Raw genomic sequence first — 72,089 nt, 5'->3', positions numbered from 1 at the left:
ATCTCTAAGGATAGTGGTCTGGATGGAAGGAACTAGAGGTCCAACCATGTTTTTGGAGTTGAAGGGTAGGTCCTCCCTGATAGGACTCTAGTCCTCTGAGCAGGTGCTTGTATGCCAGCATCTAAGGCTGACTCAGTTTAAGAAGAATGGTGCCAGAAACAGGAAAGAGGAATATGAGCCTTGGAAATTGTCCATCTTACCCTGTTCAGTAGATTTTGCATTTCTCATCTTGATGGACTTGATCAATAAACTCATCTTGGGGACTTTGCAAATCCAGGTCATTGGAAGGAAAAGCACGTGAGTTGTATTTTCTCCATGTTTGCTGACAATCAGCAACTCTGATGGTTCTGTTTTTTGGGTGAATAATATGAGACTCCCTAAAATAAGCTGAGAAGGTCTGTGGTAGAGTGGGCCATACATTGCTTTTGGAAAATGCCAGCTTGCAGTAGTTGTTTGGAGGCCCCTTTAAGCAAGAATCGTGGGCAAAAGGGCATGGGTCATTACTTTGAAATCTAGGGATTAAGTTCCTGAAAATAAACTTGTAGGACCAGTATAAACACTGATCCCTCAGGACTAAAAAAAGAATGGAGATAGGTTAAGGATAGTCTGGATGACTTCAGTTCCTGAGTGGAGGTTAGCCCAGGGAATGGTAATTCAAAAGAGCTTCCTTTTTTCTATGTCCTGGCCTAAAACCTAAGTAGTGTGATACAGGTACAGGTTTCTCCCACTTCTGCCCAAACATAGTAACTTGGCAGGAAGCTTTAGCTCATTCCCCAGTTGTGTCCTTCCTCTTTAGTCATTCTGTATATATCTGCTTTAATTTTCTGAGTCTTCTTTCAGATAGCATTGAAGAAGATTGACATCATGGAGATGATGCTATGATATGCACATGAATTGGATTTTTGACCAGCCTCATTTTCTACTCCAAAGTCATCTGGGTCCAGTGGCCAAATATGAATAAGGATAACTGTAATCTTCTTTTTTTTTTTTAGGTTTTTTTTTCTGCAAGGCAAATGGAGTTAAATGGCTTGCCCAAGGCCACACAGCTAGGTAATTATTAAGTGTCTGAGACCAGATTTGAACCCAGGTACTCCCGTGCCACCTAGCCGCCCCCAAACTATAATCTTCTTAAAACTTTATTAGGCAGATTTTTATTTTCCAATTCATTTATGTTTCTCTCAAGAGTAAAAGAAAAAGTCCACTGTTAAGTAGTATGCCCTCTACACACACACACACACACACACACACACACACACATATACCAGGATCTTAGAAGAAGTCAATAAAGATTAGAAATACAACAGCAAAAGGTGTGTGTGTGTGGGGGGGGGAAGCTAGGTGATACAGGGATAAAGTACTGGTCTTGGAGACAAGACGATTTGAGTTCAAATGCAACTTCAGACTCTAGCTGTGTGACCCTGGGCAAGTCACTTAACCCTATGTCAAAAGCATGAGGAAAGCAGAAAGGGAAATGAGCACTAATGAAGATGTGGGGGAAGGGATCTAATGAGAATAGGACCTCCAGGACATAGTGATGTCTGAAGAAAACATGAGTAGTGTAACATTCTTAAATCAAGGTCTTTAATAAACAAAATTCACATTTATCTCATTTGACTTGTGATTTACCACAACATGCTCAATCTCATCATCTATCTCCCTATGTTCCCAGCCTATTCTTCATATCTTTTCTCAAAATAATAAATTTGTTCCATTAATTTCTGTTGATATGTAATTGAATTTTTTGGCTTACCTGTAGTGAGAGCTAAGGAGGATTTGATTTTGTCTCTGAAGATGACATGACTCTACCTAATTTTCCTGGGAGTTTAGAGGCTCAGGTTCTTCTGGGAGAAGCAAAAGGATAGAATGGGATAGCAGATAATCTCTTCTAGAGCACTTTTACTTGGGGATTCTAGTTTCAGAGGTTGTTTATAGAAAGAAGTAGGAAATTCAGGCACCATAGATTTAGGCCAACTATCTTTTCCTTCCTTGGTCTTCTATTCTTTTTTTTTTTTAGGTTTTTTTTTGCAAGGCAAACAGGGTTAAGTGGCTTGCCCAAGGCCTGCACCACCTAGCCACCCCCTTGGTCTTCTATTCTTATAATAATGTAGGGATCTTATTGCATCCAGGATTTTAAAATAGATTCTCATCCCTAAATCATCTTTCCTCTAGTCTATGCTTAAATCAAGGCTTATTGTTCCCCTGGCCTTTTCTAGTCCCAAGTCTTCTCCCGAAAAAGCCTCAAAAAATTTCTTGTTCCTAGAACTGCTTTTCTTTTCTTGAGAAAAAAATTTTACCACTCCAGAATGAAGAACTAGTCGTTATTTATTACAAAATTTCAGGAAAAAGGGAATTGTGATTCAACTGCGACTGGGTTGGCTCCTTCAAATAAGGTTACTCACAGGTAGGTTTTTAGCACATGACAAAAGAGAACAAAGACTTTCAACTATGCAGAGAAAAACCAGTTATAGAACATAATCATAGGAAAAGGACAAGGAAATGAAGTGCCTTAAAGTCTGTTGAATTACTTATGATATAAGAAAGGCCCAGTATATGAAATTAGAACAGAGAGGTCAAGTATGAGGATATTCGGAAGCTTCTTGCTGCTTCCTCAAGGTAAAAAACTTCCTGTTTAATTATAACTAGAACTTTTTTTATAGCTTTACTACTCAGCCTCAAGCACAATCAACAATAAAGTACATCAAAAATCAATTATATTTGTGCATTGAGGCAAACAAGAGCCATCAACGAGAAGGACAAAGTTAGCTAAAAGTTAGACTGACAGCACAGACAGAAATTTCTTACTTTGTGGACAAGAGGACCTTCTGGTAGTCTTCCTATACATTGATATGGCAGCCTGGGAAGGGACTGGGTCTGCTCTGGGATAGGTAGCCTCAGGCCCCTCATTCCAGTTCAAGAAAGGGCCTGCATGTTGCCATTCATATGATGGTCAGATTTTTCAGTGCCTCTGGAGGCAAGCTCTGGGGAGACATTTGAAGGATAATGGCTAGATCTACTTGTGTCCTCCTCAAAGATAAAAATGATTTCCATTCATATGGGTTCCTAAGCTAAATGGCTATGGGCTGGATTGAATCACTGCTTCCCTGTCTATATGCTTCTTCCCCTGGAAAAGTCAGAGACCCTGCCTCCTATTTTTCAATTGAAGAATAAAAAAACCAGAGCACAATTACCAGGCCACACTTCAACAACTGTCAGTATTTAGGAATCATAGATCTCTACTTGAGTGAGTTTTTTTGAAAGCAGAGGCTAGCTCCCCCAGGAGAGTCCATGGAATAAGTTTACCAGAGGAGAAGGAAGGGCATAAAAAAAGTTTCCAAGGTTCACCTACCTCTTCTGCTGCTTTTCTTCCTGAATTTGGTCATGGGTCAAAATCTTTCAAAAATGAATGTTGAAAGCTATCATATACTTGGAAAAAATACCATTAAGAAAAAACCTATTTAAAGAATGACAGGAGCATAGAATCAGAGGGATCAAATACAGGACTCTAGGGATCCCAAGACTATTAATTTAATAGATGAAAGTCATCTATGGTTCCAGAGATATGAAATAGTCATAAGTAAGTAGCAAAGTCAGCATCCAAACTCAGATTCAATCCAGTGCTCTCTCTCTCCAGTCTGAAAAGACTGTCTAAAGCTAAAATTTATCTTCTCAATCTCCCCCCGCCCCATTTCTACCAAGCCACTTCACTAGTTTTCTTTCCTCTTCTCACCCAGAGTTCATTTCCCATTTCTAAGTCTTGGATCATGTTACCTCCTCCCTTGGGAATTGTAACCCTCTTATCTGCCAAAGTTTACCCGGCTTAATTTCTACCTCCTCCAGGAAGCCTTTTCTCATGGTTTCAGTCAGCTGACCTCTTTCTACTGTGAATGCTTACTATTACTTCACTCAATCTTTCCCCCTTGAGGATTGGTTTTATATTGTTGTAGAATAGTTTTACATGTAATCTCATCTCCTTGTTAGTTCCTTAAGGTCAGGAACATCTAATCCTTTTCTAGGAACTCAATACTTATTGAATGAACAATATAATGTATAGACTGAAGTCTACCTAGTTTAAGAACCTTTGACCTAAAGAGGCAGATTATGAAGCTACATTTCTAAAAAGTTATGAGTTTTATAATTTTCCCCTATTCTTTCCCCAACTCCCACAGAAAGCATTGTTAGTCGAATAAAAATTTTTTTTTAACATTTAATACTTGAGTTCCAAATCCCTCTCAATGAGGTTAGTAATTTGATGTTATACGTGTGCAGTCAAGCACATTTCTGTAAGTCATGATATGAAACATTGTAAAGCTACATTTTTACTATACTAAAAACTGCCTATGTTCTAGCTTTACCTTTGAACATAGATTACATTTTGCTCACACTTTAGCCTTCTTCCTCCTTGACTAGTGAATTCCTGCCCATCCTTGAAAGCTTAACCCATGTCATGCCTATTCCCCTTATGAGTGGTAGTGAATTTTCCCCTCCAATTTCCCAAAGCCTTCCCCCAAGGGCTTATTTCATGTTTTACACACTATAGGAACTAAATGAATGTTATTGTTGGTCAAGTTGCTGAATGAGTTCTTACTGGAAGCCTAAAGAGGGCAGACGTAGTTTGCTGGTTACTTCATTAAAGTCCATGCAGAACTTCATTAAGAACTGTTACTGTTCTGTTGGAAATTTAAAATACTGTAACAAAAGTAATTTAAAGGTCAGAAATGGTATTTGGTTTAGTTCAATTCTACTCACATTTATTAAGTGCCTCCTATATTACCAGTCCAAGTTTACTGAGGGGCCCCTAAGAGCACTGAGCTTAGGCCTTGGAGTCTGCTATATGACCCTGGGGCAGCTAGGTAGCACAATGGTTAGAGCATCCTCAGGAGGACCAAGTTCAAGTGTGGCCTCTGACCTTAACCCTGATTGCCTCTGGAGGAGGCTGGTAAATTATAGCATCCCCTCACTCAAATCAAATTCATGTGATTTGTCTTGAGAATGGACAAAGCATCATGTTTTTGTAATAAGTGGGAAATGTTTTAAAGGTCTACCTAAGACTTGAATACTAAATTTCAAAAAGAATAACTTAAAGACTTCAAAGGGGCGGCTAGGTGGAGCAGTGGATAAAGCACCAGCCTCGGGAGTCAGGTTCAAATCCGGTCTCGGACACTTAACAATTACCTAGCTGTGTGGCCTTGGGCAAACCTAAGAATGCATGTTTTACAAAAATCTCACAAGCAAGCTTCCCATGGCATTTATTCCCCAGCCCACAGGAATCAGGATGTTTGTTTTACAGAGCACTCCAAAGATTACCACTTGGTAGCAGTATAGGCTTTAAAGTAGTCTCCCTTTCCTGAGCCCAGGGCTCAGGAAATAAACCTTATTTTCAAAGGTAAATTCCGAAACTTTCAGGTAGGTTATAGTTAAGTGGGAAAAAGAAGCCTATTTCACAAGAATTATAGTTCAAACACAATAAAAAATTGCCCACTTTCAGGAAATTTTAAGAGAGGAGAGAGAGAGAATGCCAAACCAGCCTCCAATGGTAATCCCTGCAAGCTAGCATTTTTCCCCAGGTCAAACCCAAACTCCCCAGTCAAAATGTTTTGCTTGGAGGAGCAAAATGTTCCATACTGATTTCTTAACAATCACTCCAAGTTTTCTAAGCAATTACCCAGGTTACACTTCAAGCCCTCTTGGATTATTAGGGTCAGATACCTGGTCTAACATTGTCCAAAGATGAAAACACCAGAGATTCAGTCACCAAGGCAGACTTTATTTAATCATTAGTCAAAATGAAGAAACCATAGTGTATATTCTTGCTTTCAATGACTTGGCCTTCCTGCTGAAGTCCCCCAGACGAGTCCATTGAAAAAGTCCACCAAGATGACAAGTGCAAAGTCTACCAAATAGGGAAGGATAAGAGGCAATTTCCAAGGCTCACCTTTCCCTTCTTGTTTCTGGTACTATTCTTGAATTGAATCATGGAGTTAGTCCTGGATGATGGCATTCAGACTCCTGCTTGGAGGGTTAGAGTCCTACCAGGGAGCAGCCAGTCCAGTCACCTTTCAATTCCAAAAACAGGATGGGACTCTTAGTCCATTTCATCAAAACCACTATCCTCAGAGAGGCTGTCCTCAGAGACGTCATCCTCACTGTCACTGGAGTAGTAGTTGGGCCCAAAGCAATGGTAGCAGCGATGATCCCTGCAAGGCTGAAGGGCTTCTGTGTCAGGATCAGGGTCAGGACCTCCACAGAGTCGCATCCTTCTACAGAGGGATCTCAGAGCACCACAGGGGCAGTACAGACGCATGCAGATATTAGCGCCATGGCAGCAGCAGGCTTGCTGACAGCAGTGGTCCATGTTCCTCAGACAGGGAGAAGAACTGCTACTAGCAGTCTGGGAACTGTTATTATTCTCTTCTTCGCCCCTTTCTCCTTGACTCCCAGGCCTCTTCCCCATCTCAATCTTAATGAATTTGGCCATTTTTCCTCACAGATAGAGGGAAGGCAAGCTCTAAGCTTTCTGTGTTCCAAAAGCTTCTCAACCTCCAAAGGTGTAGGTCTTTTAAGAAATGAGCTGAGGGACTCAATAAATAATTTGTTCACTGATTAGCTTAATTGAATAACAAAAAGTCCCTCAAGACTTGAACTAATCTTCAAACAATCAATCAACAACCAGCCTTCCTTAAGTGGTGGCTCCAGGCTACACTCTAAATTAAGCAAGGGAATTGAGAATACAAAGACTTTATCATTCCCTTCCCAAAGGAGGAGATCTGGGTTACTAGAGAGTGTTTTCTGTTAGAGATGTTTGAGAAACACTTAAGTATACCGAAAGAGGGTATGACAAGATCAGAGGATATGACTAGAGTAGATGGGGATAACAAGATCAGATCTGTTCTTGAGAAAAATTACATCACTGGCTATGTGGAAAATAAATTGGAGTAAGGAGAGATTTGAGTTAGGGGGACCATTAGAAAGTTATTGCAATTGTAGAGATGAGAGATGATAATTTGTAGTAAGATAATGGCTATATATATTAGAAATAAAGGGGTTGTAAATGATGTTGCAAGGATAGAAAAGGCAAGATATGAAAAATAATGACATCAAGGACAGTGAGGTCTTGATGGTAACACCGAGGTTTACAATCTGGGAATATGAAATTTTACCCCCAACAGAAAGAGGAAAACTCAAAAGAGAGGTTTGTTTTGGAGATACTAATGAGTTTGGAACTGGATAGATAAGAAGTAACCTATGATTCAAAACGTTCATTCTCATATGTCTCTCCTCCTTGGTCTTGAGAAGGTTGGGTTGCTTAAGGTTTTGAGATCACCGGTGTTCTGGTTTCCAGCTTCAAGAAAGAAAAAGTGCCCTTCTGTATTGTTTCTTAAGTGAGAGAAAGATTCTGGGAAGGCGCCAACATGTAGAGGAACAAATTATGTTCCTATCTCTAACTTACAGACTCTGTGTGATTCTATAATAATGTATAGTGATACCAAGGATCCAGTCTTTGTAATAAAAATAGTAACCGAACTAATGAAAGTTGCTGGAATCTTCAAGGAAAAGAGTATATATGGGGTCAGGTGCTTGGATGGATTGCTGTTTATCACATCAAAGAATCAGGCATCTTTCCCTCCTGTTCCTCTTTCCTCCTCCTCTGATTAAAATGATTTACTACACTGTTTCCAATTACCAGTCACAATCTTTCCCAGTGTATTTTTATAAATCAATTATCAATTTTAATGTCAAAAAAGGCCTAGAGAGAAAAGAGTATTCAGAAAGAAAAGGTGATCAAGAGTGTCTAATGCTGTAGAGAGGTCAAAGAGGATAGGGACTGAGAAGAGGACCTCACATTTTCAAATTTGACAATCTGGAGGGCATCACTAAGTTAAATGAGTAATTTAAGAATGATGTCTCAAGGACAGATTGAGGATAAGAGGAAAGGAAGTAGAAGCACCAAGTATAGCTGGCTATTTTCAGGGTTTATCTAAGAAACCTTTTGTTCTGTTACTTCTCCCTACTTATGTATTCACATATCACTTCTGATCATTATCATCATTCCTTGCCTAGTTTTATGTAATAAGCCTCAGAACCTCTGTCTGTATTCCTCTGACTAATTGATAGGACATAACCAATTCATTTTAACCTAGTATTTTTAAGTTTTACAAATAGTGTGAGTATAGGGTAGATATAGGAAGAGAGCTGATCTATCAAGCCACAGGAGTCTGAAACTTTCTACATATTCCATGTTTCATCCATACTGAGCTGTTCTTTATTTTCTAAACATGGAGTTTATTCTCACACCTTCCAGACAGTTGTTCATATTTCATAGAAACATTTTGTTTTTCTCAGAAGTTGCTTATTTTATTGGTTTCAAATACAAATCACCTGGTTTTATCAATTTAATTTTTTTTAGGTTTTTGCAAGGCAAATGGTGATTTGCCCAAGGCCACACAGCTAGGTAGTTATTAAGTGTCTGAGGCTGGATTTGAACTCAGGTACTCCCGACTCCAGGGCAGGTGCCACTGTACTACCTAGATGCCCCCAATTTAATTTTTTTTGTTGAATTTTTCTTTCAGTTTTATTAACTTCTTTTATTTAAGGATTTCTATTTTGTTGCTTAGTTGGAATTTGTGATTTGTTGCCTTTCTATATTTTAAGTTTACATTCTTAATTCATTACTCCTGGTTGCTTTTTTAAAACTTTATTTAAGGTAATGGGGTTTCCCCAAAGTTTCACAGCTAGGCAATTATTGTCTGAGGTTAGCTTTGAACTCAAGTCCTCCTGACTCCAAGGCTGGTGTTCTATCCACTCTCTATGGCGCCACCTAGCTGCCCCCTATTTTTTCCCCTAATAATTTTGCTAATACCTAAAATGTCCTTGCTTCTCCTCTTACTTAGCCTCTTAAATTCCCAATCATTCTTTAATCAATCAAGAAATAAACCAATCAGTAGATACTAAATCACCTACTACTTGACCTCTACAATGCTATACCACTTTTTACTCTAGCTTCTGACATTATTCTCAACGTTATTAAAATTCTCTTAGTTTCCAAATCTAATGGCTTTTCTTTCAAATATCCTCTCTCTCTCTCTCTCTGTATCCTTTTACACTGTTGGGCACTCTTTTCTTAATTTTTCTTTTTTCTAGATTTTCATGATAGTAAGCTCTTCTGTTTCTCCTATTTTGAGGAGGAGATATAGTTCATGGTAGTTCATTTAATAAATGCCCTTGATGTGTCAGGCATGGTACAGAAAGGGATGCAGGGAAAGAATACAAAGAGAAGTTAAAAACAACCCCTTGCTCTTAAGGAGCTCAAAATCTAATAGGAGAGATAGTTAAACAACTCTGTTATGTAAGACAAGTATCATTTATTAGCTACTTACTATGTGCTAATACTGGCAATTCAAATACAGTTAGAAAGACGCTAATGCTATCAAGGAGCTTAGATTCTAATGGGAGGAATATAACTTACCACAAAAATGTTGGGAACCATTGTATATGGGAATACTATAAATTATCATCACCTGGTGCCTTTGAGCATCAGAACCTTGTTTGGCTAAGTACCACAGGAGTGAGAGTGGATCAGAGACTGGAAAGGTATTTAGGCACTGGCGTTTTGGTGAATAGATTGAGCACTTGGAGATCTTGAGTGCTTGCCTCCTTTGTCATCCTTGTCTCCCACCCCTCCAATGCTTGCCTGGAAAAGAAGAGGGAGTCCAGAAGTGGGACTCTACACAAAAGGAAGTTGAAAGGCATGAGGGATAGGAAGGATTAACAACCTGGCACATATTAGAGTACAACCTAGAGAATAATGCATCTACAGAAAGCTCAAAATAGATCAAAAACATCTAATATGAAATCAAGATCATCTGACTCTAAGAAACTTCTTTTTAAATATAAAAAAACAGAGCTAGATGGCATAGTGGATAAAGCATTGGCCCTGGAGTCAGGAGTACCTGGGTTCAAAAGTGACCTCAGACACTTAATAATTACCTAGCTGTGTGGCCTTGGGCAAGCCACTTAACTCCGTTTGCCTTGCAAAAATCTAAAGAATAAATAAATAAATATGAAAAACAGGGGTTATGTTTACAAAACAGTTTTTATAGTGAAGAGGCAGGCATGGGTGGTTATAAACAGGACCTACTGATACCATTCTTTTAAATTTTTTTTAATGGGATTACATGACAAAAAAAAAAACAAACAGCCTTCACAGTCCTAGGTCTTCTTTGATAAAAGCCCAAAGTAAAGCTCTTGTTTCCAGAACTGGAATCTATTTTTTTTTTGCAAGGCAATGGGGTTAAGTGGCTTGCCCACACAGCTAGTAAGTGTCTGAGGTCAAGTTTGAACTCAGGTACTCCTGATTCCAGGGCCTATGCTCTAATGATTGTACCACTACAGAATGGAATCAAGAATAAGTCTTTAGGGGCAGCTAGTAGCTCTAGGATAGAGCACCACCTACCCTGGAGTCAGGAGGACTTGAGTCCAAATCGGGTCTCAGACACTTAATAATTAAATTACCTGTCTGTGTGACCGTGGGCAAGTCATTTAACCCCATTGCCTTAAATAAATTAAATTTAAAAAATAAGTCTTTATTTACTACAGTATGTCCCTCAACAACAAAGGTTCTCAGAGAGGTTTTTTTGTTTGTTTTTTTGGCTAGGCAGTGGGGTTAAGTGGCTTGCCCAAGGCCACACAGCTAGGTAATTATTAAGTGTCTGAGACCGGATTTGAACCCAAGGTACTCCTGACTCCAGGGCCAGTGCTTTATCCACTACGCCACCTAGCCACGCCAGAGAGGTTTTTAAATACTTGACAAGAAGTAAGACTTTTACTTTTATTCCTGTTGTTTGGGGTTTTGAGAAGCAAATATATAATCTCTTCAAGCTCCATTTTCTTTCCAAGAATATTTTAATTTCTGATTTATTTTTTAATATCTTCATTTTTCTTTATGGTTAAACTGAGATTTGCAGGATAGGTCACCCTGAGCTCGTGAGTTCCATTACTCCATTACAGGGATTAGGGCTCAGGAAACTAAGGCCCTAAATGCAGCTGCCTAATAGTTCATGGTCACAGCAGCTGAATATGAACATCGATTCTGACTCCTAATCCGGCACTCCAAATCCATTATATCTAGACAATTAAGAAGCCACAATAATCTTTGAGAAAGCAGTTTCAATAAAGTAGGAAAATGGAAATTAGATCCCTGAGGGATAAATGAAAGTGAAGGCAGCAAGTCTTAGTGAATTCAAAAGTTTTGGTGCTAAAGAGAGGATATGAAAAATACAGAGATAACATGAAGGGATGGGAAGGACTCAAGTGAAAATTATTTTAGGAAGTACAGGTCTTATGGGGGCTGGAGAGGGACACTAAATAGGAGAAAATTAAGATTACTGGGTGGGGGGGACTCAGAAAAGATAAAGTAGAGAATTAAGGGCAATCAGTATTAACCAGTTAACAAATAATCATTAAGAATTTGGGGATTCAGGGGCGGCTAGGTGGCGTAGTGGATAAAGCACCTACCTTGGAGTCAGTAGTACCTGGGTTCAAATCCGGTCTCAGACACTTAATTACCTAGCTGTGTGGCCTTGGGCAAGCCACTTTACGCAATTTGCCTTGCAAAAACCTAAAAAAAAAAAAAGAATTTGGGGATTCAAAGACCAAAAAAAACCCCAAGAAACAATAGGGAAGTAGTAATGAATAGTGGAAAGGGGGATGAATTTTATATAGGACTTGAATTTGAATCTCAGCTCTGCCACATCCTATTTCACCTTGTGTTGTTACTTAACCTCTCTGGAACCTGTTTCTTCAACTGTAAGAAGAAGGAAGCTGGGTCCATGACCTATGAGGTTATTTTCAACCCAAGTTCATATCCATAAATCAAATAGAAGTAATTTTTGGATAGGAAGCACTAAAAGTTGGAGAGATTAGAAAAACAATGAATGAAAAATCATTTATTAAGCAATTATTGTGTGTAAAGTATTGGGGTTTCAAATGAAAAAAGCAAAACAATCCCTGCTCTGGAAAAGGCCCCAATCTTTTAAAAAATTATATATTTGTTATATTTTTTTTGTTTTATATCACCTTTATTTTCCCTGTATAACTCCACCTTTACTCTCTTCCCCCATAAAGCCATCCCTTATAAAGAATGACAATGTCAATGAGAGTTGATACCTTAAAAGTATGTCCTGATGCAACTTTGGGAGATCTAAATTCTAGATGTTTTCTATCCTCTGACTAAGTGGAGAGGAAAGACTTTTCAATTGGCAGCTAAGTCAGAAATGAGCATACAAAAGACTGTTAAAGCAGCTCAATATCCCAGACTGCATTTGAATGAGGACAAACTGCTATGAGTATCTGGCACTGCCCTGTTCCTATTGTGTCTAGACTTTCCTGCTTTTAATGTGAAGGAGCACTGGAGTCACTTATGAAAAAGAGAGCCACCAGAGGTCTAGGAATTAAAGTCCATGCTAGAGTGTGCCGGTAGCCCTGAAGGGTAACTCGAATTACCCAAACAATACAACCCCACAATCATTAAACTCATTAACATCAACTCACTTTTACCAAAGGAGAATGGGATCAAGGTTTCACCATTGTCTTGTATTCTTTTAGAAAGAAGTCTCCAGTTGGTCAATCTGAGGATCCCTCCCTTACTATTGCTTGATTGCAGCATTCCCTGCCCCCCCTTCATTCCTGTTGTTTTAGGGTTTTAAGAAGCAAATAAATAATCTCTTCAAGTTCCATTTTCTTTCCAAGAAAGTTTTAAATTCCGATTTATTTTTGAATATCCGTCTATTTTTTTTTTTAATTTTATGGTTAAACTGAGATTTGCAGGATAGGTCACCCTGAACTTTTAAGTTCCATTACTCTTCAGAATGAATTATTTCATTTTCTTTATTTTCTGATAGATGCAGAATACTTTTGTGTTATTCAAATTTCTTCCTTTTTGTATTTAAAGGACTTTTTCTGGATCACTTGCAGAACTTGTTTCTGAATTGAATTGTTAAATTTATCCTTTCAAAGTATGGGATTTGCAACTTTTAGCTTTTTCCATGTTTAGACTTTTTTAATTACTCATATTCTTTTGGGAGCTCTATGATCCTTAATTCTTTCCTAGACCTTTGAGATGTATACGTTTTACTAGGATAATGAACATATTTTTCTTTTAATTTTTTTGCCGCTTTTTTCCATATTGTGCATCATTTTTATTTGCATTTCTAATTAATTATTCTTTCTTTTATTTGATGAAACTCACCATTACAGAATTATTTTTGCTGTGCAAATCATAAATTCTGCTTTTCTCAATTCTCTTTTACAAATCACTCAGGAATAGTATATTACGATTCTATAATTTTGAATTCCAAGGGGTCCTCTTATCTCACAATTGTTGGATTGTTTTCCTTGTAATACAGAATATATTCACAGATGCCTGAACTCAGGCCATATATTTCATTCTTCTTTTAGAATGTTTTCCTTGTCGATTTACTTGCTTTGGTTGAAGATTTTTTAAGTTTTCTTCATCCTGAGATCTTTGGTTATTTTAGACTTTCCCCCTTTATTTCCCTCTATTTCATCTTTCTCTGTTTCTCCACTCTTTAGCAGAGATTTTTTTTCACCCCAGGACACTGTCTCAGCTAGGCTGAGAAACGTGAGTGTGGGATTCAGTTGAGACAAACTTTGTAAATCTTTTGTTTGCATTGTTAAGGGAATCTTCTTTTTTAATCTAATTTAGGCCACACCTGAGGCCCTGACCTTCAACCTGATTTGGATTGCATAGTCTTCTAGTGGGGCAGCCCTGGAGTGTAGGCACTGGAAACATCCAAGACTACCCAAAAAAAGATCCCTCCCCAAAAGGCAAAATCTCCCATTCCGGACTTGGGTCACTCCCAGGGACTCTGAAGGAGAATTTAAGTAGATAGAGGAAAGGGCTCCATCTCTTCTACCTTTTCCCTGACTAATGTTGAAAACCTGGTCAGTTGGCCTGACCAGTTCAATCAAGCAATCCACATGGTCTACTCTTTAAACTTTTTAACTTTTCTATCACTTTTCATATAGTTGTAACTTCTTTTAATTTAATAAGTTTATTTTTTCTTTCCAGGACTGCATTCCCAGGTCTGAGTGGTGATTTGTCACAGGTAGAACTGAACCCAAGCAACCAGTGGCAACAATAGTACTGACTGGCCTTTGTAGCCCCAGCAAACTTCTGCATCCTGGTTTCTCCACTGCCGGACAGGGTTGGGAGAGGAAACTGGGATCTGGGGCTTGGTAAATACTTGTCTTAATGAGGGTCTGAGGAGAGATGGTGGTGGCAGACTTTGTTACTGCAGCTCCCTTAAACCTAAAGAAGTTGAGCTGAGCTTTAAAGGAGGAGAGGGATTTTTGAAAAGCAGAGAGCCTCCTTTTTGGCACAGAATATAGCCTATTCCATTCTGGTGTAATAGTTTATATGAAGAACAAAAAACAAGACCATTTGGCTACACCTTAGAGAGTATGAGAGGCTGTAAAAGTGGACAAAAATTTATTAGTGACAGATCAAACCTAGCTTTGGCAAGGACAAAGAACTAAGAACTAACTACCTCTCTCAGAAGCTGGAGAAAAAGAAAAAGGATAAAAATGCAGAATGATTTTAAATACAATGAACTGAGTGCTGGTTCTGGGTACAAAGCCCATCTCTACCTGGGATATTGGTAGTCACTTAATCTACAAAGAGCTTCAGTTTCCTCACTTGTAAAATGATAGGGGTGGACTATAAGGTCTCTGAGGTTCCTTCCAGACCTAAATCTACGATCTTATGAAGCGTGGAATTGTGGAAATAAAGAGGGTCAGGATCAATGGCTTACATATAATAAAAAGGGCATTGGTCTTAGAGTCAGGAGAATGGGGAGTTCAAATCCAGCCTCAGATACTTGACATTTACTAGCTGTGTGACCTCAGGCAAGTCACTTAACCCTGATTGCCTCTTATCCAGGGCCATCTCCAGTTGTCTTGATTCATATCTGTTCTCTCCACCCAGATGATTCTGGAAAAGAAAGTGAGGTTGGTGACTAAGCACCGCACCCCCTCACTCAAATCTACTTCATGTGTTTTTCATGGCCTTTTACAAGAATCAAGGACAAGGGGCAGCTAGGTGGCGCAGTGGATAAAGCACTGACCCTGGAGTCAGGAGTACCTGAGTTCAAATCCAGTCTCAGACACTTAATAATTACCTAGCTGTGTGGCCTTGGGCAAGCCACTTAACCCCATTACCTTGCAAAGAAAAAAAAAAGAATCAAGGACAAGAATCATGATATATGCAACCAAATTGATAAATACTATTAGTTGGTGTTTAGGACACTAGGGGGCAGTCTAAGTCAATTCAGTGTACTGATGTTCTTCAAATAGCAAAGCAGGTCTTACCTGTAAGAACATTTTATTTATGTTGGTGAAGAGGAAGAAAGTCTTTATAAGATTAATTCAAGGCTAGATAGATAGTGTGAGTGAATACCTCTGATGCTTGGTTTCTAGAGAGAGACATAGACAGATTGGGATTATAAAAATTAAAATAGTTGATAATTCACATTTAATAACTGAAAAAAATGGGTATATGTGATTGCTGAACCACTATCACTGATCTTTGAAAAAATGGAAAAATTGAGGAGCTTCAGGATAATATGCAAATATTGTCTTGATTTTTAAAAATCTTTTTATGGATCTTTTTGTGTTTTACACCACATTCATATCACAATGTAAATACATAGGTATACATATAAATTTCACTCTCCCCTCCTCATCCTTTATAAGAATTCTAAGCAGGGATGAAAAATACAGTTCTGCAAATGAACTTATTAATCATTTCTGCCATTACACAAAGAATTGTTGATCAGTAGTTTGAGACCCTTTTGAGGTTTTCTTGGCAGAGACACTAGAGTGGTTTGCCATTTCCTTCTCCTGTTCCTTTTACAGATAAAGAAACTGAGGCACACAGAGTTAAGTGACTTGTACAGGGTGGTACAGCTAAGTGAGTGTCTGAGTCTAGATTTGAATTCAGGAAGATGAGTCTTTCGGATGCCAGGGCCAGCATTTTATGTAATATGATAGCATCTAGCAGTACCATGAAGAGTAGTACAATGAAGAAAACAATGACTCTGGAATCAGAGGACTTGGGTTCAAATGCTATTTCGGATGTTTACAAGTTATATGACCTCAGAGAAGTCATTCAGACTTCCTGTTCACAGGATTTACTGATTCCAGGTTAAAAACCTCTGACCTAAGGGGATCCAGGTATTCATATTCTCTCTCTGCCCCAGAAAAGTGGTAAACTGAATCAACAAGTCTGACCCCAAAGCTAGAAGCTGAACTATAGAAAAGACAACCTTCTGGGGGATCACTCTGTCTCAAGCTGCTTTCTCTTCACACTATGAGACTTTAGAAATCTCTAGCATTCAGATTCATTTTTGGTTTTGTTCTATTTATTTACATTTAGTGAAAAGAATTTACATGTTGCTTTTCAGGTTCTATTTACTTCACTCTGTATATATCAAGTGTTCCTAAGCTTCTATTCATTGTCAGTGGCTAAGCATTCACAGCTACTGAGCCTTTCATTGCTATTAAATGTATGTTGTCATCTGTTCATATTTCATTTTTTATAATCCCAGTCTGTCTTTCTAAGCCTCCCTAGAGAATAAACTGTTCATTTTCACCCTATCTTTTGGTGCAATAATATTCCATAACATTCATGTGCTTACACTTGATTTAGCCATATCCAAATGATAGGTAACTTTTAATAATCTGGAGTATATGGAACTTTTTGGCTTTCCATCTGCTCTTGATTTAGAGTTTATGATTAGAAGGGGGAACACTGGGTCAGAAAGATATTTCCTCAATTTATATATTTATTTATTTTTTAAAGGTTTTTGCAAGGCAAATGGAGTTAAGTGGCTTGCCCAAGGCCACACAGCTAGGTAATTATTAAAAGTGCCTGAGACTGAATTTGAACCCAAGTACTCCTGACTCCAAGGCCAGTGCTTTATCCACTATACCACCTAGCCACCTCATTACCTCACTTTAAAAAAAAAATTCCAAATTGTTTTTCAGAATGGTTGGACTTATTCACAACTCAACTAAGTATATTAATATTGGTTCCTGACCTTTGATAGAACCTCCAACATTAAATATTTCTATCCATGTCTTCTATTGTCATTTGTAATGTGGAACACTTTCATTTTTTAGGTATGAAATATGTGATAACTTGATTAGCCATTACCACTTAATGGTTATCTGCTTTGTTTACCGTACCCCCAAAAAGGTGCTGCTATAAAACTTTGGTATATGTGGAGATTTTCTTTTTGTTAATGATCTCCTTGGGTATAGTACTTGAAGTAAAATCTCTAAGTCAAAGGATATGAACATTTTTAGACACTTTATTTTTTAAGCATAATTCCAAATTGTTTTTCAGAATAGTAGAGTGTATATATATGTGTGTGTGTATATATGTGTATGTGTGTGTGTGTGTGTGTATATACATATATATATATATATATATATGTATATATATATATATATATATATATATATATATATATATATATATATATGGTACAGATGTTAAAGGAGATGTTGGTAAATTGAGACACTAATGCATTGCTAGTAGAGTTGTGAACTCCAATCATTCTGGAAAGCAATTTGGACCTATACCCAAAGGGCAATAAAACTAAGTACCCTTTGATCCAGAAATACCACTACTAAGTCTGTATTCTAAAGAGTTCACAAAAAGGGGGAAAGACTCATGTGTACAACATTATTCATAGTAATTCTTTTTATGGTAACAAAGAATTAGAAATTGAGGGCAATTTAATTGCTCTTCTTAATAATATAGCCATCAGAGACAATTCTAAAAGACCTATGATGGAAAATGCCATACATACACATTCAGATAAAAATCTATGGAATCTGAATGCAGATCAAAATGCATTATTTTTTACCTTTTAAAATTTGTTTTTGCTTTTTTCCTTCTTATGGTTTTCCCCCTTTTTGTTCTGATTTTTATTTCACAGTCCAATGTGGAAGCGTGTATAACTGCATTATACATGTATAACCTTTATCAGATTACTTGCTGTCCTAGGTTGGGGGGGAGGAAGGGTGGAAGGGAGGAAACTTTACAAAAATGAATGTTGAAAATTATTTTTACGTATAATTAGAAAAATAAGTAAACAAAAAAAGGAAAAAAGAGTAAGAGTGCTAGTAACTGGGATAAAAAGTTCATGGAAGGAAGTGGTGTTTTGAAGAAAACTAAGGATTCTCAATAATGGGGAAGAGGAAAGACAGTCCAGATATGGGGGCATTGGGAACCAGTTGCATAAAGGAACTTGAGTGAGAGACAAAATATTTTTTACAAGGAGGAGCTAATAGGAAAGACTGACCAGAACAAAACCTGTGAAAGTAAGTAATGTGAAATACACCTGGAAAGGGAGCTAGGAATTGGTGCTTTAAATGCCTGGTTTAATATATTGTATTTTATATTAGAGATAATAGGAAGCCATTGAAAATTTTATAGTGGTGAAGGGGAAGGTAAAATGGTTAGTCAGATTTGTATTTTAAGAATATAATTTAGGGTACAGTGCTGTACATGCCTATCATTCCTGCTATTGAAGAAGTTTGAAGAATTGAGCTTTCAAGAGTTCTAAGCTGCAATATGGTTAAAAGCCAATTTGGATATCTGCACTAAGTTCAGTACTACCTCACTAAGGTAGGATGAGCCAGCCTAGGTTGGAAAAAAGTTAAGTTAAAGCTTTTGTATTGATCAGCACTAGGGTCATACCTTTGAGTAGATGAACAGTTCCAAGGTGAGAATGATAGGGAGATCTAGTCTCAAAAAACTCAATTTGACAGCTGTGTAGACAGTGGATTGAAGAGGGAATGGAAGAAGGGAAAACAATAAAAAGTTATTGGAATAATCCAGCAGAGACAAAAATAAGGGCCCAAACTAATTAATAATTAGCGGTAAGGAGAGAGGAGAGCATGACTGTTTTCAAGAAATATTGTGAAGACTCAATTGAGTATAGAAATCTATCTTACTCTAGAGGAAAACAGGAGAGGAAAAGGATAAGAGAAAGGGGACAGGAAAAGGGGGTGGCGGTGAAGGGAATAGAAGAGAGGAAGATCCTGGGTGAGGGTAGTCAGATACAGTACACTTGTGAAGAGGTACAGGATGAAAGGAGAAAGAGAGAATAGAATAAATGGGAATGAGGAAGAATAGAATGGAGGGAAATAATAGCTAGCAATAGCAGCTGTGGGGAAAAAAAATTGTTGAAGCAATTTCTCTGATAGATTTATATCCATCCCAAAGACAGAACTGATGGTATCTGAATACAGACTGAAGCTTACTTTTATTTCCTCTCACTTTATTTTTATTGAGGTTTCCCTTCATTTGTAGGGAGAGGGGAACTATGTTTACTTTTACAACATGACTATTATAATGTGAAAAATATAATGTAAAAAAAGGTCGTGTGAAGGTAAGATCATTAAGACCTTAATCTTCTTTTGATATTGAGATTAATATTTTTTTAAAAAGGAATCAAGTAGGATATCAAAATTGCAAAACTGAGTAATTAGAAGGATGGTGGATGGTAGAACCAGGGGAAGGCTAGAGGAGGGATGGGTTTTGGGAAAAAATAAAACTAATATAGTTTTGGACATGCTGAGTTTAAGGGACCTCTGCATCCCAAATGGAGATATAAAACTAACATTGGGAGACTCATGGCAGAGTGGAAAGAGCTCAAGATTTGCAATCAGAGGATCTGGGTTTGAATTCTGACTTTGCCACTTATTTGCCTGTGTGACTCAAGGCAAATCACTTCAATTCTCTGACCTTCTTTTTTTGTTTTTGAGAGAAAATTGTACATTTTATTCATGAACCTTGCAAGATACACCTTACAAGGTACTCAAAGGTACCCACCTCACCTAGGCATGAGGCACGAATCAAGTCTTGAAAGTCAGGTAATTTATGGTCTTCAGAAACTCTTTCCCCCTCCCAGCCTTGGATGTTCATGGGTTCTCTGAGTTTGAGTTATAATCTAAAAGGTCCACCCATTCCATGATATGCCCCTAATATGATCCCCCCCCACATCTTATGATGCATGATATGCTAATGAACCCCAATCATCACAGGTGTGTGGGTTAATATTCAATTACCTAAATTTCACAAACTTAATAGCATTAGGTCAAGATCTCTAGGTCACCCTTGACTGGTTGAGAACCATGTTTGGGGTTTGGTATCCTTGGAATAGGATTAGGAAAACTCTTCCAGTCTTGTGATTGGCTGGGCCATTCCCCTTTTGTAATGGATTCCCTAAGGCTCCCCTCCACACCCTGTGAAGACCAACACCCTATATTTCTCACAACTCCCCCCTTTTCTTTTTTTTTTCTTTTTAGGTTTTTGCAAGGCAAATGGGTTAAGTGGCTTGCCCAAGGCCACACAGCTAGGTAATGATTAAGAGTCTGAGATCAGATTTGAACAGGTACTCCTGACTCCAAGGCCAGTGCTTTATCCACTATGCCACCTAGCTGCCCCTCCCTCTTTTCTTTTTAATAACAACTTGGTCTTCACACTTCATCAGCAGTGCCTGACTTTAGTTCTTGTTGTCTAGTTACTTTTCAGCTGTATCTGAATCTTTGTGACTTCCTTTTGGAAGTTTTCTTGGCAAAGATACTGTAGTACTTTGCTGTTTCCTTCTCCAGCTCATTTTACAGGTAAGGAAATTGAGACTAACAGGATTAAGTGACTTGCTCAGGATCCTATAGCTAAGGAAGTATCTGAGGTTGGATTTGAACTCAGGCCCTCTTAAATACAGGGTTAGCACTGTACCATTTAGTTGTCCAACCTTAGTTCACTCATTTGAAAAATAAGTTAGCAACTTTCAAGTTTTCTTCAGATATTGGTCTATGATCTTATGAGACTAGAATTTGGAGACTTGCCAAAGGATGGAGTATAGGAAAAGCAAAGAGGCCCAGATAAAACTTTAAAGGGCACCCACATTGAAAAGACGGGAGGAGTATTTAGGAAAGAAGTCTAAGAAAACAGTGTCAAAAGTTGCGGAGGTCAAGAAGAATGGGAACTCAGAAAGAAAAAAAAAGACCCAGTTACTTTCAGCAGTTAAGACAATATTTGTAAATTTAGAGAAAGTGAATGTAGTCAAATGATAGGATGAGAAAAAAAATCAGATTGCAAGAGTTTAAAAAGTGGGAGGGGGGAAGAGCAGCAGCTAGGCCTTACAGTGGATAAAGTATGGGATTTAGAGTCAGGAAGACCTGAGTTTCAATCTGACCTCAGACACTTGATACTTACTAGCTGGACAAGTTATTTAACCTTAAAGTCTTGCAAAAACAAAAACCAAAATACCCCCCAAAACTCAACAACAAACCAGGAGTGGGAGATAAGGAAAAGGAAGCAAGCAGCATAGAAGGCTTAGATTCAGCTGTGAAAAGAGTAGATAAAGCTTGGAGAAATAGCAGGATCAAGAAAATATTTAGGGATAGAAGAGAAGCAAGTGTTTTGCAGGCAGACAGCAAATAAGGACAGATTTAAAATAAAAAGAGAAGGAATGAGTAGGGGTAGTGATGGTCTTCTGAAAGAAATTGGAAGGGACTGGATCAAGAATTCAAGTGAAGGTACTGATTTTAGCAAGGAACAGGAATATCAATTCATCAGACTGGAGTCAGAGGAAGGAAAGGGGAATGAGAAAGGATTTAGGAGAATGGAACAGGACAGAGGGACTGGTTCCTATTTTCCCTTCAAAGTAGGTTCTCTAATAAGGAGGCAGGGAGTGAGGGTAGAGGGTGGGGAATAAATGTGGGAGGTCCTAGGAGAGGTTTAATGTGTACCAGTGAGAATCCACTTGAAAATAGAAAACATAAATTAGTAGAGGATCCAATCAGTTGCGTTTGATTGACTTTCATGAGCTGACACTGTGCTAAGTGCTAAGGATGCAAAGAAAAGCCCAAGACAAAGTCCTTGCCCTCAAGTAGCCCACATTCTACTGGGGAAATGATATACAACTAATTATGAATATACAAGGTATCTAGAGTATAAATAGGAGGGAGTCTCATAGAAGAGACACTGGGGGTGGGAATAGAAAGGAAGGGGAGGAGGATTATGAAGCAGGTGGGATGAGATGACTTTTTTTGTTTTGAGTGTGGTCTCACCCAGGCTGGAAGTACAGTAGCCAACAACAAAGCAGGTGCATAAGGAAGCTTTAACCCATTTCATTTCTGAAGAGGGCCAGTCCTCTTCTTAGCCAGCTTGTTGACCCTCCTTTTCCAGCTGCTCAGTTCTCCATGACTGCTTGGTTTTTTTCCTTGGAAAAGATACTGGAGTGGTTTGCCATTTCCTTCTCCAGCTCACTTTACAGATGAGGAACCAATGAAAACAGGGTTAAATGACTTGTCTAGGGTCACAAAGCTTAGTGTCTGAAACCAGATTTGAATTCAGGAAGAGGAGTCTCCCTGACCTTGGGCCCAGCACTTTATCCATTTTGCCATCTAGCTGCCCCACAACCTTCGTGGTGTGAACGCTTGATCGGTTTTAGCAGTGTTTGCAGCTCAGAGCTTTGGAACTCAAGTGGATCCACCAGCTGTAACAGCAGCCTCCAGAAGCCAAGGATGGGCTTGAGCCAGCACTCAGATGAACTAAGTCCTGAAGAAAGCTGGTGAAGACAAGAGGCTGAGGTGAGGATGGAGAGCAGATATGAGAGACAACCAAAGAAAAGTTTTTTTGGGGGGGGAAGGAGTCTTGTTCAAAGAACAGAAAGGAGGCCCATTATCATTGAATTGTAGGGTAGGGGAGTCAGGTGTAAGAAAGGGCCAGGTTGTGTTTAAAAGCCAAATAAGGAGGGGCAGCTAGGTGGCACAGTGGATAGAGCACAGGCCCTGGAGTCAGGAGGACCTGAGTTCAAATCCAACCTCAGACACTTAATAATTTCCTAGCTGTGTGGCCTTGGGCAAGCCACTTAACTCGATTTGCCTTGCAAAAAAATCCTTAAAAAAAAGCCAAATAAGGGTTTTTGTACTTGATCCTGAAAGTAACATGGAGCCAATGGACATTACGGAGTAGAGGATTAGTGTGTTTTGGCAAGGTATGACTACTGATAGAACAAGGGACTAAAAAAATGTATGGGTGAAGTGCTCTAGCCTGATGAGGAACAAGGCCTGGGTAGGGTGACAAACTGGGAGAAATGGATGGGGGTGGAGAAAGGAGAGACCTGGAGGTCAGGGTAAAGATAAAGTTTGTGAGGCAGGAGAGATTGAATTAGAGGAGGCCATGTGCTGAATGAAGAGATTTCGGATTTCTAGATTATGAAGGGGGGACAATTATGGGTGATACAATCAGGTCAAGGGTGCAGGGTGGGCCTCACCTGACCCCTGATTGCCATCTGCAAGTAGATATGCCTGGAATATGCACTAAACCCTTCCCGGTCAGAGGTGAGGCTGGACCCTGCCTCATCTCCTGCCCCCTCAACGCAGATACTGAGTTAAGGGGTATTGTCATGTCTGAGTTTGATGAAGATGTGGAGAGGTGATGAACTGGGAGGACGCTGATATAAATGTGGTTCTGAACCACAATAAAAGGGGATTGGAACCAGAATTTATCCACATTAGACTCTGGGGGGGGGCTGGATTTCTTCCTTTAAAAAAAATTTTTTTTACACGCAGGTTTTGATCTGACCTGTCCATTCTACAGAAAAGAAAGAACTCTCCTTATACATATGCAAAACCTACAAAACTGATTTACTGCATTTTGGGTGTTAAATTTTTCCTTATAATCCACAGGTCCTCCTACAATGTGGCACAGCTTCAATATTCCCCAGCTGGGCACTGCGATGCCTTCTAACACTTTAGAAATGGCACACTTGGCCACTGTATGAGGTTGTGACGCGCCTGAATGTTGGAGGAGGAATGAAGAGACGCCCCAGGAGGGTCCACTCCCGAGCACTAACCATGGCCTTCCCCTCGCGGTCACCCGCGGAGTCCGAGTGATGGACGGAGAGGGCCGCGTGGGGCCGCGGGGGCCCTCATTCCTGCAGTCTGGGGGATCCCACTGAGCAGCCGGCTGCCCCGGGGGGCAGGGAGGTGGCACCGCGCCCACGTGCGGGTCACTGTGCATGGGGGCGGGGTGAGGTGTGGGAAGGGTAGGGCACTGGGCACCCGTGTGGGTCACTGGGGACAGGTGGGCACCCACGTGCGGGTCACTGGGGGGGCAGGTGGGCACTCACATGTGGGTCACTGTGGGGGGCAGGTGGGCACTCACATGTGGGTCACTGGGGGGGGGGTGGGCAGGTGGGCACTCACATGTGGGTCACTGGGGGGGGGGGCAGGTGGACACCCACGTGCGGGTCACTGGGGGGGCAGGTGGGCACTCACATGTGGGTCACTGGGGGGCAGGTGGGCACCCACGTGCGGGTCACTGGGGGCAGGTGGGCACCCACGTGCGGGTCACTGGGGGGCAGGCGGGGTGTGGGAAGGGTAGGGCAGGTGAGGGCAAGCTTCGGGCCCGCGGGCTCTGGAGGAGGCGGCGGCGCCCGCGGGGGCCCAAGAGGCCTGGGGGAGGGGGAGGGGGAGGGCGAGGGCGAGGGCGAGGGCGAGGGCGAGGGGCGGCCTTCCTGCGGCCTCCGGGCACGTGAGCCCCGCCCCGCCCCGCCCCGCCCGCTCCTTCCGGGAGGCCTGGGGGCGTGGCCTAGCCGGCGCTCTTCCTCCGCCCCGCCCGGCGCTCCGAGGACGACGACGTCCGACGCGCCGACGCGGGCACGTTGACGTCAGTGACGCGCAGGCCGGGCCCGCTCCTCCTTCCCAGTGTGAGCGCCGGCCCGGTCGGGGCGGGGGAGTAGGGGGAGGAGACCCGGGAGTCGTTGTGGGCCGCGGGCCGGACCGGGTCCCCGGCGGGCGCCACGGGAGCCCGGGGCCTGGCGGATAGGGCTTGGTGGGCCGTTGGCGGCTCGCCCGGGACCCTCGGCCCCCGGCCCGGGATTGCTCGGTGGGGGCCCCACGAGCCTCCCGGTCCCCGGCCGCCCGGCCGCCCGCCCAGGAGGGCTGCAATTCGGTCAGGCCGGGAGTTGGGAGCGGGCCCCTCCGCTCCCGCGGGGCCCGCCGGCGGGGGGCCGGGTGTGGGCGCGGGGCCGCCGGCGGGGGGTGTGTGAAGGGCGCCGCGCCGCTGTGTTGCAGGGCAGCCGCCCGGCCATGGAGGCCGAGGAGACGATGGAGTGCATCCAGGAGTTCCCCGAGCATCACAAGATGATCCTGGACCGGCTGAATGAGCAGCGGGAGCAGGACCAGTTCACTGACATCACCCTGATCGTGGACGGTGGGTGCCGGCCCCCCGGGACGACCCTCTCCCAGCCCCCCGCCCCCAGTTTGCACCGGGGTGCGTTGGAGCGCGTGGCCCGCGCCCCGGCCGCAGCTGTGCGCCGCCCCTTGTCACATTGGTCAGTGACCGAGGCTCCGCCGCCCCCCCCCTCCGCAGGCCTCCGCGTGGTTGGGGCCGGGGTGCTCAAATGCTTATTTTGCACGTACTTCAGCTTTTCAGATAAAGAAGCAGCCCCTGGAAGCGATCCTTTCAATTACGAAACGCTATTACCCCATTCAACTTAGTTGATTTTGCCCAAAACTCAAATTTTGACAGCGCTTAAATCTTCCTCTTGGTGGGGACTCATAGGGCCCTCACATGCCCTTTTTGATCTATTAGAATAGCAGGAAACTCAGTGCCAGCTTGAACATCCTATATGACTGAAAAGTAAACATTAAAAAGCAGTCTCCTGATAGCAGGGGAAACTTGATTGCATATTATGTTTGGAAGGACCCTTCTTTGTCAAACTGCCCTGACTGCCATAAGCTAAGAAGTGTGAATGTTACGCTTTCTAATGCAAAGGCATAGCAATACCCAGTCAAATAATTCCCACCTCACTCTTTTTTGTTTTCAAGTTTTTGCCAGGCCATGGGGTTAAGTGGCTTGCCCAAGGCCACACAGCTAGGTAAATTAAGTGTCTGAGGTTGGATTTGAACTCGTGTACTCCTGACTCCAGGGCCATGCTTTATCCATTGCGCCACCTAGCTGCCCCCCCCTTAACGTGAAACTATACTTGTAATTTTGCGCTTTTTTTCCATTGGGCGGTTTCACCTGAATATGATTACAGCCTTTGCTGCTTAATCAGAAATGTTGGAGGCTATTAAAAGAGTCATACTTCCTTTCAGAGGTATTTTCATTTTAAATGGTCAACAGTTAGCTCAGAAAATGACTTATAAATCTTTTAAAGCCTTTTGAAATTAAAGCTTAAAGTTCTCTATTCCTGGTACAAATATTTGCCTGATTTTAATTCATTGATAACAAGTAAGAGGTTGGTGTTTATTTCACAGAATTATTTTTCAAATTGGATGTATTTTATGTGTTTTTTGTCACTTTTAGGTCACCATTTTAAAGCCCACAAGGCTGTTTTGGCTGCCTGCAGTCAATTTTTCTACAAATTCTTTCAAGACTTTACTCAGGAACCTTTGGTGGAAATAGAAGGTAAATTCTTTTTTTTTTTTTTCAGTTCAGTATTTGCATTAAATACACTAAGAATTTTTGATAGTTAATCTGAGATTAGTTTTAAAATGATCAGTGAGTAGAAATTGTTGCTTTATGTAGAACACTTAAGGAACAATAACTATTAAGATTTACCTTTGTTGAAAATAATGAACGTCATTTGGTGGGTGAGATGTGAAAATGCATATTAAAATGTTAGTCAACTGGGAAATCCTTTATTCAGCGATATGAAATGTAATTATGTAAAGATAGTTTTTTCAAGTGTCCTTGAGAATAATTTCCTTATAACAGTTGTGATGTTGCTAATTGTTAACTCATATTGAGTAGCATGCCTCTTTTTAACAGAAAATGTAGCAAGTAACTCTTCCGAAAAAATATACAGAATCTTAATTTGGCCTAAAAGTCAACTGTAGGAAAATTAAGGGTACTAGCCATGTGTTAGGTATGAGCAAGGATGAATTGGTTACAGAAAGTTCAAGGTGAAAGGGATCAAATAGCATCTGGATTCTGACTTGAAAATAGTTGTTGTATCTTTGCTTCTGCACCTTTCAGTCAGCAAGCCATTATCAAGCATTGGAAGATGTGCCAGGGATTGTGCAGGGTTATACACAGTTATCAAAGGAGATTGCATATATGTGAATATATATATATATATATTTAATACAATATGTATAATCTCGAGTATTTACAAAGTTAATAGATAATTGTGTAGAATCAAAGACTATATAGGAAGAGACACTTGAGCTCCATGAGTAATGGAAATAGGGATTATAAAGAGACCTAGGTCTAAAAGAGGGAGTTCATTCCAGGCTTGTGTACAAAGGCACAAACAACTGTCATGTGTACTGTGAAAGAGTAGTATATGATAACCTTGGATAAGTAGATTGGAGGCAGGTTTTGAAAAATTAAATGCCAGAGGAGTTTGTATTTAATCTTAGAGATAGAGTAGCCAATTAAGTTTATTGAACAGGAAGTGACATTTTCAGGACTGTTTTAAGAAATTTTGTAAGATAAGAATTGGGGAAAGAAAAGATTTGATTGAAACAAGGAGAGACTAATTAAGATGTTTATCAGGATCATCCAGATAAGAAGTACTGAGAGCCTGAACTACTCTAGTGAACACATGAAAGAAGTGAAGGAGAGGGATGCCAGATGCTGAGGGGCAGTCAGCAAGGCTGGCATCTTTTTGTGGGATGAGGAAGAATGAGGAGTCTCGGTGGAATAAAGTAGTTCTGATGGGGTGGGGGGGGGAGAGATAAATTTTGTTTTGAACATAGTAGTCTTATCAGACATGCATTTTGAATTGTCCAACAAGCAGCCTGGGATGGTGGGTCTGGCACTGAGGAGAAAAACTAGTTACATACATGGTCTTGGGAATCATCTGGCTAAAGAGGCTAGTCTAACTCAAGGTAGCTGATGAAGTCATTGAAAGGGTTCAGGCCAGAACCTGAGTGCGTGCATCTTCATAATTAAGTGGTAGAATTATGGTCAGGAAAAGAAAGCTGATTCATAGTGATACCAGGTAGGAGGTAACTAGGGAGGAAGAATTTAAAATGGAATGGTAGACAAAAATGCAAAATGCTGCACAGAATTTGAGAAAGAAGAAAATAATTACAGTCTCTAAGAAATTTTTGGAGAGTGTTAAAGATACATATATATTCAAACATTTATTACTTGTATTTTATCCTACACATCTTTTTATTCTTTTTTTTTGGCGTGGCAATGGGGTTAAGTGACTTGCCCAAGGTCACACAGCTAGGTAATTAAGTGTTTGAGGCTGAATTTGAACTCAGGTCCTCCTGACTCCAGGCCAGTGCTCTAAACCCCATGCCACCTAGCTGCCTCAAATCTTTTTTTTAGTAATATTTCTCCCTACTAAATCTAAAGAAATCTAAAGAAATAGAATCACTTTGAATTTAATATCATAGAATAGTTTGCAAGTGTGTAAATTATGCTATCTTTATGTAGTAACTAGATGGCCCAATGGATAGGTTACCCAACCTGTAATCAGGAAGATCTGAGTTCAAATCCAATGTTAGATACTTTATAATTTTATAATACAGTTGTGTTGATGTTGCATTACAAATATTCAAACAACCAAAGTAGGGAAGCTTTCATATTTGAACTTAAAGCTTGTATTGTTAGTTTGCAACTCAACATTTTTTTTCCCCCTTGCTCAGGGGTGGGGTTCCCTTTCAGTGTATAGGGAGAAAAGTAAATGTTGTTTGTTACATTCCAGAGCAGAGCCTCTTACAAATATGGCTAAATAGTAGCAGAATAGAGTTGTCCTTCCAGCTTGTAAGTAAGCAAATAAAATAACCAGAAGACAGTAACAGCAGGGAGAAAAAGGTTTAGGCTAGGACCTTGTTAATCAGTCTGTAATAGCCAGGTTGCCTGTGGCTTACCCATCTGGGAAGATCTAGTAGTAGTTATATAATTTTCAGTCCATTACTTCAGTTGTCTAACCTGCAGACTTTGGGCCAGGTTTAGGGGTTGGGGGAAAAGGGAAGAGTAGAAAAATTATTGTAAAATTCTTAATTATGTTTACCAAGCATCATTATTTTCATCTTTATTTAGGTCCAACAAAATAGCAGCAGGACTTGCATAGGCTGAACAAAATTATTTTGAACGGGTTACTTTCTCAAATGTATATACATGCTATTGTGACAAAATACAAACTTAAAGCTTTGCTGAATTTGTGGTAGATTTTTATCATGTATTTTCTTGATCAATAGGTACTAATAGAAAAATTATCACGTGACAAGTCCCAGAAATTTTTTGATGACTTCATATCAAAGGTTGGGAACTGTTGCTTTACTGGGATGATTGTCAGCAGCTTTTATGAAGGTTTTCTTGAATGCCACATCTAGAATATAAAAAGATTTAAGATAACACAGTCCTTCCACAGAGAAAGTTCTGTTTGTTCTGAGCAAGTCTTTTGAATTGAAATTCTGTTAAGCTTAAAGTTGTCACAACTTTAACTATTTCTTCCCCATCCATTATTTATTAGCCCCCTTCCTCTCCTTTAATTGTATCTTCTCCTGTATCTGCAGAAGTGATTGTGTGATATGTGGCTAAAGAAAGGGTTTTTTTTTTGGCATAAGTTGAAAAAAGTTAGAATAGAAATGTGAGAGTTTAAAGGGTCTTGAAGTCATCTCTTCAACTTCCATGTGTTAGCCAATGTCGTAGATACACATCCAAGGTTATTCATATAATAGCTTTTAGTTGTAAGCTATTTACTCTTCTGCAAAAATCAATTTTGGCATTATGACCTTATGAAGGCATCCTTGGAAGTCATTTAAAGGTAATAAATTACAAGATTTTAGCATTGGGTTTTTGTTAAATATAACAGTTTCTCGATGGTATATAAAGCATTTGTTAATTTAAGTTTCTTTACAGGTGTAAGTAACATGGCTTTCCGTCATTTAATTGAGTTCACATATACAGCAAAACTAATGATACAAGGTGAAGAAGAAGCAAATGATGTATGGAAAGCAGCAGAATTTCTTCAGATGTTAGAAGCCATCAAAGCACTCGAAGTTAGGTAATTATATTTATCTAGCAAGGTACATTATTATATTTAGTGATGTTTTAAGTGTACACAATTTTATACTGAAAAGGAAAACATTTTTAAGGAAAAATAATTTGTTGGTTTTTTATTTAGATACTTGTAATTGTACATTTTAGAATTTTTTATTTATTTTATTTATTCCATCCACCTCATTCTACAGATAAGGGAACTGAGATAAGTGAGATGATTTGCTCACAGTTACCTGGGCAGTAAATGTCAGAGCCAGAATTTGACTCTAGGCCTGCTGGCTCCAAATCTAATGTTCTTTCCCACCATACTACCCATTTTCTGGTTCCTGCCTAAAACTGTCAGGAGAGTGAGTTTTGAGGCCTGTCTTACTTTGTGTATGAAGTAATTTAGAAGAACTGAATGGAATCGCTATTCAATATACAAATTAAATCTGTAATCACTATTTAAAGAGTCATTATATAATTGTGTGCTTTGATTTAAGATTGTCAAGTCTGTATTCCAAGAATCAGAAAATTGCTCCTTTCTTTTTTCTTTTTTTGCAAGGCAAATGGGGTTAAGTGGCTTGCCACACAGGCCACACAGCTAGGTAATTATTAAGTGTCTGAGACTGGATTTGAACCCAGGTACTCCTGACTCCAGGGCCAGTACTTTATCCACTGCACCACCTAGCCGCCCCATTCTTTTCATTTTTCTTTCAGGAATGTGTTTGTTTCTAAATGTGCAAAAGGCAAAAACCTGAACTCAAGAATTGTAACACTTTAAACAGCCCATGAAATTCTCTTTGGGTCATCCTCCTTTTACATTTATTTGGTTAAATAAAAAGATCTGAATTATTAGATTGCTAGTGAAATCTGTGAGGCAAATACTCTTGTCTCTAAGACCCTTATCAGTCATAAAATTAAGTACTTTTAGAATGTTAGAGGTGACCTTTGAGAACAGTTGCTGAGATTGGTTTTGGGAGGTCTACTGAGATCCTTTTAGGCTTAAGGGGAATACAGTTATTGTTTCAGTGACCCTAGGTAAACTGGAAATGGGATGAAGGGAATGTTACCTACATATTTTCCTCTTCCCCCAAGGTTGTTTAGAGCAATAACTCATTGGTGTCAAACAAATAGAAATAGATCTTGGTGGTAGCCTGTTGTTGCCTTAGAATAGTACATATTAACATTATCTTTGTTGCATTTTATTTTGTTAAAAGATTTTCCAGTTAGAGTTTAATCTGGTTGGAGCTGCTCAAGGATGTAGTTTGATACCTCTGTAAATGATGTTAAATTCCCTTTAGAGCTCATGAGAAGAGAAATTATGTAGTAAAATTGATTTCAAATGATATCAGCAGATGAGTAAATTAAAATCAAATTATTAACTTGTCTTTTGAAGCACATGCACTGGATGTCCCAGTGCAATTTAAAAAAATTTTTAAACCATTCAAAAAAATTTTGAACGCACATACATACACAAAAACATTTCTATTCATGAGTATAACATGTCAAGAAGGTTCTTTATGAGACTCTGACTATCCGTTTTATGCCTTTTTTGCTTTTTGTAAGGCAGTGGGGTTATGCGGCTTGCCCAAAGTCACAGCTAGGGTAATTATTAAGTGTCTTGAGGTCACATTTGAATTTGAGTCTTCCTGACTTCAGGGCCAGTTGTCTCTGGGGTGAGTTGCCTTCTTTATCATAAGTCTACCAGAGAAGTTGCTTCAATATTTTTCCCACATTTGCTATTACTAGCTGTATTTTCTTTTACTCTATTCCTCCCCACTCTCTTTTAATCTCTCTCCTTTCATCCTGGCCCTGTCCAAAAGTGTGTTGTATATGAATACCCTCTCCCTCAATCTCTCAATCTTCCCTTTCTTATATCACCTATTTCCCCCTCCCCCTCCCCTCCCCTCCCCTCCCCTCCCCTCCCCTCCATTCCCTCTTATCCCATCCCTTATTTTTCTCTAGGAGATAAGCTAGATTTCAATTTTAATATTTATTCTCTTTTTGTACAAGTAAATGTTTTTTATACACTAATAAAATACTCTTGTTTAAGAGTAAACAGAATACCCCTTCCTCCCACTTGAGCGGGAGAGAAAAAAATTAAAATAAAAAAATAATAATAGTAATGTAGGTATGGCCAGGTGGTGCAATGCACAGAGCACCAGCCCTGGAGCCAGGAGCACCTGAGCCCATATCCGTCTCCATACACCCAACAATCACCAAGCCATGTGACATGCAAGCCACCCCAACCCCACTGCCCTGCAAAAACCAAAAAAAAGAAAAAAAACCCAAATAAGATAAAATAGTAATAATGGTAGGGGTGCTTGGGTGGCAGATAGAGCATTGGCCCTTGAGTCAGAAGCACCCGGGTCCAAATCCGTCCTCAGACACCCAATGGTCACCCTGCTATGCGGCCCCAGGCAGGCCAACCCATTTGCCCTGCACCCCCCCCCCCCCAAATAATAATAAAAAATGTGCTTGAGTCTTTGTTCCAACACCAACAACTGTGTCACTGGTGGATCACATTCTTTATGATAAGTCCATCACAAAAGTTACTTCCATATTTTTCCACTGTTGCCATTGCTGATCTCCACTACCATGCACTATATTTTCTCTCTCCTTTCAGTCTGACTCTGCTGTAGGGTAGCTGAGTGGTGCAGCAGACAGATCCCAGCCCCAATACCACCCCTTAGGCCCAGCATCCACCTGGCCCTATGGTCCCAGACAGGCCATCCAATCCCAGCCCCTTGCAAGAAGTAAAAAAGAAAATGTGTTATATCTGACCACTCTCCCCCCATGGTCCATCCTCTCCATCACTCACATCCCCCCTTCCCCCTGTCCCCCCCCTTCTTACTCCAGCTGCCTATACCCCATTGAGTATATATGCTGTTTCCTCTCCTAGCCACCTCTGATGAGAGCGTAGATTCCCTCATTCCCCCTTGCCTTACCCCCTTCCATATCATTGCAATAGCTCATTGTAATAAAGAAAAAACTTAATATATGAGATATCTTGGCCTATTCCCCTTCTCCTTTTTCTTTCTCTCATCACATTTCTCTTTTTTCTATTGACTTCATTTTTATACCATATTTTATCTTAGAATTCAGCATTCTCCAGTGCTTCAACTATAAAAGCTTCCTCTACCTGCTCTATTAACTGAGAAGGTTCATATGAGTATTATCAGTGTCATTTTTCTATGCAGGAATACATGCAGTTCATCCTCATTAAGTCCCTCATATTTTCTCCTTCTCCTATCTCCATGCTTCACCCGGGTCTCTGTGTGAGGCTCTGTCCTCCTGGTCTTTGAATGACCATATGCACCCCCTCCGCTACAGAGCTGGGGGTGGGGGGGGCTAGACTTTGATCAGGATCTGAATGTGGTCAGAGCTCCAGAGTCCTGTTCCAGGGACAGAGGACAGAGCTCTGCAGTCTCTCTCTTCATTCCCCTCCCTAGGTTCAATGGGCTCATGCCTTGGGGGCTCCTGCTTACCAGCTTCGCCTGCTTCTGTTCCTGGATCTGGCCCAACAGCTAGGTAATCATTAAGTGTCTGAGGCTGGATTTGAACCCAGGTACTCCTGACTCCAGGGCAGGTGCCACCCAGCCACCCCAAACCATGAAAATTTCTCTTTTAAGGGTGAGGTTTTTTTTGCAAGGCAAATTTAAGTAGATTGCCCAAGGCCACACAGCTAGGTAATTATTAAGTGTCTGAGACCGCATTTGAACACAGGTACTCCTGACTCCAAGGCCAATGCTTTATCCTCTACACCACCTAGCCACCCCTGAGTATGTGTTTTGATCTTCCATGGGACTAAAGTAATTTTCTATGATCAGATTATTCTTTTTCTGTTGTTTACTCATTTCCTCAGCCCAAGACTTAATTTACGTCACTTCCAAGGATTTGGGTTTCTTTGGGGGGACACCCCACTGGAACCTTTATTCCTCCAAGGTCTTACGGTTCTCTTGCTTGTGCACTCCCCTCTGCCCTGGAGCTGTGAGAAGGGTCCCTGCTATCTTAGTATGGAAATCCAAACTGCAGTCTGGCTGTGGGAAAAACTACTAGTAGAGTCCTGCCCCAGGGAGAGCAGAGAGATTTCTGCAGTGTTCCCTCACCCCCTTACTGTCTGTGGGCTGTGTTCTGGAGGTGTAGGCTGGTTTTCCCTGATTTTCGCTGCAGATTCTGTGGCCTGTGCTCCTTGCTCCACACTCATTTAGGTGCAGCAGAGTCCTCTCACCTCCCCTTCAAGCTGTTCCTGGTGATCCTTGGGCTGAGTTGGGTTGGGCAGTGCTTTTTTCCAACTCCTGGTCCTGGTGAAACACCTTTCCTGCAGAGCTTATCTTGGACTGGGAAAATGTATCACTTAGTCTTTCTGTGTTTTGGCTAGAATCATAATTTGACAGCTTTTGGAGATTTTTTTGAGAAGGAGTTCCTGGGAAATGCTGCTTTCATGCTGCCATCTTGGCTCTATGCCCCCCCCCCCTTTATGGTTTTTAAATTGTTTAACTTTTATAGTCTTTTTTTTGAGATTTGTTTATATTATTTTAGCACTTTATATTTAATAGAAAAAGACTTTAGTCACATTTTTTAATTTATACATCTTGAATACCCCTTATAGAAATTTGATACAAAGATTTATTTTTCCCCATTCAACTTGCTTCCATTTTTGACTTAACTTGCTTTTTAAAAATATGATAAATTCAACACATTAATTATATTCTATTCTCTTCCTTTTCAAATGGGCCTCTTTCTTGACATGATTGATGCTGCCCTTTATCTTTGTTTCAAATTAACCAAAAGGAAAGGGACACATTGTCTTTTTTTGCAAGGCAATAGGTTTAAGTGACTTGCTCAGGGTCGTACAGTAGGTAATTATTAAGTGTCAGGCTTTGAACTCAGGTCCTCCTGACTTTAGGGCTAGTGCTCTATCCACTGCACCACTTAGCTGCCCCCACATTTAATAAGCATGCTTAAGTAAAATGAATCCGCGAAATTGCCATGTCCACAAATATATGTGCCTTTTGCCTTGTGTCTGTTAACCTCTATTTCAGGAGGTGAGCAATATACTTTGTATGCCCTCTGTACACATGGTTGGTCACTGCTTTAATCAGAGTTCTTAAGCTTTTTCACAAGTTTTTATTTACAATAGTTTTGTGCAAGTGATTCACCTGGTTCTGCTTACTTCATCTTTAATACTATTTTATCTTTGAAATGATTTTTCATTTTATGGCATAGTAATATTACATTCCTGTGCCTCACTTGGTTCAGGTATTTCCCGGTCCTTTTTTTTTTTTTTTCAAGAAAGATTTTATTTTTTGTTTCCTTCCCCCTACCCACCACAGAAGGCAGTCTGCTAGTCTCCCAGTCCTCTTAAGAGACATGCTCTTCCCTTTTTCTTCTTCACCCTTCCTTCAGAATCAGGAAGTTTGTTTTGATTGTGACTCTTTTCTCCCCAAATTCTTTTCTTTCCCTCATCAGCTTTATTTAGCTGTTGAGTTTGATTTGCTTCTACATTGTGTGTATTCTCAGTTGTCTGTTGTCCATAATCAGATAAATGAGGTTCATCTGCCCATTCATCCCACTTATTTGTATACTGTTAATTACAGCCCCTTGACCTCCTTTGCACACCAGTATATTCTTTTATCCTCCCTTTCCCCACTTCAAACCCTCAAAATAGAATTACCGCCTTAGTTCTGTATTTTTCTTTCTTAATTCCTTCATATTCTTTGAAGACATTAAGGGAGAGATGTAATAAAGGAACTTCTTCATCCCTTATTGAATTGTTAATATTATCATCATACAACTATTCCAATTGCTTAAACAAACTTAACTTTCTAGTTTTCTCTGGACTTGTGTTTTGATCAATCACTATTTAGCTCTGGTCTCTTTTTGTTAGATATATTTGAAAGTCCCTTATTCCATTAATAGTTCATTTCTTCCCCTACTCTACCTTGGAAGGATTATATTTCCTCTTTGCTATGTAAGTAAATGGATTTCCTCTCATTTTGTATTGAAATTGGAAAGTCTTCTATGATTCTGACCTTAGTTCCTTGGTAGTTGAAAAACATTTTTGAAATGGTTTGGTTTTTTTGAAATTTTAAGTTTTTTATTTTTTGTTTTTTGCAAGGCAATAGGGTTAAGTGGCTTTCCCAAGGCCACACAGCTAGGTAATTAAGTATCTGAGGCCAGGTTTGAACTCAGGTACTACTGACTCCAGGGCCGCTGTTCTATCCGCTGTGCCACCTAGCTGCCCCTGAAAAACATTTTTGGATGCTATATTTCTTTTATTTGTCTGTTTTTGCAAGGCTCGGGGATTAAGTGACTTTGTTTTATTTCTGTTTTTGACATGGGAGCTCTGAATATTGGCTATGACAATCTTGTAACTTTTCAGGAAGTGTTTAGTGGATTTTTTCCTATATTTTGTCTAACAGGTTTGGGTAGTTTCATTTAGAATTTATTAAACTATATCTAAGCCTTGGGGAGGCTAGGTGGCACAGTGGATAGAGCACCGGCCCTGGAGTCATGAGTACCTAGGTTCAAATCCGGCCTCAGATACTTAATAATTACCTAGCTGTGTGTCCTTGAGAAAGCTATTTAACCCTATTAACCTTGCAAAAATCTAAAAAATATCTAAGGCTCTAAGTTTTTCATTGAATTCAATGATGAATAAGCTGTTTTCCAAGTCAGTTACCTTACTTTTTTTCCCCCTTTCAGTCTTTTGATTTTGTTCTAATTGTCTTAAAGGGTCATTGATTTCTCTTGGCTATTACCATTTTCAGAGAATTTTTAAGGTTTTTGCAGTGCAATTGGGGTTAAGTGACTTGTTCAAGGCCACACAACTAGTGTCTAAAGCCTGATTTGAACTCAGGTACTCCTGACTCCAGGGCGGGGCCAGTGCTCTCTCTACTATGCCACCTAGCCACCAGAGAACTCAATTCTTTTTTTTTTGTTTGTTTGTTTTTTGTAGGTTTTTGTGAGGCAAATGGGGTTAAGTGGCTTTGCCCAAGGCCACACAGCTAGGTAATTATTAAGTGTGTGAGACTGGGTTTGAACCCAGTTACTCCTGACTCCACTGGACCACCTAGCCGCCCCCAGAGAACTTGATTCTTGAGTAAAGTTTGCTAATAGTTTCTCTTAAAAGCATTTTAATCTTCCAGTTCATTCCTCCAGAACCTTTATTTCATTTAAAGTTAATTTCTTCTAGGTAGTTATTTGTAGAATAATACAAGTAGTATGAATTCTAGGGAATACTTGTTGAAAATACTTTTTATTTTCTTTGAGTATCTGTTTAGAATTTTAGAGATGGATTTACAAAAATTTTTGATATTGTTATTTCCTTTCATTTTCTCTTTAATTTTCTCTTCACTTCATCTTTAGTTCCTAAATTGGGGTTTTGTTCCAGGCGAGGTTCCATCCTGTGTAGAGTGGTCGGCTTGCTTGTTTTTTTACTAATTATCTTGCTTCTTGTGCTATTCCCCACGTTCCTGGGTTGTGTGACTAGGTAATTATTAAGTGTGTGAGACTGGGTTTGAACCCAGTTACTCCTGACTCCAGGGCAGGTGCTTTATCCACTATGCCACCTAGCCACCCGACTGCTGTATCTTTGAGATTCAGTGCTGTATCTTCAATATTTCAGGACAGTGTTAGAAACCAGAGTCCCTTATATCTGTCTGTTCTTGGAACAACCCAGGGCTTATTGGTTGCTGGGCTTTCTGATCAACAAGATGAAGCTTTCTTAGGTAAGCCCTCTATTGTGACTGCCTCTGGACACAGACTTTTCCTTTCTTGTCTCTGGATTTGTCAGCCCTCTACTTTGCTTGTGAAGTCCTCTTGGATTACTGGGTGATTTTTTTTTTTTATTTGTACAGTTCTATGTGAAAGATTTCATTTATTATATAATGTTCTTGATTAGTATTTGGTTTGATAGTCATTTCAGTCTTTTCTGGAGTAGAGTTGGGCAGTCTGCTTCCTTTGGTATAGGCAGCATAACTGAATAATAGTTGGATATTCTCCCAAGGTTTACATGCTGAAATAGTTATTTTAGAAATAACCATTTTCTTTTAGAAGTATATTGTTTTTAACGTCTTGTTTTTAAAAGTTGTCTAGGAAAAAGTCACATAGGAAAGGAAGCAAGAATGAGAATGAAATAGCATTTTCTGATCATCCTAACTTTTGAATGTCTTCTTAAACTTCCAGCTAGGATCTTTATTATTAGTGGAACCTGATAATTCTGATTTGCAGTGTGATCTTAATATTTTAGCTGTTTTTGCAAATATGGGTATGTGTGTGTTACCTTTATTTGTGGTAATTAGATTATGCTCAAAAAATTGATATTCATTCCCAAGGAGTTAACTCATTCTTTGTCCCCTGACAATAGTCCTGATGTTAATTTTAGCACATTTACATGTAAATACTGAGCTTTCAGTGTAAAATGACAGTAATTTGTGTATCAAGCTATTTTAGACCTTTTCATTTCCAAAATTCTTAATTTGCTACCATCATAGCTAGATGTGCTATCAATAAAAATGCTATATAATAATGCCATGTTTTAAGCAGTTACACTTTATAACATTATCATGTCTAAATTCTGCACCCATTTTGATGTTATCTTGGTGTAGGTTGTGAGATGAGGTCTAATTCTAGTTTCTGCCATCCTATCTTATCTTTTCAATTTTTCTAGTGGTTTATCAAAGAGTGAGTCCTTGTCCCAGAAGCTGGACTCTTAAGTTCATCAAACAGCAGATTACTATAATCATTTCCTGCTCTATAAGCAGTTACATCTTAGTGAATTTACTTCAGTGGAACAAGTTGACAAAGTATAACCATGTAATTAGTGTTAAATGAAATCTATTTTTGTAATATATCATGATTTTAAATTTGCCTTTGTTTCTAATATGTCAGGTTACAACTTTTTGTGGAATATCTTTCTAGTTAAAATGTAGTGTATGCATCTGTGGATTGATGAACTTTTAAAAAGTCTCTTTAGACAGAATTTATCTAATCAAACATTTTATAGATGATGAATTTTAGACTCAAAAGGAGGAAAGTGACCATAACAATTAGTGAAGATAACAGTATTTGTCATGCTTTTGTGTTTTTTTTGAAGTAATGCATATATATTCACCTTTCATAGATAAAACTGAATTTTGCTATCTGCTTATTATTTTGATAGTGTTTTTGTTTTGTTTTGTAGTTTGGTTGAATTTTTAAAGGAATATTGATACTATTGTCATTCCTAACCCATTTTTAAAGCAGATATGAAAGTTGTATAGTTTAATTCAAGAATCTGGGATTCTCCTAATAGGTCACTTAAATAATTTAGGCAAAAGATGGCTTAAATATGTATTTCTGACTGTAATGCCCAATTTGAATATTAAACTAGTTTCAGATTTATTAGAGGAAAGTTTTAGAACTCATTGGTTCAGCAATAGACATTAAAGGGAAGCAGCAAATGCTTTTGATCCCATGGGTTTTCAGACCACACATTATTTTGGAGGGGAAATATAGGGAAAAGGGGATAAACATTTATAGTGTCTTTGATGTTCCATTCACTTAGCTAAGTGCAATTTGTAAAAATGATCTCATCTGATCCCTTAAGGCAATCTTGTTAGGTAGGTGCTATTGTTATCCTCACTTTACAGTTGAGTGAATTGAGTCAGAAAAGCAGTCAAGTGACCTACCCAGGGTCACAGAACTGAGGTACTTTTTGATCTCCTGTCTTCTTTCCAAGGCTCTTATCTGCTTTCTACTAGTTGCTTCTACATAGTTTACATATTATAATTCTTTGGATCAAGACCTTTATAAACACTTTTTTTATAGATTTTTTTTTAGGTTTTTGCAAGGCAAATGGGGTTAAGTGGCTTGCCCAAGGCCACACAGCTAGGTAATTATTTAATTGTTAAGTGTCTGAGACCGGATTTGAACCCAGGTACTTCTGATTCCAGGGCCAGTTCTTTATCCACTGGGCCACCTAGCCGCCCCATAAACACTCTTCACAGAGCAATTGATGATAATGAATATCTCTGTACTTTCTTGGTATAGGATAGGGGAATGACTTAAAATCAAAATGCTTATGATCTTTTTGTCCTGCTGGGAATTACATCGTTTTTGTTTTCAGTATACTCCCTGTAGAAAGACTCATGGTACTTTGCTAGTAGAAAAGTTTTATCATTTTATCATATATTTATCATATATCATAATGATCTGTACACTGTCATTGTTCATGCATCTTAGGAACAAAGAAAATTCCTCACCACTAGAGGAAAATGCAGCAACAGGAAAAAATGAAGCAAAAAAGAGGAAGATTGCTGAGACTTCCAATGTTATCACTGAATCGTTACCCTCTGCAGAATCAGAGCCTGTGGAAATTGAGGTGGAGATTGCTGAAGGGACAATTGAAGTAGAAGATGGTCTAGAAACTCTAGAAGAAGTAGCTTCTGCAGAACAGTCTATTAAATACATACAGAGCACTGGTTCCTCTGATGATTCTGCTTTGGCTTTATTGGCTGATATTACCAGCAAGTACCGTCAGGGTGATAGAAAGGGGCAGATTCAAGAAGAAGATGGCTGTGCATCTGATCCCACAAGCAAACAGGTAGAAGGTATTGAAATTGTGGAACTTCAGCTGTCACATGTGAACAACTTGTTCCATTGTGAAAAATGTAACCGTTCATTTAAATTGTTTTACCATTTTAAGGAACACATGAAATCACACTCCACTGAGAGTTTCAAGTGTGACATATGCAATAAAAGGTATCTTCGGGAAAGCGCATGGAAACAGCACCTCACCTGTTACCACCTTGAGGAAGGTGGAGCCAGCAAGAAACAACGACCTGGAAAAAAAATTCATGTATGTCAGTACTGTGACAAACAGTTTGATCATTTTGGGCATTTTAAAGAACACCTTCGCAAACATACAGGTAATTTTTCTTTTTTGTCTCCTTATGATAGCTATATTAATTGTGTATAGCAGATATTTCTCTCCCCTATCTTCCCCCACCCCCGCCCCAAGACATACCTTGACATTTTTGGCAAAATGATTACTATTTCAAAAGAGGATGAGGGTGGAATTCATGCTGGAAAAATGCTTTCCACTTTCTGTTCTACTTGATATTGCAAAGATTTTTTATTGAAAGTACGCAAGCTGTTTTCACAAAATTACTGGTAAATAAATGGAGGCTTTTATAAATAGTCATTATCAATGCCAAAGCAATTACTAATTTTGTGCCTTGTTTGTTTGGTTTTTTTTTGAGAGGGAGGAACATAAAGTACAAAAACTAAACAGTAAACACTGATAGTTTTAAATTAAGAGAGAGTAAAAGAAAAACTTGTTATATGTAATGCCATATTCAAAGTGCTTTAGGAAATCTTAGACTTGCAATGAAATTTCACTCACCATTCCCTTTTGTGTTTTTTATGTCTACTACAGTCATGTGTTTATATCTGGTAGATGTTTTGGGAATTCCTCAAAATATATTCAAATATTTTCCTTCTCTTTCTCAGTAACTAGAAAATAAGAATCTGAGAATGTAACTCTCTCTGGGAATTTTGATATAGGTATGGCAGAAGGAATAGGAATATCCCTTTGTTAAAAGATGAGAAGTTTTACCAAAAAACTGAGCTTGGAAAGCTTAGTTTACCTTGAAAGAACATTCAAACATTCTGTTTTTTCATTTATTTGAAGATAGCATCAAAGATCTGCTCTGCTTGAAACTGTTCATTGGCTTGATATTGTGAAATTTGCGTGGCAGTCTTGTGGAACAAGTAAAATCAAGCTTTACTATATGTAGCATGAAAATTTTATAATTTTATTTTTCCCTCATGCTTATATAGTTTTTTAAAAATTCAGATATTAGCTATTTTTAAAACAGTTTAGCTATTTTTAAAAGTGATTTTTATGAACTATACAAAGTCAAAATGTTAATTGATATTATGTCCTTAAATTTGTAGACCAGTTCTTTATATGAAGTAAACTCACTTTTTCAAATAAGATTTCATTTTAATCCTAACTAGTTGACTAATAATCAACAATTAGCAAAAATTATACTTAAATTTAGTAAAGGAATAGTTTTTGTTCTGACAGGTTTAAAAGATAAAGTTAAGTAGGTGGTTCTAGTTTCATCTTCCCTTCTCCTCCCCCTCATGGCATGTGCTATCAATTCTGCTATACCTTGACATAATGCATTCCTCAAATTCCCATAGAATGTTACAGAAAATCATGCAATTAAAACTACAGGGCTTATTGGGACAAAGAGGTTGGGAAACTTTGTGGTTTTATACTATCTTAAATGGTTAAGAAATACATGAATGCTATTGTAAATATGATGGCATCCCCAATGTCTATGGCCTTGGATCTGCACTTCTCAGTTTGGGTCAGTGAAGTCTTGTGCAAGTAATTCTGAGCTGAAATTGCGCAGGATGTGGTCGAAGTGGGGAGCAGGGATTTGGGAGTTCTTACCTACTATCGAAGCACCAGAAGATGGGACAGTAAATATGGGACTCTACCTTGACAGGGGTCTGAAATTTGCTTATAAAAATAGGCATTGGAAGATTGTGAGGTAATGCAATTTTCTTTCTTTCTTGTGAAAGAAATTGGGCATTTGCAAACTTGAAATTTAAGTTGTGCTCAATGTTCCCTGTCTGTGCCTTGGAACACATTCATGAAACAAGCCTGAGAGCAGAACTGATTATACTTTTCATTAGCCTCTGTTGGTTGTAATTTCACACTTAAAGAACATTTTGGAAACAATTCAAGAATTATCCATATCCCTAATGTTCACTCTTTGTTTTGTAAATTTTAAATGCTACTTAAATGTGAGTTTTTATATTGGTTAATGGTAGCATGAATAGTGCTACTCATGTATTCTAGAAAATTTGAATTCAGGTTTTGATTCTTGACACTTAATTGCTGTATGATCCTAGACAAGTCATTTAACCTCCCTGTCTTGGACAGCTTTCTAGGAAATTCCCATACAGTATCTTAGTCATCATGGTCCTGGTTCTCTGAAAAAACCAAAACAGTGCTGCTTTTTTTTAGGTTTTTGCAAGGCAATGGGGTTAAGTGGCTTGCCCAAGGCCACACAGCTAGGTAATTAAGTGTCTGAGGCTGGATTTGAATTCAGGTACTACTGACTCCAGGGCTGGTGCTCTATCCACTGCCACCTAGGTGCCCCTGCAACAGTGCTTCTTGATCTGTCTATTGGCCAGTTTAAAAAAAAAAACAACAAAAGACCATCCATCTACTGTTAAGATAAAATGGAATTTTTAAATCTTTATTTTCTTATTTAAGTAAATTTAATTAAATATCAATTCAAGTCTGGGTTAAGTATTCAGTTATGAATTATCCAGACCCAGTGCTCCTTTACTCTGAATTTTTTTCACTGTTTTATTCCTTCACCAGAAGATGGCAGAAGAAATAAAAGAAACTAAACTCATATCAGTTTTGAGTTACTTGAAAGTTCTGATTTTTAAAATTACAATTAGAGAGGTGTAGAAACTATTGCCTATAGGTTCTGCTATTTTTTGTGAGTTTCAACAATCCATCTGGAGTCTGTCACCAAAACTGAGAAAAATAGATTGAAAAAAAATTTTCAAAAGCTCATTTACTCAAAAGTAATTCATAGCAAATTAGAAAACCAGAGTGTTAAAATACTCTATACATTTAGCTTTTTTCTATAGGAAAATTAGACTAGCAAATACTTTCACAAATTCATCATTTTTTGAAATTCCAAGTATCTTCATTACCAAAGAAAACTAAAGAACATGTTTTCATAAATCATATCTCCTTTTCATGCCAGCAGAGAATTTTTTTTTACCAAATACTTTTTTGGAGTATACAGGGTTAAATTAAAGAAGAAAATAACACTTAGCTGCTTGTCTCCAAATAGCATATTTAAATGGGTGTGGGGGAGGCAAATCAACATTCTATCTTTTTTAGCTTCTCACCCTTCTTTCCCTAGCCCATATTTCCCTAGCCCATATTTTCTTATCTATCTTGTTTTCCTTTTTTATTTGCTTTTCATATTCTGGCATTATGATTACACTTAAGCTTCCAGACCTGAATTGTAGATTGAATGAATGGTGGGTAAAAACTATGTGAGTGATTATGAGACCAAATAATTAGAGGAGTTGATTGTATTACTAGAGAATAAGAATAATTTAAAAATTGAATGATTCTTGAGGTCAAACATCTTTAGAAAAATTAAGTACATATCTCCCAATCTTAATTGGTAGTATAGAACTCATCTGAGAGGAAGAAGTAAAAGGAGTCATAGTTCATATAAGAGTGAGTCCACAAAACAAATATCTAAAGTTGATGTTCTATAAAACTTGGTGCATTTTATATTCATTCAAGGAAGTCAAGGGTTATCCCCTATTATAATTGCTGTATTAAGTAGAATTTAGTTTTCATTAAAGGTTTCAAAACAAATGAAGGAAATTCAAATTTTGGTTTTGTTATAGAGGGAATACCTTTTTGAGTATTGGATTTTGAGGTCCCTTCTGACTTGGTCTGTCTACAAAGTCTCAAGCCTTTTATAAAAATTCAGTATTTATGAAAAGAAAAGGGCAAAGAAAAAAGGAACGTTCTTTGCTACTGTTTTACTGAGTAATGCTAGTGGACCTTTATTTCTAAAGGTGAGAAATAACCCAAGAGTTAGTTCTTCCTATGATTTGGTTATTTTTTTAATGTTGACTAATATCTGATGTAGTCAGTCAAGGATATGATGCTAGAGCAAAAGCCCTCTTTCTTGATAGAGGGCTTCTGATTTCATTCTGAAGAATATGTTCCTTAATGTTTATAATCATTTTAAAAAATCCGTTAAGTCCTTGCTTTACACAGGACTTTGTTAGGTGCTGGGGATAGATGTAAAGACAAAAACAAAAGTCGTGTGTCCTCATGGGTTTTGTGTTCTACTTGACAAATTATACAGAGTAAGCACAATGTAATTTCAGAAGAGAGAGATCACTTAATTAGGAAGATAAGGCAATATTTCACAAAATGACGCAGCACCTATGTTGAGTTTTGAAGGAAGATAAAGATTCTGAGGGTAATATGAGCAAGTTTATCCCAGGAATGGGGAAATAATTTCTGCAAAACTGGGGAGATGAAATACTTAGGTCAGATAATAGTTGTTTGATTTTACTACATTCTAGAATATGGGAAAAGAATAATATGAAACACCTAGAAAGGTAGATTAGGATTCAAATTCTGGAGGGTCTTAAATACTAGCCCAAGTTGGCACTTTATCTTAGAGTCATTAGGGAATCATTGAAGACTTTGAAGTGAACCATGGTAAAACCCCAGTGCTTTCTTAGGAAGATTATTTTTGCAGGTATGTGAGAGACTAGAAGCGTGGAGATAAATTAATTTGTAATAGGGAAGGTGAGAAATGATGAAGTCTTTCAGACTAGACTAAAGCCTATGTAATTGGAGGAAAGGAGATGGATATAAGGTAGAATCAGTAGAACTCAGCCAATTATTGGATATGAGGGATTCAGAGGCTATGTTTTATCCTGTTGGATAAATTTCTTTAAGTGAATAAGAAATAGATAAAATAAGATTTTCAAGGTCATTTTTAAGCTTTAGTTATATAATTGCACTTAGGAGATCTGTGGTAACAAATCATCTGTGAAAGAAAGCCTTTCTATACTTTCATACTTTTTTCCCCAGGATAACCACCTCATACCTCACATCCATACATAGACTATCATTATAAAGCTATTATACAGCTAAGAATGTAAGTTGTACATAGACTATCATTATAAAGCTATTATACAGCTAAGAATGTAAGTTGTACTAACTGCTAAGTTCCTAGTTGCCCTATTGGAGCATAATTACAGTCTGATCAATTCTTTTAGAAAGAATTTTCCATGAAGATCTAGAAAAACAACTCGAGTGCCTTTAATGCTTCAGGGTAGCTAGGTGGCATAGTGGATGAAGCACTGGCCCTGGAGTCAGGAGTACCTGGGTTCAAATCTGTTCTCAGACATTTAATTACCTAGCTTTGTGGCCTTGGGCAAGCCACCTAACCCCGTTTGCCTTGCAAAACTAAAAATATATGTTATATTGCTTCTAGCATAAATTGCTTCCTTTTTTGTTTAGTTAGTTCCAGGTGTTCTTCCCAACTTTTAAATGACCTTGCTGATTCTTAACATAGCACATGAGATAAAGAGTAATTAGTCTTATTGTTCTGATTTCACTGTCAATGTGGATGACAACAAGTAGGTCATCATAAATAATCTATTCCATTTTAATGCATCCAGTTTAATCTATGTATTTTTAAATTTTTTATATATTTTTTCCAATTACAAAGGGAATTTTCTACATTCATCCTTTTTTAAGCTTTTGAGTTAAATCTATATGTAATATTGCTATAATTTGAATCTCATACCAAGTTCTTTGTAGGCTTGTTTCCTTCTGATTTGCTTTTCACTGTTTTTATGAAACAATTGTGTGACTAGTAGTCTTCATTTACCCAGAGATTCTTGTTCTTTTTTGTCATAGACCCCTTTGGCAGATTGGTGAAATGTGTGGATACCCTCTTTAAAAATGTTTTTCAATGAAAGTAAATAAAATGACTGCCGCATCTATAATGAGTAAAACAATGATTTTTATTATATCTTGTGGAGGGCACTTTAGATTTGGTAAGCACTATATAACTCATTTTCCTCCAAATTTGAGCTATTTTTAATGCTTTTTTAAAAAAAATTGTTCCTGCCTAGACCATCTCCTCTCCTTTTTCCCCTTTCTACCTCAAAAGTACTGGGTTGTTTTGGGGGTTTTTTTGTTTGTTTGTTTTTTTGACAAAGATGAATACAAATCACACCAGTCATACATGACAAAATAAGGCAGGCACTTCTTTCCATGCCCACCACCATCCTGAGTAGAGACAGCAGGTATACTTCACAGCTCTCAAATCTGTGAAGTCTTCTTGCCTTTGACCTCTTTATTTTTTTATTTTGAACCATGTTTTCCAACTCTAGATTTCATCATCTTTTCCTTTGCCTAACTTTGCATTAAAGTACATTTAGGATCATCAATGTGGCATTTCTACTTTATCTCTTATATGATCAGTGTTAAGAATTTCTTGTTCAGTTCAGATGTGCAAGGCACTAGGAATTCAAAATAAAAAAAGTCACTTTTTTTAAAGAACTTACATTCTACTAGGGAAATATACTCCATGTATAAGTAGTATAAAACAAAATAATTAGTTATAATGCAAGATATTTTAGAAGAGAGGCACTAACAACTAAGATTAGGGAAGACTTCAAGGCACTTGAGCCACCCCTGAAAAGAAAAAGATTTGAGAGGTAAAGGTGAGGGAGTTAACTTGAAAGCCTGGGTGAATACATGGAAGTGGGAGATGGTTTGTTAAATTTGTAGGGTTATATAGGATAATATGTAGACTTTTGGCTGGAATTGTATATATGACTAAGTAATGTCAAATAAGATCTGAACTATATTTACAACTCAAATTTATGGAGGGCCTATAAAATCAGAAGTAATTGTGAAAACCACTGACAGTATGTTAGAATGCAATGAGTGATACTATTATGGAAGGGAGTGGGCATTTGTAAGGTGTTACACGTTTTCAGATTTAGTAAGTCAATATGAAGTAGAATATTTCTTAGTAGGTGCAGATTTAATTTTGGATGCTGAATCTTGTTCTATTTTGGACATTGTTTGATGTATCTGTAGAACATACATGAGAAGATGTCTTGTAAGTATTTGATACTGTGGGACTGAGTTCTGATGAGAGTGGGCCATAGAGATTTAGACTTGACTGGCATAGAGAGTATATCCCTTCCACTGGTTTGGTTGTCCTGTGCTGGTGGAATTTTAAATCTGTTAATCTGCCTCAAAGGTTTGTCCAACTCAAACTGCCATACATATTTGCTCTTGGTCTTCCAGGTGTGCTGTGTTTTTATTGGTCTGTAGAGTGCTGCGGATTATTTTAATATAAAAATTGGTGTTTTCTCCTAGATTCCTCCCTAAGTAATTAATTGAGAGGTCAGAACTGACTTAGGAACAAATAGGGTCGACACAAGATATTAGAGCATTTAACTCAGATCATTTTAATCATCTGCCTGTTCCTTTAAAAATAACTACATGCTGCTTTTCAGTTTGTTCAAATGTAAACTGAACTTGATAAGATTGAGGGCATTGTTTTAGAAGAAAATATTTGACCCTTAAACTGTGATTATTGTAGGATGAGTATTTTAAATGAACATAAAAAATTAAAATAAATCAACTTTAATACTAAAGGACTTTAGTCTGGGGTGTTATCTTGTTTTCTAATAATTTTAATGTAGTTATCAATAAAAAAAACTTTAGTAATTTATGACTTTCATTATAGGGAACAATTAGGAGTCATTTTGTCTTATACCATACATGAACTCATTTAAAATCATAGGTGTGAAATTTTTATTAAAGCATAAGAGTGCCTCACAAATGTAGTCCACTTAACTGACCCATAAGTTTGTAGATGGGGAAAAAACTGGAAACTATTTCATAACAGCATATTCTTGCCTGCTTGTGCTTTAATTAAATATTCTAATCAATATAACTTTTGCTGTCACAGTGTTTTTTAAATGGAGAACCCTCCTTTCTAATTCCAGTTACTCAAGTTCAATGGTTTGCACAAAATGGAGAATTATTTAGTGGGTAGTGTGGTATGGTGGAAGGAGTTGGAGTCAAGACCTATGTTTGAATCCTGTTTCTAGTATTTAAAATGAAAGTTTCTTAACATATATGTACCCCAGTTTCCTCATCTATAAGATGAGAATAATACTAGCAGAAATACAGTCTTATAAATCTTATTAAGGTCAAAAAGATCATGTATGTAAAGCTTTGTGTAAACTTTCAAGTGCCACATTTGTTAAATGCATTCAGTTCTTTTAAAAGTCTTACTCTTAACTTTAAAATATTTATGCAATAAAGTATTTCTTAGCAACATAACTATTTAAAAGAATTTAAATCATTTTAAAGTATATATTAAATTATGTGGTAATAGCATTTTTGATTTTGTCCCCTTATCAATTTCTAAGCTGTATATTTAAAAAATATTTGTTGATTTTTTTTTTTTTGTGGTTTCTTTTCACTAACCATTAACAGAAACCCCTCCTATGTACAAACAATACAGTCAAGCAAAAAAAAAAATCAACATTGAATATATTTGAAAAAATATGTAGCATTCTGCACCTCAAGTTCATCACCTCTGACAAGAAGCAGGAGGCATTCTTTTTCCTCAGTCTTCTGATGTCAATATTAGTCAGAATTTATTGGTCAGAATTTTGACCTTGTGCATAAGTTCTCTTTTGCCCATTTTATTCTGTTCATTTAAGTCTTTTTCAAATTTCTCTGAAACCCTCATTAGTCATATATACTCAGATACACACACATACGTGTGTGTGTGTGTGTGTGTAGATATTTACACAAACATTTCTGAGTAGTGACTGAGTAATTTCTCAGATAATTAGCAAGAGTATTTGGAAAGCATTTTCTCTTCCAAACCTGGGCATACTGTCCTAGAAATTTTCATAGGACCTCTATATAAGGAAGAGTGGACACAAAAATAAAGTAGTATCAAAGCACTGGTATAGGGAGCAAGCATGACTTGAACAATTTTGACCTCTTCTTGTAGCACATTCTTAAAAAGTGAACTTTGGGGGCATGGTGTTAGTGGACAAATTGTAGTTATTGCTTATCTTGATCAATGATATATCCGGTAATTCTGTGGCTTTATTTACTATGGGGCTTGAAGTTAACCTGGAAACTGTTTCTAAATCTTCTAAAGAAGCTTTTGACTTTTCCTGATCGTATTGACTAGAGTGGAATAGTTTTTACATAGTAGTTTCATACAATGTTTCCTTAACTAGAAAAAACTTGGGTTTTCGCCTATTGGGAGAATTTTATTATGATATTCAGGCCCCCATTCATCTCTTCTGAATTTTGGTAAGTCTTAACAATCATAATATGCAATCTAGTGCTTAATTATCTGCTGCCTTATGACTCATGAGAATAGTTAAAAATAGGTATCATTTTAAATATATTTTCTCTTTGATCCTCAGAGTATACTAGTGAAACAGCAGATACTTTCCCCATTTTTACAAATGAGGAAATTGAGATTTAGAAACAGTAAGTGACTTATCAAAGTAAAATTATAGGTAAATAGGATATGGAATTCAAAATAAGATTTCTATGAGTTTTTCCTTGTTTTTTTTCATATGAAATTTAGTATTTGAAATCTTTTGTAAATATTTTGGAATCTCAAGGGATCTGAGGGATCACTTAGTGAAATTCATATTTCATAAGAATCCCTACTACAAGCATCCCTAAAAAGTGGTCATCCATGCTTTTTGTTGGAGACTACTACTAGTAAATATGCTTACTGATTCCTAAATCCATTCTCTTTTTGCTTACTTTGGTTAGAAATTTTCACTTTACATTGAACCTGGAATCTACCACTCCATCCTAGTTTTTCCCCATAGCAAGGAAACAAGATAATTTTAATTCCTTTTCCCTTTAAATGATAGACATAAACTAATCATTCTAATCAAAACATAATGTAATCTGTAATATGAGGATATTGGTTTAGATGACCTCAGATCCTTTCTTGCTCTAAAATTCTGTGATTATTTGATTTCAGGATTAAGCAATTCATGGTAGAATACTCTTGATACATGTAACCCTTCTCCCTAAAAGAATTACTGATATAGAAGAACTCAGTTGATAAATTTATTTTAAGAAAAATGAAAGTTCATTAAAGCAATCTAGGTCCAAGTTAAGAGTGCTTCATCAGTAGATAACATCAAATAAAGTACTCTTTTAAAAACTTAATATCCTAAATAATCCTATATTTCCCTTTTTCAAATTCAGAAAAAACTTATGACCACTGACTTTAAGTCCTCAAACTCCAGTGCATTTTCAAAATCCAGTTAGGAATGCCAAAATCAATTCTAGAGGTGATCTTGCTATTCTTGGTTTTTTTTTTTATTTTAAATCTGTTTCTGTCTTTTTTTTTTTAATAGGTGAAAAACCTTTTGAATGTCCAAATTGTCATGAACGTTTTGCTAGAAATAGCACACTCAAATGTCATTTGACTGCATGCCAATCTGGTGTGGGGGCTAAAAAAGGAAGAAAGAAGCTTTATGAATGTCAGGTATGTGAAGTTTGATCTTTTCCTCCCTTTTTCAGAGTGTGTCTCATAAATATTTGAAAGAGAGACTTCATTTTTCCCTCCTTGCTCACAGAAGAGGTTTAATTTAAGTATGGTAGGTTTGAAAACTGATAAGGGAAAACCATTATTTTCATTCTTGGTGGCAAATGGAGGCAGGATAGCTCAACCCCAGGACAGAAAGATTTTTATTTACTAGATTTCTGTAACTGTTACAAAAGCTCTGTAATCCCAGATCATCATAACAGCTCCTAGAGGTGGTACTTTTTAAAAATGTTATTTTTATTTTACTTTTTCAATTATATGCAAAGATAGTTTTCAACAATTATCATTTTGTAAACTTTTGAGTTGCACATTTTTTTTAACCTCCCTCCTTTCCCTTCCCCCCTCCCTAGGACAACAAGTTATCTAATATAAACTATACTTGAACAATCATGTTAAACATATTTCTATCTTAGTTGCATTGAGGAAGAAAAATGAGAGAAAGAAAAGAACATAAAATAAATTTTAAAAAGTGAAAAGTTTGCTTTGGTCTGCATTCATCTCTATAGTTTTTTTGGGGGGGAGGGGGCAGAGAATGTTGATGGCATTTTCCACACAAGTATTAAGTGTCTTGAGATGAGATTTGAACTTGGGTCCTGACTCCAGGGCCCTCTGTCTACTGCACCACCTAGCTACCCCTAGAGTAGTACTTTTTATTGAAAAAATTCTCGAGTTAATTCAGTACCATTTCATGTTTTTTCCTAACTTAGATTTGTGCCAACTATTATTGAAAATTGCTTCACCAGTCAGTCATTACTGAACTTTTGTTAGCTGCCATTGTATTTCATCAGAAATGCCAAGGGATTGGTTAAAAAATGAGCAAGTCATTACTACTTTTCACCAAAAATGGTCAAAGTATTAATTGTCTCCTCTTACTACTATAAAATTTCTGAAAGAATTTGATTATAAATACTGAAATTTTATTCCAGACACTGAATAAGTATAGTCTCCTTTGAATTTTAATTAATTAGTTTTTAGGTTCTTTAAATCAAGGCTTTTAATAGCTTGAAACATTGTAAGTAGCTCCAATTTAATTTTAAAGACCATTTCCTCTTACATAAATCAACAAGAATGACCATTACGTTATGTTCATTTGAATAGAAGATTGCTGTCATAATCAGTATCACATATTTCAGTACCTGAATATGTTATCTGGGAGCAAGTTTAAAGATAACAAATTTCTCTTTTAACATGAAATTTTTTCTTTTAAAATTCATTCAGGGAAGCTAAGTGGGCACAGTGTAGAAAGCACTGGTCCTGGAGTCAGGAGTACCTGAGTTCAAATCCAGGCTCAGACAACTTAATAATTACCTAGCTGTGTGGCCTTGGGCAAGTCACTTAACCCCATTGCCTTGAAAAAAAATCTTTAAAAAAATCAAGATGTTGTTGCTGCCCTCAGGAATTTTATGGTCTACTTATTTTTAATCTTTCCTGCTATATTTAACAGATATTAAAATTGATAAATGCTAAGTATCTGTTTTGTGCTAGGTTACTAGAGATGCAAGTATGAAAAGCCCCAAAGTCTCCTGACTTCATAGTTCTTATTTTAATATGTGAATAAATACAATAAATAAAATAGTATACAGTTAGTGCCATAGAAAGGTTTGAGCTGTCATAGAAATTCAAAGGAAGAAGTGGTAGAAATACTTCATGGATAAAGAGATGTATACTGACAGTAAAGGGAAAGAAGGAAGGCACTGAGAAACAAATGGTTCTATTTGAAGCTTAGGGTATATGTAGGAAATAAAACTGGGAAGGCAGATTGATACTATATCTTTTGACTACCTTTTGTGGGGGGGGGTTGTTTGGCACTATATCAAGGTTCTTGAATGCTCACTAGACCCAAGTATTTGTGCTTATTCAACATCTGTGACTTTTCAGTATAGAGAATAAGTAGGAATAATATTATGTTTTATGCCATTGGCAGAAGTATGTGACTTTTAATTAATTCAAGGAATAATTTAAATCGTTCTCATAAAATTTCTTCACATCTAGATTGTTTCCTTAGAGTAGTATTTTCTTTCCCAATTGGATATAATTCCTTTTTTAACTAAGAAATGATAGTTCAGAATATACAAACCATTTGTCTCAATCCTATAAGATAGACATTTCCCACTGAATTGAGGAGTTAGCTTTTAATTTTTTTTAAAACTCATGAAAACTCTCCAGTAATGCAAGCAAGAAAAAGAACTTAATCCTTTTACAGTTAATTCATTATATTCCTAACATATTATCAGTTTGTTTTAAAGAATATTCTTCCAAAGAAGTATGCATTAGTTTGAAAGTTTGTCATGTGCTTAATATTTTCAGGTCTGTAACAGTGTATTTAACAGCTGGGACCAATTCAAAGATCACTTGGTAATCCACACAGGAGATAAACCCAATCATTGTACCTTATGTGACTTATGGTTTATGCAAGGAAATGAACTAAGGAGACATCTCAAGGAAATGCACAACATTTCAGAACGAATAGTGACAGAAGAGCTTCTTTCTGTAGAGACAGTGGAAACTGAACCCGTGACATCAATGACTATTATAGAACAAGTGGGGAAGGTGCATGTATTGCCATTGCTTCAGGTCCAAGTGGATTCAGCCCAAGTAACTGTGGAACAAGTCCATGCAGATCTGTTAGAGGACAATCAGGTACAAGGCACACAGGTGGAGGAGCTACCAGAACAGGTCCAAGTTAGTTATTTAGAAGTGGGTCGAATTCATACAGAAGAAGGGACCGAAGTACATGTGGAGGAGCTACATGTTGAACGTGTAAATCAAATGCAAATGGAAGTACAGGATGATCTTCTAGAAGAAGCCGACCTAGAACAAGGGGACCCTGAAATCATGGACCAGGGAGAATTAGAAGAGAGTAAACAGAGCCAAGCAGATGCTGCTGAGGCCAATAAGGAAGATCACGAACAAGGTGAAGATTTAAAAACTGAACCAGTGGTAGATGGACAGACTTTAAAAACACAAACCTAGGACAGAACAGTTGTGCCATTTTAGGATGAAATACCAAATGAATATTTTTTTTAATTTACATTTTGGGTTTTTGAACTAAGGGCAATGTGATTATTCTTAGGAAAACAGACAGGTGGACCAAAGCTAGAATATTTTCCATACTGCTGAACCGCTCATACTATCCAGAACTGAATTATTTTTTTCTTCTTTTCCACTTAATGCCACAGAGGAGAGAATTTTCCCCAAAATGGAATAGTTTTGAAAAGTTGATTAGTGGAAACTTAAATGGATTGCAACCTTATTATACTGTTCGGTATGAATGTAGCTACCTTCATTGTGATAGTTTCTTCTTACCCAGGTCATTGCCCTTTCTGAAACATTTTACATTTTATAAAATTACATGTGAAATCATTAGAATACATATACATATTCATGTATTCTAATGCATGTTAGAATATGTAGAAAACAGATCTGCATGAACAGAACACATTTGTTACTGTGCAGTAAATTTTAGCTTTTGTTCCCCCACCCCAATATTCAGTGAGGCCAGCTCTGCGGCAGGGACAGAGAAATGGTGTTAAAAGTTTCAGAATGCAAAAAAAAATAATAATAATAAAACCCACACCCATGTGCCTTTTTCAAAACTGACTAAAACTTCTACAAAACTTATTTAGCTCTTTAAGGGTTTGTGTGGTAAAAGAGCAATGTAGATAATGCTATAGTGCTTTATATTTTTGCTTAAAATTGTTAGCTATCAATTCTTTTTCACTTAAGTTTGATTTCATACTGTGGCAGTTTTTTAAAGGGCCATTTACAAATTGGGAGATTTGGCTGCATCTGTGGTAAATTTTATTTGGACAAAAAGTTGCACTAGTATTTTACCACCAGATGAAAAAAAAGATTACAGAAAAGCATCATTTAAAATTAATGTATTTAAAAGCAACTACAGAGAAAAATATGTATATAATATATCAGGCTTTGGTTTTGAAATGGAACCTTCCCTCCCCCCCATTCTTAATGTAAAGATCTTGTGCTAAATCTTTTAAAGCCATATATATATGAGTGCTAAACTGTGGATTTAAAAGTAGGAGTGTAAATATTTTTAATCAGTATTACTTGGAAAATAAAATATAACCAACCACACAAAATAAACCAATGTGATATTATTTCCTTGATCTGGAGATATTTAAATCTTTTGAAAGTAAATTTTAAAAATACTTTATGGTTCTAATGATAGTTTTTTTGTGTGACTGCATGTATCTCATTCTGGTTTGTTTTCTTTTAACGTGCCCAGTATATAAGAGTTAAGTTAGCAATAACAAGTATAAGCCCAAATACAGAGTTCTCAGTAAGGATAAAACCAAGCTTAATAAATGGTTCTTATTGTTTTAGTTTTTTTATTTTCAAATTTGGTTTGATATTTTTATCGTCATAGATTGGAATCCTTTACAAACCCAATTAAGGAGAGGGAAAGGGAACTCTAAATTACATGACTAACAATTCCAATATAGATTTCAAAGTGCATGGGAAAGACGATCCACTAAAATCATTTAAAGTGATTCTAATGTCAGTGATATCTCCTTTGTAAAGCACAGAAGCAAATTACCTACTTAGCTCTTTTGTGAACTAGAAAGTGTTAAACAAAAACAATGGAATTTTATAAATGTTATAGATTCTTATATATGTGTGTGTGTGTATATATATATTTATATATACTCAGAAACACCCCCCCCCCAAAATTTGGCAGTTTTCTGTAACTATTCTATATAATTAATTCACTAAAGAATTTATTATGGAGCCATTTAATATTTATTGCAAAATAATTACATATTAACTGAATTTTCAGTATGCATTTGAGTCCTTGGGGTTCTGAATTAATCAAAACTTTGCCAGATAGGGGTCCTCATACACATTATATAAAAGACTTAATCATAATCTAATGAGTCTGAAACTGAATAGCTCTGGTTGCACCAATCGGGAAAGCTAAAATATGAAACAGGTTTATTTTTAAACATAATCTCCTTTACTTGCAAGAGCTCTGCTCATGAGATGATCAGCTGCAAAGGCACATTGAAGGGTCAGATGTTGCCGCTGAATTTTCAAATTGGCAAAACATTCTAATCTACTTAAGAGTTCTCATCAAAAGAGTTGTTTAAACCAAAGAAAAAATAACCCCACACTCCCCAAACCACAATATATATTTCTTTCTTCCCCACCTAACCCATATTTCTTCCTTAAGGTTTTTGGGGAAAAGACAACTATACTATGACTTCAAATGCTTGTGAACTGTTTCTTTTGGAATTAGATGCTTTCTGAGGATAGTGAAGATTTTTTTTAGTCATTTTGTTTCCAAAGAATCAGCTTGACTGTCCCCTCTGTATCAGGTTATAAAGTCAGGTAAATTTTGAGATCATGTATATACAGTTAATGTGAAACCATTTCAGAAATTTATCTTTTTACTCATTAATATAAGGTTCATATGCTAACTTTTTAAAGCCATATATGTAAGAGTCTGACATTATTAGCATATACCTATTCCCAGGTAGGATGACATTGTATGCAACCTAAGAAAGGAACAAACCTTTTAGATTTTTTAGAGGAGTTAAGTATAAGTAGTGGGGTGAAATATTGGGAAAACACTTAGAATAAGAAGACTCAGAAGTTCAAGATCTGTGTGAAACTAGGAAAGTCCCTTAAGTCTTAACTTTTGTTTTTGTAAAATGAGGATAATCAGCATGACCTACCTACCTCAGGAAATAGTTACTGATATTGTACTCTCACAGTGATTCTCCAGGGAAGATCTCCACTTTCTCTATATCTTTAAAGAACTATTTTGAAAGAAATTTCTTTTCTTCCATTTCCTTAATCCTTAATATAGTAAATATGATGGACTAAACCTTATCTACGAGAGTGCTATGCTAATGTGCATCTTGAGCAGTTAAACTGCCATAACAGAAATCTAAGTTCAAACCCTCACTCTCTTAATTACTTACCTGTGCCATTGGGACGCCTTTTCTATAAAAGACATTCTCTCCAAGGGCCTTTATACCTCAGTGTTCACATTCTTAAGATCTAAATCATAGGTGGATTTTTTTAGGTTTTTTTTTTGCAAGGGTTAAGTGGCTTGCCCAAGGCCACACAGCTAGGTAATTATTAAGTGTTTGAGACCGGATTTGAACCCAGGTACTCCTGACTCCAGGGCCAGTGCTTTATCCACTGCACCACCTAGCCACCCCTAAATCATAGGCATATTAACGTAACCCTGAAACATCCTAGCATCTATTGAATACCTTTTTGTCAAGTACATTTAGTATCACTATGTGTACTGACTTGGGGACCTTCATGTAGTAATCAGAATCTCTTCAGAGCAGGAGAGTATTTTCCTTGGACCTCACAGTTTATTTGGATCCCCTTTTGCACATAGAAGAAGGACAAAGAAATTTTGTGTTTAGTAGTGGTTGTTTTGTCATATCCACCCCCTTTGACCCCATTGACATTTTAGGTTTTTCAAGGCAATGGGGTTAAGTGGCTTGCCCAAGGCCATACGGCTAGGTATATTGACATTTTCTTGGCAGAGATTCTGAGTAGTTTGCTACTTTACAGATGAGGAAACTGATGCAAATAGTTAAGTGACTTGCTCAGGGTTCCATAGCTAGTAAGTGAGGTTGGATTTGAATTTGAGTCTGAGTCTAGGTACCCTGGAATTAGTGCCTGTTATTAAATGTTACTGTGAGAAGATAAAGGTACTTAAAGTCTTATTCATTACAAATTCAAATATTTATTTTTGCCTTTTGCAAGGTGTTTTATTAAGCCCTCCAACAGGGCAATGTATGTATTACATCTTTGCAAAGTAAGTCTTTTCAAGAAAATGTGTGAAAATTCAGGAATGGGGAAAGACCTGTATAGCCAGTAGCAAATTGGACTTGTTATGAAGGAAACTAGTGATCAGAGGGACCAGGGATCTCTGAGGCCCACTTGAGCAAATGTCTGGAAACGAGATGTCATGTCATATATATGGAACAGTGAGACATCTATTATGGATCAGAGATTACCTAAGGTTGTTGTATGCAAGGCAAATGGGGTTAAATAACTTGCCCAAGGCCACACAGCTAGGTAATTAAGTTTCTAAGACCTGATTTGAGATACTCCTGACTGATCCACTATGCCACCCAGCTTCCCTTCAGTGCCTAAGGAATGATAATACAAAGTATTTAAATTAGAAAGCCCAATTGTGGAGAACATTAAAATACCTTTATCCTGGGAGTGATGAAGTGCTGTGGACAAGTTTGAGAAGGGAGAACCAGAAGAGTCACTTGGGCTGCTGTGTGGGAATTGGAGTAGAGGAGTGGGAGTCAGGAAAATTAAGCGATTATGGCAGTCCACTTGGTTAGAGGAAAATAATAAGACTTTGTGTTATTAGATCATTAAGGTGATGCTCTCCCCAAAAACTAAAAAAACCCAACTATGACTAGAATTTACTCCTGGTTGTTTGGACTATGGATTAAGAATTGATAGATTTGGGGCAGCTAGGTGGTGAAGAAAAGAGTACTGACTGTGGAGTCAGGGGGACCTGAGTTCAAATGTGGCCTATGTAACCTTAGGCAAGGCAACCCCATTGCCTTGCAAAAACTAAGAAAATACAGAATTGGGGTGGATTTTAATCCTAATTCAGTTGTTCATTTTAGCAAGGTGCAGGACCTTAAGAGAATTGTGGTTTTTCTCTTTTAGTAACGTCAAATTTGCATTCATTTTTATTTTAAAGTTCATATTGAGGGTTCAAGGATCTAGAATTTTAAGGCACATTAAAGGTCATCTGGTCCAGTCTATAAATGAGGAAACTGAGGCCCCAGAGTGGAAGGGACTTGCAGACAGATGATAGGTGGCAGTACCAGAGATACTTGCTCTTTTAACATACAATCTCACTTTATAGCTTATAGTTATTATCAATTCAAGGATAATATTTATTCATTATTCACACAGATAAGCTAAAATTAAGATCTAATTTGAATCTGATGTTCAGTTGTGAACTTCACAGTCCCCCACAGTCCCTGAACTGGTTTGCCATTTCCTTCTCCAGCTCATTTTACACATGAGGAACTGGGGCAAACAGTTAAGTGACTTGCCAGGGTCGAGTATGTGTGGTCAGATATGAATTCAGGAAAATGAGCCTCCCTGTTTCAGCCCCAGCACTGTCTGCTGTTTCTCTAAACAGCTGGTTGAATCTGATATAAATTGCAAAAAGCATTTGAGGCTAACTGCTCCTACTTTCATCTATAATAATAAATTAGGGTAAATAATATTAAGGATTCAAGTAGAAAACAACCCACAGGAATTAAACTAAATCAAATTAGCTGCTTTGTCACAAAGCAGTTTAACTTAGAACGACCAGCCTTAGTTCCCAGTTGCCAGAACTATGTGTAGCTTGTTAGATATATCTGAAGTCATTATCCCTGAACTGAAGAATTAATGATTTGATGAGTATGTAAGTGCTTCATAAATGTTGTTTACTTAAATCTTTTTAACATTTCTGAAGTGTAGTGGGCAGGTAGGAAATCCTTTTCCCCAAGCTGGTTTTCATACTTTCTTACAATTTCACATGACACAGCAATGAATGGCATGTGTAACTACAACCAAAGCTAAAATAATCATTCTAAAAATAACACTGGAAAAAAGTCATAGTTAACATGTTATCAAATTTTATATTTTAAAATGAGATAACATTAACATTAAAAGATTTATAAAAAGTTATTCCTCAGGGGCAGCTAGGTGGTGTAGTGGATAAAGCACTGGCCTTGGAGTCATTAGTACCTGGGTTCAAATCCGGTCTCAGACACTTAATAATTACCTATTTGTGCAGCCTTGGGTAAGCCACTTAATCCCATTTGCCTTGCAAAAACCTAAAAAAAAAAGTTATTCCTCACTTGGAGAACACTGTAGGGGAAGACATACAGAGATCATTCAAGAAAACTTATCAAATATGTGGGAAATGACCATATTTTAATTCTTTCTAGAAAACCATAATATTTAGCCTTGCTTGAAGCTATTGACTGTGACCTTGGGCAAGTCACCTCTCCATCAATTTCCTCCTCTATAAAATGATGCAATTTGACACTTAGCTCAAAGTGTTCTTTTAATTTCAAAAATTCTGTATGTTAAAAAGTTTCATTGATTTTCAGTAAACAATAGATTGTCTTAATCTAAGTTGCAGAGAAGTTGCTGATTTGAATAGATAGGATTTTCCTTATCTGGAATATGAGATACAATGATAAAAATTCATTCTTTAAAAAAAGCAACTTTTTTTTCAGACATATAACTCATTTTTATTTAGAGGATTCAACACAGCTTCTCTTTAAAAAAAATCAGCTTGGGAATACCATGTATCTAGTATTAAAACTTTACTGCAAACTAGGAATGTTAGGCTTTAAAATCAATTCAGACCTGTCATACTTCTGCTCTTAAACTTCTTCAAAATGGTCTCATTCTATAATTTCAGAATCTGACATTTCATATATATATATATTTTTTTCAAAGATTCCAAACTAATTTTAAAGAACTTGGGCAAGTCAAAAGATCTAGCAAATTTGCATGGCTGGAATATATACTTTTGTCCTATTTCCATTCCAAAATCCCCACCAAAAAAAAATTAAGAAAATAATTAGAAAACACATATAGATAAGGTGATGGCTTGTTCAGTCACCTCTTCAAAAGCAACTTCTTGAAGGTTTTTTTTTGTTTGTTTTTGCAAGGTAATGGGGTTAAGTGACTAAGGCCACATAGATAAATATTGTGTGTCTGAAACTTGTATTTTAACTTGGATCCTTTGGATTCCAGGACTGGTGCTCTATCTACTGCCCCACCTAGCTGTCCCTCTAGAAGGTTTTTGAAATAGAATACTTTTTAAACGTGAAAAGATAAGAATAAGGAAACAATATATCAAGAAAATCAGGGGCTGCTAGGTGGCGTAGTGGATAAAGCACCGGCCTTGGAGTCAGGAGTATCTGAGTTCAAATCCGGTCTCAGACACTTAATAATTAACTAGCTGTGTGGTCTTGGGCAAGCCACTTAACCCCATTTGCCTTGCAAAAACTAAAAGAAAAAAGAAAAAAAAATCAATCTGATCCCTTTCATGAATTCAAATTGACTTAATACTGGTGTTTTATTTAATTGCAGGCCATGCATTAAATGCCAAATTATGAATTCCCTCTAAGCTAGGTCAATTAAGTTCCAGTAGGATATAACTGGAGGACAGGAAACACCATTTTTGTTCTTGAATTCAGTGTCTGGCAGATCAACAAGCTGAATAAATACTTGTTGAATTCTACATTCATAGCTGGTACATTATCATTCCCATTGGTGCTAAGATGTTGATGTGAGCTAGACAGATTGGCATATCAGGCTACATCAGAATTGCAATGATGGCTATGAATTTTTGTTATTTTAGAGGAAATGATTAAGTTTTATGTCTGTCAATATAGCTAGAAAATGATATATAAATGTATATATGAATATATACAGATATATTTATATATACATGGGTATACATTTGTATAGAAGTATTTTTTCAGGGTATTTGGAGGAATCTGTTTAGGCCCAGTAACTAATGTGCAGTTTATTGAGCATCAAGAACAAATAGCATCAAAACTAATTACTTCCATTTTTAAAGATGCTTATAACAATCAGCTCTCATAGGGGGAAAATTTACATACAACTCACTTTTAAGTTTAATCTGCATTATTAACATCATCTTCATCAGTTAGGACCATGCAATCAGCAAAATAATATAAGCCCTGGTTTGTACAATTTGCCGATTTCCATGATTTAAATGGACTCACTGAAAATTTATAATGGAAATAGGCTCTAAATCAGTGCTGCTTGTAGAATAAAAGATGACAAAACTCAACAATCTAAATGGGTCCAAAATATGCATCTGTTCTTAGTTTTTCACAATTAGGACCTCAAATATTTCAGATAATCACCTTTGATGCTACACTTTTGTCTAAAGTTCAAATTGATTAACCTTCAATTAATACTGAAAATGTCCTCAAGGACCTAAAGAGACCATAAAGAATAATGGATATATCTTTTTATTTAAATTATTATATAAAAGTTTGTTAGCATTTTTAAAATTTGAGGTGGAAAGCATAGTATTGAACAAACTTTGCTTGCAACTTGTTGGGTAGGATTAAGTTTAAAAAATGACTATACATGTGGGTGTATTTTTTTTTACTTGTGAAGGTCAGGTACTAGTTTTTTTTATTTTATTTTTGCAAAGCAAATGGGGTTAAGTGGCTTGCCCAAGGTCACACAGCTAGGTAATTATTAAGTGTCTGAGACCGGATTTGAACCCAGGTACTCCTGACTCTAAGGCCGGTGCTTTATCCACTATGCCACCTAGCCGCCCCCAGGTACTAGTTTTTAATAAATAATAATAAGTGATAATTACCCAGGACTAAGTAGCTGACTGTACTTTAGTATCATTGGATGTGAAGATGCTTTGCTAAGTTGCAAAAGAGACAATATAATGGATATTGCATTAGATTTGAATGATCTTGATTCAGATCTTACCTGTCACTGGCTATGACCTTAGGTAAATTACTTTCCTTCTAAGCCTCGATTTTTTTGCTTTATCAATTAAATGAAAAGTTGAACTACAATGACCTCAAAGGTCTCATCTAGGTCTGTCTTTACCCTAAGAAATTTATGAGAGTTATATGTCATTACCATACCTCAAGGGGACATTTATTAATACTGGAGGTATAGGTGGCAGAAGATATCAGTTATATTTCAGATGCAAAGTCATACTGAATAATTTTAGGCAAGTCACATGACATCTGACTTTCAATTCCTTATGGAAGCATTTAATAAACATTCTGGGGAGGATGGGTTGAGGAGAAAATGTGGGAATCCTTTGAAAATTAATTTTTTTCAGAGTATCTAGGAGAGGTTCAGAATATATAAGGTGATGGTGCTGGGTGGTAACAGACAATCATTGGTCTATCAGTTGAAAGAATAGGCTGTTTTTCAGGCATTTTGGTTGTGTTTGACTCTTTGTGATCAACTTACTTTGGGTTTTCTTGGCAAAGATAGTGGAGCAGTTTGCCATCTTTTCCAAATCATTTTACAAATGAGGAAACTAAGGCAAGTAGGGATAAATGACTTATCCAGTCACAGAGTAAGTTTGAACTCAAGTTTTTCTGGCATCAGCTCTGGTGCTCTATCCACTGTACCATCTAATGCCTAGCAGCAACAAATCTGAACACTAATTCAATTTTCCAATAAAGAAATCAAAATCATTAATTAGAGAAATGCAGATATCTTACACTTAACATGATTGAAGGGGAAAGTGACAAATGTTGGAGGGAATGTGAAAGCTGCTTATTCATATCCTTTGACCATTTATCAATGAGGAATGACTTATTTATAGATTTGACAAAGTTTTTTTTTTAGGTTTTTTTTTAGGTTTTTTCAAGGCACATGGGGTTAAGTGGCTTGCCCAAGGCCACACAGCTAGGTAATCATTAAGTGTCTGAGACCAGATTTGAACCCAGGTACTCCTGACTCCAAGGCCAGTGCTTTATCCACTACACCACCCAGCTGCCCCAAAACGACAAAGTTCTTAATAGATTTGATTATGAGCAACTCTTATCTGAGAAACTATTAAAATTTTCCCCAATTTTTTGTTTGCCTTCTGATCTTGGCTCTGGATTTTTTGAGTACAAATTCTTTTTAACTTAATGCAATCAAAATCATCCATTTTATAATTCATACTGCTATCTCATTCATAAATTGTTTGCTTATCCAATAATCTGATAAAAAATGTTTTATGTTCTTCAGGTTTTTTTTTTTTTGTAATAACTTTACATCTAGGATATATATCCATTTTGACCTTGGTAAATGGTATAAGATATTGGTCTTATGCCCAATTTATACCACATTGCTTTCCAGTTTTCTCAGCAATTTTTACCAAATAATGAATTTTTATCCCAAGATGTAAGTTTTTAAATTTGTCAAATACAAGGATACTCTACTCATTTGCTGCTGTAAATTATATATTTATTCTGTTCCATTGATCTTTCTTTTTACTCAGTACCAGATTGTTTTGATAATAACTATTTTTAAAGCTTACCTGATGCTTTTTTCTTTTAAAATTTTTTTTGCATCACAAACACTAACTAGCAATTCCATACTCCCTCTTGCCCGAAATCGAAGTCTTCCTTTAGAACCAATAAGTGTTGTCAAGGAGGACAAATCACTTGGCTATGACAAGATAGGCCCTTTCTGCACCCTGAGGACATCACCTGTTTCTCAAAAGATGGGAGGTTTGCTTTATCAGCAGCTTTTTGAAGTCATGATCAGTTTCTGCATTGATCAGAGCTCTGAAGTCTTTAAAGGTTGTCTTCCTTTTTTAATATTATTTGTTATTTCTTAGAGAAATAATAGATGATTTCTTTCAGTTTCAGAAATTTAGTAGTCTTCTATGCTTTTTCTAAAGTTACAGGTGGATCTCTGCAATGCATTTAATCAACTCAACCAATCAATTAGCATTTATTTGGTTCCTTCTGTTTGTCAGGCCCTGTGCTCATGGATGTAAATCAATAGCATTGTGCTTTTGTACCTGTTAGACATTTCAGTTTATCCAGAAAAATTAGACATAATAGCCACCTAGAGGCTTTTCAGCTTCTATATCACACAAGTGTACTCTGTATAGAGTTACAAAGTCCAATTGCTTATCATTGTAAATCATTTATTCTGAGATGTGCGATCTGTAATATGTTTCGATTTGCTTCTAAAGAAGAGTAATTTTAACGGCTCTGTCTAATCTAAAAACCTAGATTGTTTCAATAGTTTATATCATCCTGAGAGGCAGTAAGATTAAGAGGCTGGAGAAGTGAATTGAAAGCCAGAAAGATGAAGGTTCAAGCTCTCCATCTGACATGAGTTGACTAAGCCCTTGGCTTGGACCTTTTCAGACACTAAGGGCAACTGTTGTAATGTACTTAGCTTGAAATGAATTGCTTAAACTGCCAATGCTCTGGGCAACTTTCTAAGCCCTGTCTATAAGTTGCAGAAACCTTTATTGATAGCCAGAGTTCCCTGTTCAGATATACCTTGGCTATTGTGGGTTCAGTTCTAGACTACTTCAATAAAGTGAATATTGCAATAAAGTCACATGATTCTTTTGGTTTTCCAGTGTATATAAATATATGCTATTATTATACTATATTGTAGTTTATACTGAGTGCAATGTAGTATGTCTAAAAAATGTAATTAAAAAATGAAATACTTTATTGTTTAAAAGAATTGCTAACCATCATCTGAACCTTCAGCAGGTCCTGATCTTTTTCCTGGTAGAGTGACTTACTTGCCTTTATTTTGATGACTACTGATTCCTCAGGGTGGTGATTATTAAAGGTTGGAGTGGCTGTGGTGATTTTTTTTTTAGGTTTTTTGCAAGGCAATGGGATTAAGTGGCTTGCCCAAGGCCACACAGCTAGGTAGTTATTAAGTATCTGAGGTTATATTTGAACTCGGGTCCTCCTGACTCCAGGGCTGGCACTCTATCCACTGCACCACCCAGTGGCCCCAGCTGTGGTGATTTTTAAAAATAGGACAACAATGAAGTTTTCCCCATTGATTGACTTGTCATTTTACTTGATCAGTAGTTCCATGGAGCTGTCAGGACACATACATTTATGGATTAAGTTTGCTATCTTATATGGGTAAAGAACAAAATACAATAATAACAAAGATCCCTGATCACAGACCACCAAAACAGAGATACAATAATGAGAAAGTTAGAAATATTGTGGGAATAAGCAAAAAAAAAGCACCAATAGACTTGATCAATACAAGGGTTGCCACAAACCTTCAATTTGTAAAAAATGCAATATCTTCGATGCTCAATAAAGCAAGGTGCAATAAAATGAGGTATACTTCTACCAATGAAATCACAGTTCCTGTCTCTGTTCCTCTCTTTTTGACTCTGATATTTTATTTAGTCTCTGTGAATTCCCTTATATAGACTACTGTTAGTCATGAATATATGTTGCCATGTAGGTCCCAGGTCTGCCATGGTTCAAGAGAACCTGAGTTCATCAACTTTTAGGGCAGAATGTACACATACATTTTACAAGTATCAAATAGACTTTTATAGCCTATCACCAGGTATTGGCAAATTTATTAAGAAGAAAGTTGAAATTCTCCTTTGCCAATGTAATTAGTAGATCTTTTTGTGGTCCCTCCATGGTCACTAAGACATTTTGATTTCATTTCCCCTTTCTGTTTCATATTGAAAAATAGAATTTCAGGGAATGGTTATCACATTTCCTGTCCAATTTCCTGCTGGAAACAAATCCTTTCTACAACAAATAGTTGTCTAGCCTCTGTTGGAAACCTTCCAATGGTGAGAAACTTTTTGAACAGAAGAAAATATACTCCCACGTAAGAGGGAAAATGAACAAGAATGACTGGACTAAAAATCTTTTTTTTTCTTTTTTTTAAATTTATTTTTATTAAAGATATTTGACTTTTACAATTTTCCCCCCAATCTTACCCCCCCCCCCCCATGGAAAGCAATCTGTCAGTCTTTACTTTGTTTCCATGTTGTACATTGATCCAAATTGAGTGTGATGAGAGAGAAATCATATCCTTAAAGAAGAGACAAGAAGTCTAAGAGGTAACAAGATCAGACAATAAGATACCTGTTTTTTTCCCCTAAATTAAAGGGAATAGTGCACTTTGTTCAAACTCCACAGCTCCTTATCTGGATACAGATGGCTCTCTCCTTTGCAGACAGACCAAAATTGTTCCCGACTGTTGGCACTGATGGAATGAGCAAGTCCTTCAAGGTTGAACATCACTCCCATGTTGCTGTTAGGGTGTACAGTGGTTTTTCTGGTTCTGCTCATCTCACTCAGCATCAGTTCATGCAAATCCCTCCAGGCTTCCCTGAAATCCCATCCCTCCTGGTTTCTAATAGAACAATAGTGTTTTATGACATTGGACTAAAAATCTTAAGAGGTAAGAGGAGTGATTGATAATTGTTATATTTTATACCTTGAAATTACTGATTAAACAAATTGTATGAATTAATGTTAAATCTTCAGTTAAAAAGCACTTTAATTTTTCAAATAAAGCATGTAGCATATTGAAAAGCATTTTATGTGTGCATCAATTGATCAACAAAGATTTTATAAAGAAACAGAAATGAAACAGTTCCCATAATAAATGAGGGCCTTTAATAGTGGAATAATGTTAATTCATAAACTTTAAGGCATAAAAGACAGCAAACCAATGATCATTTTTTAGATCTAGAGAGCTGATTAAAAGAGACTATACTCTGAGGCACATTTTAGGGGTGTACAACTGTTACAAATATCTTAAAAAGGAAACTGGAAATGTATTTTATCTGTGATTGTCAATGGAAAGAATCACCATGATCTATTTAACTTCTGGGGGTGGGTATTAATGAGCCAAATAGAGTAGATCCTCAGAATCATGTGCTTCTATTTCTACTTTAACCTGTGCACATCAGTCAAAATAAAAACCACTAAAAATGTAACTTTAGAGCTAGAAAGGGTCTTATAGTTCATTTAGACTTATTTTAGAGATAAGGAAACTTATCCCAAAAAAAGTTAAGTAATCTCAAGGTTTTAGTTAGTCAAAGGTAGAGCTGCAATCAGAATTCAGGCCTGAAATCCAATAGTTGATGTGTGTGTGTGGAGGGAAATTGGGCATAATGTTAAGAAAAGCATAGTATTTAGAACTAATAAGGTCATAACCTCCTGTATTCTGCCATGGTCAGTCCACTTTTATAGTATTATATTCAGTTTTGTTCACTGTGTATCAGGAAGAACATTAATGAACTGCAGTGTCTAGAACAAAAGACTTGATGGGAAATAGCCTAGAATACATACTATGTGAAGTTGGATTAAGGGATCTGGGGATATTTAAGCTAGAGAAAAAAAGACTCAGAGAACATGATAGTTGTCTTTAAGTATTTAAAGTCTGTCACGTGGGAGAGATTAGACTTGGTCTGCTTAACCATAGATGACAGAACTAGGAGCAGCAATGAGTGGAAATTTCAAAATGAAATTTAGGCAGAGCTACCTAAAAGTGGAATGACCTCCCCTGGGAATTAACAGGTGCTTCACTTGTTTTTGTCCTTCCTTCTTAAAGAACACCATGACATCAGGGAGGTGATGTCAAGACATGAATTGGATTTAGCAAGGTGGGTTCTGTGCAGTGTCACCAACCTCACTTTCTCCTTCAGAGCTATCCAAGTCCAATTGTTAGATACAGATTGGGACAACTAGAAATGACCCTGGATATGAGGCCATCAGGGTTAAGTGACTTGCCCAAAGTCACATAGTAAATTTCAAGTGTCTGAGGTGGAATTTGAATTCAGACCCTTCTGACTTTAGGGTCAGTGCTCTATCGACTGTGTGGCACCCAGCTGCCTTGAGTGCTTCATGACAGTAAGGTTGAATTATTCTGTTTTAGGGGGTAATTCAAGAAAATACTGGATAATCCATTTTCCAGAATATTGGGTAGTGGGGGTATTCTTGTTCAGTACAAACAAGATGTTCTCCAAGCTCTCAATTGGATTACTGACTAATAGTCCTGTGCCCATTCCACTAACACAGCATTTTGTTTTCATCCTTTTTTTTAATGACTTGTGTAGAGCTATATGTGATTCTTGACATTTTCTGATTAACTGGCATTTTGACAGCCTGACACCTTGGTAAAATGGATTTCCCAATCATAACATTTTCCATGTAATATGGTTATTCTCAGGTGCAGTGGACAGAACACAGCCTGGAGTCAGGAAGATCTGAGTTCAAGTCTATTCTTAGACATTTCCCCCTAGACAAATCACAGGTTGGCAATCTTCTCACCTGTAAAACAGTAATTACAGGGCGACCCTGAAGTCAGGAGTACCTGGGTTCAAATCCAGTCTCAGACAATAATTACCTAGCTGTGTGGCCTTGGGCAAGCCACTTAACCCCATTTGCCTTACAAAAAAACCTAAAAAAACCCTAACCCCCCCCAGTAATTACAATAGTGCCCACATCATAATAATGTAATAATACTTATAAGCACCTACCATGTACTAGCTCTGGGCTAAGAGCTTTACAAATATCTCATCTAATCCTCATGACATTCTTATGAGGTAGATGCTATAACTTGGCAGGATTGTGATGAGGTTGTTAGAAAGTGCTTAGCACATTACAGATGATAAATAAATGCTTGTTCCTTTCCCCTTTGGAGGTTGGTGTTTTACATTAGAAATGGAGATTCCATGCACATTGAATACTAGCTGCAGCATTTTGACCTCCTACTGACTTGTGGAGAGATAATTAAATCCTGCTACAATTATTGAGATGATTTCAAGTAATCTTATAAATATAATAGAGATGCTTTACATCTTTCCCTGGGTTGCTTTGTGAGTCTTAAAAGTACAAGTTCTTTGGAGCTGTCCAAGGTTTTAATTCACTTCTTGATGAGCAATTGTCATAAAATTTTGTATCTCAGAATAAAATTATTGCTTTATTTGGGGCCCTTAGATCTATCATAAATTATATTACAAATTTAGCAAAGGTTTTTTCCTAATCTGCTGAGTACAAAGTGCTTCATAAATGTATTAGTCCTTCAGGAAGTAGAAGTCAGATGGTGTTTTTCCTGTATACTCTGTGAAATCTGTAACTTTGGTCTTCCTATTCCTCCATGAAATTGTCATTAATCTTACCAAGCTTTTTTATTAGTCCTAAAATTGTACTTGATGTTATGAACAGTAACTACTTTTCAGTCCTGATTTGACATTGGATTAGTAGTTGGCATTTGCTCGTTTGTAAAATGGTGAAATAATGGTTTAGTGCATAGAGATTTATTCTCTGTCCAGACATCCTGGGCTCAGCCTAGCATCTGAAATGTATGGATTGTATAATCCAAGGCAAATCACGTAATTTATCAGTGCCTCAAACAAATTTCAAACGTGTTGATGATCTTTGGAGTATGAATACCTTTTATCAATGAAATCACAGATACTAACCCCCCCCCAAAAAAAAAAGAAAAGGAGGAAATAGTATCTGGTACCTACTTTTGACTGGATGTTCCTGAAGGGGAAGTGGAACTCTAGGGGCCATAGGTCAAAGAGTAAGGCTTCATCTTTTTTTTTAAGTTTTTTTTGCAAGGCAATGGGATTAGGTGACTTGTCCAAGATCACACAGCAAGGTAAATTATTAAATGTCTGAGGTCGAATTTGAACTGAGGTCCTCCAGACTTCAGGCTCGGTGCTCTATCCACCTTCAGCTTCAGCTTTGAAGAAAACAAGTTGGGAAGGTGAGGAAGCACCTTGAGAAGCTCGCAGCACCCCTCCGGTCTCTTGGCCCTGTTCCCCGGGGATGCAATGCCCTTGACGCTGGCAGAGGAGCCCAGGCTGAAGTCTTGGGGAGAGCCTGGCCTCAGCCCTCCGTGACGGCTCCCAGCCGCGTTCACGCACCAGTGTCTGAGTTTTCCAGCACTCTTTAAAACGAACAAACCGATTCCTCCAGCCCCTGCTGGACCTCCACAACTGTCAAAGAATGCCTGAGCTGCAAGCCCCCCCTCCCCGTCCTCTCGCCCCCTTCTGCTTGGCCGCCCCCTCCCAGCTGCGGGCACTGAGCCCACCCGGGCCCCAGCCCAGGGCGCCCCCCTTCTGACCCGGTCGGGTTCCCTGGGCCCCCGCACCCCTCTCCGGGCCCGGCCCCCGACACAGGATTGGCTCTCCCCTGAAAGCCGCCCCGGGACTCGCGGGCCGGGGAGTGGGGAGGCCGGCGGCCGGAGCCTGTCCCGGGCCGGCTAGTCCGCGGCTGCAGCCGAGCCCATCCTCGGCCCCTCGGTCCTGCCGGTGGCCTCGGGGCAACGGCCGGAGCGGCCCCAGAGCCGGAGCGCCGCTCCTCTGGGACCCTCTCCCTCTCCGGGGCGGGGGGAGGCCCCACTCGGGCCGCCTGCCGCCCCCCGCCCTCTTCTCGCCCCGGCTCCCTCTGGGGCGTGGGGGGCCGGCTCTGAGGGCGGGGGCGCCAGTCCGGGGGGCCGGGCCTGGGGAGGAGGAGGAGGAGGAGGAGGAGGAGGAGGAGGAGGAGGAGGAGGAGGAGGAGGAGGAGGAGGAGGAGGAGGAGGAGGAGGAGGAGGAGGAGGAGGAGGAGGAGGAGGAGGAGGAGGAGGAGGAGGAGGAGGAGGAGGAGGAGGAGGAGGAGGAGGAGAGCCCGAGCGGCGGGGCCAGGGGAAGGCAGGTAAGAGCAGGTCGGAGAAGCCGCCGCCACCTCGGGGCTGCCTTGGAGGGCGCGGGGGCTGAGCCCGCGGTGTGGAAGGGGCCCCGCGGGACCGCGAGCTAGCGGCTGCGGAGTGCGTGCGGAGCAAGCCGCCGCTCCCGGACCCTGGAGGGAGCTCGCGCCTCCCCGGGGCCTGGGGCCGTGCAGGGCCGGGGCGCCCCGGAGGGCTTCCCACTCTGGGGACAGGCGGTGAGGCGGGTGGCTCCCGCGTGGGGGTCACTACGTCCAGGGGAGGCGGGAGGAAGGAGAGCAGGCAGGGGAGCCTCCCTCGGACCCCGGGGCGAGCCTGCCCCGGGCTGGACCTTCTGGAGTGCGCTCTTCTGCGGGCGTCTTTGGTCCGCTAGATGTGAAGTGACTAGAGGTTCCTCCTGGTCCCCTGACTCCTCTCATCCTCATTTCATCAAAAAGAAAACGTCCCACGTAGGACTAAATCGTGCAACGCAAACCTTGGGGCTACTCTAAGAAATTAAGTCGTCTTCGCAGTTCGAGCGTCTAAACAGAAACGAACAATCTATTCTGCAAAAACGTGCCCAGTCGGGCTTGGGGCTACAA

General features: G+C 38.0%; 1 protein-coding gene across 5 annotated transcripts; it reads left to right on the top strand.

The window, feature by feature from the left end:
• Positions 1-24,760: 24,760 nt before the first annotated feature.
• On the top strand, positions 24,761-69,578 carry ZNF131 (zinc finger protein 131). Of its 5 annotated transcripts, none has more exons than XM_074207563.1 (7): positions 24,761-24,812; positions 25,180-25,318; positions 26,417-26,518; positions 29,936-30,080; positions 40,286-40,971; positions 51,083-51,213; positions 53,581-69,500. In XM_074207563.1, exons 2-7 carry the CDS (start codon positions 25,195-25,197, stop codon positions 54,244-54,246), a joined length of 1,854 nt encoding a protein of 617 aa, XP_074063664.1. In that variant the 5' UTR covers positions 24,761-24,812; positions 25,180-25,194; the 3' UTR covers positions 54,247-69,500. The 5 variants fall into 5 exon arrangements, with proteins under 5 accessions (XP_074063664.1, XP_074063663.1, XP_074063665.1 ...); XM_074207564.1 differs by lacking the exon at positions 24,761-24,812 and having other exon boundaries at positions 24,868-25,318; positions 40,286-40,646; positions 40,749-40,971; positions 53,581-69,499; XM_074207562.1 differs by lacking the exon at positions 24,761-24,812 and having other exon boundaries at positions 24,867-25,318.
• The last annotated feature ends 2,511 nt before the right edge of the window (positions 69,579-72,089 follow it).

Source organism: Macrotis lagotis, chromosome X (genome assembly GCF_037893015.1).
Source record: "Macrotis lagotis isolate mMagLag1 chromosome X, bilby.v1.9.chrom.fasta, whole genome shotgun sequence".
NCBI lineage: Eukaryota > Metazoa > Chordata > Mammalia > Peramelemorphia > Peramelidae > Macrotis > Macrotis lagotis.
Note: the sequence above shows the minus strand (reverse complement) of the source record. Positions and strands in the feature narration are given on the sequence as shown.

What these genes read in the sequence shown, in the direction of transcription:
- ZNF131 (XM_074207563.1), top strand. Translation starts at nt 25,195, where the DNA reads ATGGAGGCCGAGGAGACGATGGAGTGCATCCAGGAGTTCCCCGAGCAT. An exon ending in ATCAAAGCACTCGAAGTTAG is followed by an intron (nt 30,081 to 40,285) that starts GTAATTATATTT and finishes CATGCATCTTAG; the next exon opens with GAACAAAGAAAATTCCTCAC. An exon ending in ACACCTTCGCAAACATACAG is followed by an intron (nt 40,972 to 51,082) that starts GTAATTTTTCTT and finishes TTTTTTTAATAG; the next exon opens with GTGAAAAACCTTTTGAATGT.